Below are 72,089 nucleotides of genomic sequence, written 5' to 3' on the forward strand. Positions count from 1 at the left end.
GTATCTACCTACATACATAATATCTATGAATATTATTATTTGATTTTAGGAATCAGAATCACCATATTTAAGTCATAAAGTTCAAGAATTACTGATAATCTAGCAGGTATAAATTTTATTACAACTTATGTCATATATATACACATGTATGTTATATACATTATACAATTAAACATCACATAATTTGTGTATATATCTACGTATGTAGATGCAGATATATGTATAAGAGAAACATATAACACATGTATGTTATCCACATCATATAATTAAATATTACATATAATGTGTGTATATATCTGTATATGCATATACAGATATATAACAAAAAGAATATTTTGTAGCTTGCTTACTCTTCTCAATTATCTACCTACCTATCATTTATGATTATTATTTGATTACTATTATCTATATGTATATACTATACACGCACACACACACACCCCTATGAATAGTTCAGTAGAAGTTGTGCCAGTTGATGTCATTGTTTGTTCTTAGGGTAATAGTTTTTAGTCTTTCACCATTAAGTAAAGTGGCAGTTACAGATTTTTCATATATACCCTTTATCATGTCTAGAATGTTCCTTTCTACCACTAGTTTGCAGAGATCTTTGATTAGGAATGAATGTTGGATTTTGTCAGTATATTTTAAGTCATTGAACTGATCATGTGCCATATTTATCCTTAAGTATTTTATATTTTGAGGCTATTTAGGTGGTATTTTTGTATTTCAATTTCCAAATATATGTTACTAGTAAATAGAAAAATTTTTATTAATTAACTCTGTATCTCACAGCATCACTTAGCATAATTATTAGTTCTAGTAACTTTTTGTATATTCCTTTAGATTTTCTACATACACAATCATAATTATACATAAATACAGTTAAGGTCTTTCTTTCAAATTGGATGCGTGTTGTTTTCTTTTTCTTGCCTTATCACACTGACTAAAATTCCAGTATAAGGATGAATAGAGTTGGTGAAAGCAGGGCATTGTTTTTATGCTGTGACCTGAGGAGAAAAGCATTCTGTCATTCATCATTTTGTATGATCTTAATGCACAGATGTCCTTTATTATATAAAGGAAAATCCCTTCAAGTTCTAGTTTGCTGAGATCTTTCATCAGGAATGAATGTTGGATTTTGTAAAATTATTTTTAACATATTTTGAGAGGATCATATAATTTTTAAAAGTTTCAACATGGTCATTTGCATTTATTGGTTTCTGAATGTCAAACAAAAATCCCAACCTATTAGAAACCGCATTTTATCCTAATGTGTTTTATTTTTGTGCTGTATTCAATAGGTTTAAAACTTATTTAGAATTTTTGCATCAGTTTATGAAAGATACTGGTCTACAGTTTACTTTTCTTGTAATGTCTTTGGTTTAGGTATTGGGTAATACTGACATTATAGAATAACTTGAAAAACTTACCCACCTCTTTACATCTCTGGAGAAGTTTGCATGAATCTCACATTATTTCTTCTCTAAATGGCTGGCAGTATCATCTAGGGGCAATATCTGAGCCTGGAGTTTCCTTTGTGTGAAGGATTTAATTAAATGTTCTGTTTTGTTATTAGCTATGAGCCTATCCAGCTTATCTAAGTTTTCTTTCAAGTTTAGGTAGTTTGGGTCTTTCAAGGAAATTTTCCATTTCCTCCAAGTGATAAAATATATACTTTATAAAGTTATTCATAACATTTCCTTATTACTCTTTCAATAAATGTCAAGTCTGTACTGTTTCTCATTCCTTATGTTGGTAATTTGTATTCTCTGTCTTCTTTGTCTATATGGCTAGAGGGTCTTCAGCTGTTACTGACCTCAAAGAATGAGCTTTTGGTTTTGGTGATTTCCCTATTATTTATTATATTATATTTTGTTTGTTTTATATTTATTTCTGCTTCTTCTACTTATTTTGTATTTGATATACTCATCTTTACTAGTTATTTAAAAAGGTAGAAGTAGTCATTGCTATTGAGTACTTTGCTAATATTGAGTATTCTTTGCTAATATTCACATTTTGTACCCCAAATTTTCCTGAAAGTACTGCTGTCATCACATTCTAAAAATTTGACATGTATTGCATTTTCATTCAGTTAAAATAACTTCTAATTTTCTTTTTTATTTATTTACCCATTGATTATATAGAAGCATGTTACTACTTTTTAAATATTTCTAATTTAATTTTATGTGGCCAGGGAACATATTTTGTATCACTTGAATCTTTTAAAATGTATTGACTGTGTTTTATCACCCAGAATGTGATCTGCCTTGGTAAATATTCCAAACATCCTAGAAAACAAAAAGGGTATCTCCAGTTGTTGAGTAGATATTTATTATATAAATGTCAGTTAATTCAAGTGAAGTGATAGTATCATACAAGTTTTCATGCCATTACTAATTTTCTGTCAGCTTATTTTGTCAATTACTGAAAGCAGAATGGAAATTTCCAGCTATACGGTAGTTTTGTCTACTTCTGCTTGCAAATCTATCAGTTTTAATTTCATGTCTTTTGACGATCTCATGTTAGGTCAGCCACAACATTCCCTTAAGCAAACCCTAATCCAGAGCAAAGCCCTAATTCTCTTCAATTTCTTTGAAGGCTGAGAGAGGTGAGAAAACTTCAGAAGAAAAACTGGAAACTAGCAGAGGTTGTTTCATGAGGTTTAAGGAAAGAAACTGTCTCCATAGCATAAAAGTGCAGGTGAAGCAGTGAGTACACAAGGCCTGATGACAGTACATTTGTTTGCAAATGGTTTACTGAGTATTTTAAGCACACTGTTGAGATCTACTACTCAGAAAAAGATATTCCTTTCAAAATATGACTGTTCATTCACAATATACCGGGTCACCCAAGAGCTCTAATGGAGATGTACAAAAAAAATTGTTATTTTCATGTGTGCCAACACATCCATTCTGCAGCGCATCGGTCAAGGAGTCATTTCAACTTTCAAGTCTTATTTAAGAAATACATGTCATAAGGCTTTAGCTGCCATGTAGTGTTTCCTCTGATAGATCTTAGGCAAAGTCAGTTGAAAACCTTTTTGAAATAATTCACTGTTCTAGATGACAATTTTAAGAAATTTTCACATCCACCCCATCTTCAGCAACCACCACCCTGAGCTGTCAGCAGCCATCAACAAAAAAGGGAAAACCTTTCACCAGCAAAAAGATTATGACTATCTGAAAGCTCAGATGATGATTAGCATTTTTTACCAGTAAAGCACCTTTAAATTCAGATATATACATTGCTATTGTACACTTACTAGACTACAGTGTACTGTAAATATCAACTTTATATGCACTTGGAAACCAAAAATTTTATTTGACTTGCTTTATTGCGATGTTCACTTTATTGCATTGTTCTGGAACCAAACTCATAATATCTCCATGGTATGTCCATATCTCTTTGGAAACTTATTAACTATTATTTTCAGTTATTATTTTAGTGATTGTTTAAGGATTTATGGCATATATCTTTTTACTTCCTTTAAGTGATATCAAGTGATATATCTCTTTAAGCACAGTCTGAGAACCTTATTATAATATACTTCAATTTCTCCCCTCCTAGACTCTGTGTTATTATTTCCTATATTCTTCTTTTACAAATGGTATAATCCCACACTACATTATTGTTTCTGATTATACAGCTAATGATTTTTCAGATATTTAAATAATAAGAAATTGGTATCTTATTCCTTTTCCCTGAGGAAATTTCTTAACATTGCTTGTATTGCGGACTTGCAAGCAATGGATTTTTATAGTTTTTGCGTGTCTGGAAAAGTCTTTATTTTGCATTAGTTTTGAAATATATTTTTCTCAGGTTATAGAATTTTAGGTATAGATTCTTCTTTTAGTACTTTAGTGACTTGCTGCACTGTCTTGTTTTCATTCTTTCCAATTAGAAATCTGTTGTCATCCTTATCCTTGTTTCTCTGTACCATTTTTATGCCTGGAGGATTTTCCTGGTACTCTAACCATATGCCATTCTGGAAAAGACAAAACTGTGAAGACTATGAAAAGATCAGTCATTGCCAGAACTTACAGGGGAGATAAGAATAAATAAGTGGGACAGAGAGCACTTAGAACAGTGAAAAAAACTCTAATGATACTGTAATTTTGTATACATATCATTACAGGTTTTTCCAAACTCATGGAATGTACACCAGAGTGAAGTCTAATGTGAGCTATAGACTTTGGGTGATAATAATATGTAAATATAGGCTCATCGATTATAATGAATGTATCACTCTCATAAAAGATGTTGATAATGGAGGAGACTATGCATATGTGAGGACAGTGGGTATATGGGAAATCTCTGTACCTTACCCTCAATTTTGCTGTGAACCTAAAATTGCTATTGCTCTGAAAAGAAAAAATGTCTTAGAAATACCAAAAAATCTGTACAAAAAGAATGTCATATAGCTGGAATCATGTAGTATGTAGCCTTTTCAGATTGTCTTCTTTAACTTCCTAATATGCATTTGTTTCCTCCATGTCTTTTCATGGCTTGGTAATTTATTTATTTTTAGCACCAACTAATTTTGCAATCTGGATGTACCACATTATATTTATCCAGTCACCTCGTGAAGAGAATCTTGTTTGCTTCCAAGTTTTGGCATTGATAAAGCTATTATAAACATCCATGTGAATCTTTTGTGTGAACATGAGTTTTCAACTCTGTTAGGTAATATCAAGGAGCATGATTGCTGGATAGTATGATAATAATATGATTAGTTTTATAAGAAGCCTCCAAATTGTCCTCCATGTTGGCTCTAACATTTTGTATTCCCACCAGTAATGAAATAGTGTTCTTGTTTCTCCACTTCCTTGTTAGCATTTGATGTCAGTGTTACAGATTTTCACCAGTCTAATAGGTATGTAGTGGTATTTCATTATTGTTTCAATTTGCATTTCCAGATGATGTGGGACATCTTTTTATATGCTTAATTTGCAATCTGTATTGTTTTGGTGAGGTGTTTGTTAAATTTTTCTGACCCAATTTTTAATCACACTGTTTTCTTATTTTTAAAAATTACTTTTCATTATTTAAAAGTTAAATTATTTTAAAGGTAAGAAATTGTATGCTTTAAAAATAAAATTAAAATTAAAATGAACAAAACATTTATGTAGTCACTTCACAAAGTAGAAAATATGTACAGTGATTAACCACAAAAATTTCAACCTCATTAGTAACCAAGAAAACATAATTTAAGTCTAAAATGAGATATCATTTTAATCCAATTCAGTTGGCAAAAATCCATACATTCATACCAAATTTTGGTGAAGGTCCACGTACCTATAAATTTTGTGCATTGTTGATACAAGTGTAAATTAGTACATACATTTTAGAAAACAATATGACCCCATAAATTTAAAGATCTGTGCATAATTTACATACAATGTCAATTTTAGGTGTATGATTAACAGAAGAATTTCTTGCTCGTTTGCTATAGCAAACATGTATAGAAATGTTCACAAATTGTTTATAATAGCAAAAATATAAGCATAAATTGTATAACAATCCAGTGTTTATCTAAAATATTGCAGTGAATTGATTTGAATTCTTTGTAGAAAAATTTACATGCTGGCACTTAAATTTTAAGTTAAGCCTTAAGTGCAAACTTTATGATCTCAGCAAAGTATTTCAGGAGATACCAAAATGAAAGGTATTTTAATGAGTTCTTCCTGACTCCTCCTCACTGCCTCACAAAATTAAGTGTGAATCAGTAACTTATGCTATTATTTTGTGTGTATCAAATATCATGTAGTATTTTAAGCAGGCAAGATAATATTTAGATGAACTAAAAAATCTATCAGGCTTCAAAAGAAATGCACAAATTGGATGTTAATCAATGGAGACCTCTATGAAAAATATCCAGAGTTCATATTATTTTGTTGATTTTACCACCCTGGCTACAAATCCAGAAATAAAGATTTGTGTGACGATGAAAACTAACCACAAATACAATACATCTTGGAAACAAAATTAAGTGCTTAATGATTATTAAGTAGAAATTAGTAATAATTGTTTTCATATGGAATTAACAATGAATGTAATGAAATCAGCTCAAACATTCATGTTGTATTTTCTTTTTTCCTAATTTTCCTCTATAAAATCACATATATTGAAGCACTTCAGAGAAAATGACTCTGTCTTATAAAGTCGAAGATGAATGAGTGGTTTGGTTTTGCTTTAGCCCCTCTCCCCTTATCCATCTTCTTCAGCCAGTGATGAGGAACCTTTCAGCAGTGGATTATCAATGTCAGGTACCCTGGAAGAATTGTGTGCTGAGGGATTTGAAAGTAGTGAAATATATTGGTATGCCAAGCAAATAATTGACTTGGGAAATATAAACTAGTAGTTGTGGGAGAAAGAAAAGTACATTATCAGAGAAAAAAACATGAAAAAAATGTATTTTTAGGACTGCCAGGTGAGAAGTAGCAACTTCCCTTTACAACAAATACTCCCTATAAGCAAGTATTATGTGAAAATGAAAATAACATCTGAAGCTTTGGTGAATTTTTTCTCTTTTAGGCTACTTGATATTTCATATTCAAGATAATAAAAGTTGGATATAGTAAAATATATTTGCTGTTCTTGAAATAAATATTGATTTGATTTTTATCAAAAATTTAGGTATAGAGTAAATTTAACAAATTTAAGTATCACTCAATAATCTTTAAAACTAAAATAAAACTTATATTTGAGTAGTAATAAAAGTAATTTACAATATAATATACCTATGTAGTGGAGTTTCTAAATTCTTTAAAAAGATGTATGACATGAACGTTATGGTTTATGCAACTATTTCTTATTCAATGAATCAGCAAAGTGATAGTGCCTATGTACTTTATATTCTTCTAAATATTGTATCGTAAGTTTTTGTTTTATTAGAAATTCCCATAAATAAGGGAGCTGATAGAATCCAGTTTCACCCTACCTTTCTATGACAAATTCATTTCATAGTATTAATAGTTTCTGTATATAGGAAAAATATATAAATAATCTCCTTTGCGTAAGATTTATTATGGAAGTACAATACTTGAAGACTTTTCCAAGGCAAGAAAATTATTTAGTGAAGGCTTTCACATGCCAGAGATTTTTAAATACATAACTAATCCATCATAGATTAAAGTTAAATATTAATGTTAAATACAAAGCTTTCTTCCTGACAATTTTGTGTCCTAAAACTGTGTGAACACCTACTTGTTATAATGCTAGATTTCTAGTATTTTATATAGCAACAGTTACCAAGGACTTACTATGTGCAGGCCCTGAAAAATAGATTGGTAGGACATATTTATTACTGTTATACAACTTACAATCTAGCGTAATCTTTACTGACAAATAGCTATATTTTAAGAGAGTTAATTCAGATATAATGTTTTTCCATGTGTGATAATGAAAGAAAAACCTCATTCTGCCTCTTTCGTTAGGGAGGTATTATTTGATTTGGCCTTAAAAAACAATAAGAATACAAATATGTGACAAATATAGGAAGGAGTAAAGGAAAAAACAATAAGTAAATGTAGAGGTAAACAATAACATAAGTACAGCATCTACTTTATATAGCAAAACTGTTTAAGTGCCATTTCATAGGTAGAATGAGAATTTAAAGAAAACTTGGGACAAATTCTATTTTTTCTTAAAGATGTGCTAAATGAAGATAGATTGGTTAAGCAACTTTTAACATATTTAAAAATATCTATCCGAGTGTTAAAAATAAATTCAAGAAACAGAAACTGAAATAGGTGTATCTTTCACTTAAATACTAATTAAGAAGGATGATTTATTCTAGCAATATTTTAAGTACATATTGTTTAGTAAACAGAACAAGGGAAGGTTGTTTTATTCATTCATGCATATCTGTTATTTAGTGCCTTGATAATACTAGCCATAATTTACTAAGGGTTACCAAACAACGCACATAGAATGATAGGCACAGAAAAAACTCATTAGATAAGTATAACAAAGACAATTTCTGGATAAATAAAACCAATAATGCTTTCTTGTGCTTCTTGATGTATTTACATAGGACCTAAAATTTGAATTTGAATTCATAACCCACATCTTAACCTATTTAAAGAATTCTTTAAGCTGATTCAGTGTTCAGCAGCCATGAGATACATGCTTCACTATTTCATTTTTATTAGTATATTTTTTATCTGAAAGGCCTATGCCTTGTTTTTGAATAATAAAATTAAAATGATATAATTGATACTTTTGTTTTATTCTTTATTCATTTACAAATATTTTGTAAATATAACATATACCAATATTTAAGAATATGTGGGGCACGTAGCTCTCATATGGAAGCACATATATAACAAAACAAACATTTTAATATACAAAAATATAATTATACACAGAAATAAGAAGTATTTAGATAGTAATAAGTGGAAAAAAGAGAAAAAATATATAATTTAAAATATAGTAGCCCTGGTTACAGGGACTAGGTCTCATGAGTGGATGATGGCAGTGAATCAGCATGAAAATAATCTGGCACAACACCAAGGTAAGCATTGTCTGGTGAGACTTTTGGTCATGATGAAAATATTTAATGTATAGGCTGTCTGGTCTGGAAGACATTTGTCACATATGTCCATTGATATTAGAAATAAAGGTGGTTACTTGAGAAGTTAAATATTAATTGTCTTTAATTGATTTAATTATATTCAAAATAGCACATGTAACTGGTGGCTGCTCTGTTGAAACAGGGCAACTGTATGTTACAGGAACCACAGCTCTTCAAGTGAGAATTGGTTTGTCAAAGTTGAGTAAGAGAAAGACCACTGTTGGTAGTCATGACATGGCTAGAATGATACCAGCATGTGTTGGGAAAGGAATTGGAAATATCTGGCAGAACATTCTAAGCCATGTTGAGCACTTTGGTTTTATTCTCATTGAAATAGCTATAGATGTTTCTAAAATTTTATGGAGGTAAACAACACATAATGTCATGTTAACTTCTGTCTCTTAACAGTCAGGGTTCATTTTCAAGAAACAGAAACTGCTCTATTTTAAACAGATAAAAATTGTTCAAAATAGAATTTGTAAGTATTTCAGAATTACTGTTGGTGAAGGGCACAAAACTATGGCACTAATACAAAGAGTGGATATGTCTATATTAAAAAAAGAATATGCAAATAGCTATGCTGGAGTCAGAAATGATTTGTCTGTTATCTCTATAGAAATATTATGAAATTATTATCATAAGTAATCAAAGTGTATATTTAAAAAAATATAAGAAAAAAACATAAAAGTATTTAAGCACTTTAAAAAACTTAAAAGTTATGCTATTTTTTCTATATTTTGTGATAACTTAATGACTGTTGGCTTTTAAAATTTGTAAGTTGTTATTTTTTTTAATTCTATATAATTTACTTCCATACCTAATTTTGCATATATACTTTTGTATTTTTCTGTACTAAGAATCTTCTAACTTATATAAGCTTTAGTTTTTGTGAAACCTGATGAATGTCCATAAAAAATCAGTAAGTTATTTCAATATATTTAGGAATGAAGAAACAGTCTATATAGTCTCAGCTTCAAGGAAAGAGTCACATAAAAGCCACAGGAACAACCATAATGTAATGTAGCAACTACATTTGCTACAATTGGGTGTGTACATAATCAAAAGCTTCTACTGTAACTGTCACTTTTAAGAATACCCTGTCATGGCCGCAAACAAGGGATCAAGAAGGTCTTGCTCCTTCCCATACAACTGCCTCTCCAGACGCACAAGTGCTTGTGACCTGACACTGGAATCCTGTTGCAGAAAAAAGAACATGTCTCCCAGATCAGGCTGGATAGTAGAAAATACCTGAAACAGCGTGGGAATGACCTATACCTCAATTCTGCTTTCTAAATAACCCATCTCATTGCCAAAACCTAGTTATCATGCAGAATAGCTTGCAAGACAGATGGAACATTGTTAGCTTTCCAACCTCCATGATGCAGAAGGATACACTACACATTCATACTGATGGTCAAACTCATGTTCACCTACTTCTGGAACATATTCAACAAATATGCTTCAGTATCTCCTTTAAAAAAATAGTGATCCTTTGACACAACTTCCCCTAATTATAATCCTATTGCCCTATAAAATATAGGAAAGGGCTTTGAAAGAATTTTCTAGACTTTCTTAGTCTACTTCCACATGTCCCAGATGTTCCTCACTTTGTTTAAAAAGTTTTTGCCTTGAGTTCATCAACTTTCATGTTATAAATTTAGTATCAAACTATTCTGATTGTACTCTGGTTAACACAAACACATACACAAATACATACACATACTCATATATACATTATGTCCTTTTGTGATACATCTTTCTCAGTGAGTATATTTTCCCCTTATTTCCTTGATTTTTTCCCTTCTGTTGAACATTTTCCATTAACTTGAAAGTTCATAATTTCTGAGGGAGGTCTGTTAATTAGTCTGATTGGGCTGCCATAACAAATTGTCACAGGTTCGGTGTCTTAAACAACAGAAACATGTTTTCTCACAGTTCTGAAGCAAGAAGTCCAAGAACAAGTTACAGGGAGGCCATTCTTCTGGACTGCCATCAGCCACTTTAACTGTGTCCTCACATTACTTTGCTTCTATGTGTCCAAGGGGAGAGAGAGAGAGATGAGAGGTGGGAGGGGGGAGGAGAGAGTGGAAGGGATGGAGGGAGATATCTGGTTTTTCTTCTTCTTTTAAGGACAGTCCTATGATTATGGTCTCACCTTTAGGACCTCATTTAATCCTTATTATCTTTTTATAGATCTTATCTCCAAATACAGTAACATTGTAGGATTTCAACATATGAATCTGAGGGGGGAGTGCAGTTTAGCCAATAACACCTATGTTTGGCTCAAGACCAAATTTGGGGGGAGAGATCATGTAGTCCAGACATGCATTGCTTTTGTTCCTGCCAAAGGAAAAAATGTTGGATATTTGTATTTGTTTTATTATTTCCCATAGTGAAAGTTGTTAAATTTGAAGATTAGGGAGATAAAGACAGTAGTTTTAGAAGGATATAACTGCCTGCCTATCAACTACCTCAAAATTTTCCTCTTCTCTTAGCCATCTCAGGAGGCTCTGTTTGATAAGTGATTCTAATTACCTGTGGCAAATGAGAATGATAATACTGTCAGGGAAAATAGGGATGTTTACTACCATCAGAGATTTCTTTTTTTCCTTTTTCTGTATTTGTGACAATCAGAAGTTAGGTGGGCTGTGACCCTTTCTTATCCAGCTAGCACGGCTGTTCTGTGTTAGAGATTTCAACAGTAATAACCCACCTTGCTCTGTATCTTATACATACTAAATGGAGACCATGTTTGACTGGAGTAGGTTTCAAGCCCTGATGCACCCATGTGTTAGACATTGGAGTTCATCTAAAAGTGTTCACATAATTGTGATTTTGCCTTATTTCCACAAATTGTCCTGTAGGTTCCCTTACCTATATATCCTCTGCCTTTCAGATAATTAGGCTATTTGTGATTCTTCTGGGGAGCCTATCAATTTATGAGTTATTCTTTTCAACTAAACACTGAACTTTTTGATTTTCATGTAGAAGCTTGATTTATCTTTGTTTTATCTTAAAAAAAGAAAGAAACTCCAACACATCAATGATTCTAATGTGTGGACCTCATCATACACTATTTATTTTTATATTTAAAATGGATTAAAATCTTCCTCATTCTTTTTATTCTATCATTTCAATGTGAATTTCCAAAAGGAGGAGAAATAAATATATGTGTTTGAATTGCCATGTTGAACCCAAATCAAAAACATGTGTAATGACTGCATAGGATATATTTTAAAAGTTGACTTACAGGATTACTGTTTGTATACCAAGTGTGACACATTTTAGCAAAATATGATACCCAAATAAGGATAAGGTTGAAGCAGGAATCCAGACAACCTCAGCAAAAATGGACTATGAATCAGTCACAGGGCCCAGTTGAAAAATGTTTGTAGGAGGGTATGACATCCCTGAATTATGCATAAGGTTAATTTTTGGTGGCTTTATTACACATTCTGAGACCCTGTTAATGTACCATTCACAGATGTATTATGATACGTGTTAGCAATCTTAGGCAGAATCTCATGTATATTTGTGGATGCTTTGACAGTGGGACTGGGAAAGATTTAACTTGTAATCAAAAGAGAGAAATGTGGCATTGACAGAAGTGTCCTGAGAATACTGAGCAGCTTATAGTTTTTTAGTGTAATTTGCTTTCTTGTCCATGTGGACCATATAGTAAGTTAGTCTGGGCTAAATAACACCCTTTTACACCCTTTTACATGTCTCCTAACAATCCCAGAGATAACTCATAGAAAAGGGAATGTTATGCACAGGAAAGTTTTCCTCTAACTTATTTGAATTACATTGATTAGTAATATTTTACCTCAAATTAAAAAGTTAACTATATTTTCTCAAAAAAAAGTGTTCACATCACTGAGGAACATATTTTTTCATATGGAAAAAAATAAAATATTTTTACTTCCTTAAGCACAGGGAAGATTGTAATGTTTACTCTCTTGAAACCACACAAGTTACTGAAAGGATGTCTCCATCCACATCAAATATAAAAACAATGTGTACCCCTTCAAAGATAAGGATTATTGAGAGGCATCTTTATATTTCTGCTAGACGTTAAAAAAGATAATAAAACAAGTTACTAAAATTATAGTATTTTCTTTAAAATTTTAAGGAGTAATTATATATTCCTGGGATGAAATTGAGACAGGTTAGGAGCAGGGGGAAGCCCCTGTCCAGTTACAGCAAAATAAGAGTCCTGGGAAGGACAAAGGAGATGCTTACTAAGGGCCTTGGAAATGTGCAAAACAGGAGACTTGAAGCTGAAACAATGCAACAGTGTGTAAGAACTTCCAGCCAAACCTCCAGTGATAAGGAAACATTTTACTGACTATAAGTCAGGAAGTTCACATAGCTTGACATAGTTAAAAACAGAAATGACCTTTAGTATGATTGGCTAAAATATAGCTCACATTCTGACGGGAACCTATAGAAAACGAACAGCTTTTCTCCCCAGTGGATGCAACAGGCATAAAACCCCTAGACCTGAGCCCGTAAATGGTAGCATTGCCCCTCCCAGTATATGCCTGGGTCTCTCTATCAAGAAAAAGCCCTTCCTTCTTTCTTGCTTGCCTTGAGCGGTTGGGTAGTTCATCCTTCAGCTCCGTCAACAAGAACCCGAGCATCATCTTTTGGGAGTTCGTCGGGAATCTCTCCCTGGTCTCAGCCGCCTAGAGGGCAGCATCCATTCCCTGCTTTATAAATTCTTCCTTACCTTCCACAGGTCAGAATTCTTTCTCTCCGAGAGTAAAGAACCCTCACGCATACCGGTTGAGGTTCCTCCTAGTGCTTCACCTGTGCTCAGGGAGAGACCTCCCCAGAAGTAGCTGCCCAGCAACAAAATGACCCAATTTTTAATTTTTATTAGTATCACTGGAGGGCTATGACTCTTTTACTTTTCCTAAATTATTTAATTAGTAACTGAGTCTTATCAATTATAATTTGGGGATCACTTTTTAATTCTCTGCTTTCCACTTTACTATATGGTATGTCTACATGCCTAAAGGTTCCCTTAATAATTCTCAAAAAGACAATATATTAATTCCTTTACTGACTAAATTCCATTCTAAGATAGCTTCCATTCTTTTTCAAGAACCATTTTCTTTCCACCTTGCAATTGATTTTCATAATTGTGATATGTCAATATTCCTAAAATGCACCTATCATATCATAACCCTACTCAAAAATGTTACTTCCTATTGCCTATAGGATAAATTACATGCTTAACCTGACATTCAGGCCTTTCAGAAATGAACTTAAATATCTTATCAGAGCCCCTAGACTCTAAAATATGCTATCCACTTAGGCTAAAAAATTTCAACTACTTCCTCTGAGCACAAATTTTAGCCTTTTACTTTAACACACCTACCGTGGCCTCCACTCTCCTCTCAGTCAATGTGAATCTGAACCACATTTTAGAAGCCAAATCCCCACATATGGGCAAGTGTTCTCTCTTTCTTCTGATAGTCTGTAGCAATTAATATCTGTTTAAATTTTGAACCAAGTGATACTATGTGTTTGATTGCCATTTTGAAGTAATCTTCAAAATATCTAACTTTTAAAATCATTTTACACATATATGTTTCATTGTTCCAGAATACCTGGAGTAAATACCATCTATGTGTTCAGATATTTAAAATATATATTTGCTTGAATACATAATAAGGAATTATTTTACTACAGAGAATCAAGTTCATACAGCCACACTATAAAACATATAAAATGAGCTACCTACAGAAATATAGACCTTATAGTAATTATAGAATAAATGTTCATCCAGCTTATGAGATATCTTAATAGTGTTCTATTACTTTGCCAAATAATCAGGATTAAGTTTATCACTGGCTTAAATTCTGCCTCTGATTATCAAAAGACCAGCTTTCTCTTCCGTTTTTTTAGTCCAGTTGTATATCCTTGATGAAACTTGTTCCTTTCCAGAGGAAATTCCTTACACTGAAGAAGTAGAAATTTTCATTGCTTCCAGGTCCTCCACCTCTGCCTCAGGTAGCTTGAAATCCTGAAGCGAACAGTAATATTCTTTTTTCCTACTTCACCATGTTTATAGAATGCAAGCAGTAGCTTAGGGGAAGAAAGAAAGGCTATGGACATAGTTAGTGCTCATCCTTCATCAGACCACCATTATTAACAACAGCCAGTAAACTACCTTCCAGTCCCTCAATAACTATAAGAAAAGCCCTTGAAACATACACTATTATTATTGATTTTCTACTTATTACAATACTTTTGTCATAAATCCTTAGCCTTGGGATCTGGGTTGCATCATGTGAAGGATTTTTTATAGTGATTTAACTAGAAGCCATTCTTACCTTTTCCCTATCATGTTCATAAAAAGAAAAAGCCAGAATGTACCCTTCATACCCAGGAGCTGAGTTAGTTTAAGTGGTCTGCCGAAAAGACGGGTTTTTCATCCAGGCTTCCTGTACATCTTTAGCCTTGTGAGATGACAGTATTAGAGAAAAAGCGCAAGCATAGGGAAGTCCTACTGAAACTTTGGTTTTAGCTACCCACCTAGACACAGTGAAAACACTGTCCTCAAGCACAAGGCCTCAAATAAAGCCCTTAAACTTGCCATTTTTACAAGTTCCAGCCTTACCTTTATCGATTTACAATGTCTAGTTATTTATAGTCCTGAAATTATCCCCCACTTTCTTAACAAAGTTAGTCAGATATTATTGAATATCCACTATATACCACACCTAAGAGATTTCTGAGAACACAAAAGTAAAAAATACTGATGTTCACTCTTTATTCTAAGATAAGGGGGGAAAATATATAAAACTTCATTTAGCATAGAATTTTTTGTTTTACCTACTCTTGCTGTGAATAAAATACCTTGGTATATTGGAGATTCAGGATGGTGGCATGAGAGGTGAGACAGAGAACTCCTTCCCAAACCACAAATAGTACAAAAATATAGTTAATTAATACAACTAACCCTAAAACAGCAACAAGAAAGAAGGCTGCACCATACTGCATACAGCCCTCACGAATAGAGCAGACCTAAGGAAACAGGGTAACGTATGAAAGCCTTGATCTGGCAGGACCCAGGCCCTTCCCTCACCCCAGCTCACCAGAGGGAGGAAGAGAAACAGAGCTCAGAGGGGGCAGAAGCTTCAGAATGCTGAACACCTAGCCCATGAGATCTGCTTTGGGAGCAGAAACCTATATTCTGTGGTGCTCTGGACACTGGGGAGCTCGGACAGGAGGACTGCTTGAGAGACTGAAATTCCAGCCATTTGTGGAGGATGGGATCCACACCCGACCGCTCTGTATCAGAGGAAAGGCAAGCAGTCTGAGAGGCTTCCTAGCAGAAAGAGGGGGGCTGAAGGAGCGGGGTTTGCACAGAGCTTGCTGCGAGGGGTAGGGGAGAGCTGGACAAGGTTGCCTGGGCATGCTCTGATCAGCAGGTTGGGAACTTTGAGGAGCTTCAGGTGCTGCATCCCCCTGGCTGCCAACTCAGCTCAGAGGCCCTCAAACGTGATGCGCAGCCTACTGTGCCTCCCTCCTACCTGCCAGCACTGGTTTGCAAACCAGCAGTCACTGTGCTGGCATCAGGGCAGCCAGAGAGAGGCCCCACCTACAACAGCTAGAGGCACAAAGGACAGAGGCTTACACCTGAGTGCTTGGCCAACTGCCTCTGACACTGGAGATAGGCACCACAGATGGGAATCAGAAAACAGATCTTTTGTCCCCCCAGGCACCAGCTCTGCTTCCCTACAACTCCCAACTTCACTCTAGGGGTTGAGCAGCTCCAGAGACTGGAGCTTCTGGGCACTAGTGGGCAGAACACAGAAATATGAAATATCAAAAGAACATGGCTCAGACCAAAATCTCACAAACCCCAGAAAAAGGGCCAAATGAAACTGAACACATCAATCATCTTGAAAGAGAGTTCAAAATAAAATTTATAAACATGCTTATGGAGTTACAAAAAAATATTCAACTACTCAGGAACAAATTTAAGTTGGAGATTCAATCATTAAGAAATTCCATATCTGAAATGAAAAATACAATGAAGGGATTTAAAAGTAGATTAGATGTAGTAGCAGAGATGGTAAATGGAATAGAAATTAGAGAAGAGGAATGTAAAGAAACTGAGGCACAGAGAGAAAAAAGAATCTCTAAGAATGAAAGAATATTGAGAGAACTGTGTGAGCAATCCAAACGGAACAATATTCACATTATAAGGGTACTAGAAGAAGAGAGAGAAAAAGGGATAGAAAGTGTCATTGAGGAGGTATTTACTGTAAACTTCCTCAATCTGTGGAAGGAGATAGTCTCTTAAGCCATGGAGGTGCACAGATCTCCCAACACAAAGAACCCAAGAAGACAACATCAAGACATATAATAATGGCAAAGATCAAGGATAAAGGCAGACCTTTAAAAGCAGCTAGAGAGAAAGGAAAGATCACATACAAAGGCAAACCCATCAGGCTATCATCAGACTTCTCAACAGAAACCTCACAGGCCAGAAGGGAGTGGCCTGATAAATTTAATGCAATGAAGCAGAAGGGCCTTGAACCAAGATTACTCTACCCAGGAAGGTTATCATTGTTTATCATTTAAATTTGAAGGAGGGATTAAACAATTATCAGATAAGCGAAAACTAAGAGAATTACCTCCCACAAACCACCCCTACACTGCATTTTGGAGGGACTCCTATAGATGGAAGTATTCCTAAGGCTAAATAGATGTCACCCAAGGGGAAAAAGAATCCCAATTAAACAGTCTAAACTCAGAATTAATGAAACTAGAAAAGGAAGAACATATGAGGCCTAAAGTTAGTAGAAGGAGAGACATAATAAAAATTAAAGCAGAAATAAATAAAATTGAGAAGAAGAAAACAATAGACAGAATCAATGAAAGTAGGAGCTGGTTTTTTGAGAAAAAAAATATATATATAAACTCCTAGCCAGACTTATCAGGAAAAAAGAGAGTATACATACATAAACAGAATCAGAAATGAGAAAGGAAAAATCACTACAGACACCACAGAAATACAAAGAATTATGAAAGAATATTATGAAAAAATATATGATAAACTGGATAACGTAGAAGAAATGGACAACTTTCTAGAAAAATACAACCTTCCAAGGCTGACCCAGGAAGAAACAGAAAACCTGAATTACCAGCAAAGAAATTGAATTGTTAATCAAAATACTACATAAGAACAAAACTCCTGGACAATATGGTTTCACTGCTGAATTTTATCAAACATTTAGTGAAGACCTAATACCCATCTTCCTTAAAGTTTTCCAAAAATTAGAAGAGGAGGGAATACTCCCAAATTCATTCTACGAGGTCAGCATAACTCTAATAATAAAACCAGGTGAATACACCACAATTAAAGAAAATAACAGACCAATATCCCTCATGAACATAGATGCAAAAATAATCAACAAAATATTAGCAAACCGAATTCAAAATATATCAAAAAGATCATCCATCATTATCAAGTGTGATTCATCCCAGGGATGCAAGGATGGTGCAATGTTTGAAAATCCATCAACATCATCGATTACATCAACAAAAAGATAAAACCACATGATCATCTCCATAAATGCTGGAAAAGCATTTGATAAAATTCAACATCCATTCATGATAAAAAACTCTCAACAAAATGGATGTAAAGGGCAATTACCTCAATATAATAAAGGCCATATATGACAAATACACAGCCAACATTATACTTAACAGTGAGAAGCTGAAAGCTTTTCCTTTAAGATCAGAAACATGACAAGGATGACCACTTTCCCCACTTTTATTCAACATAGGTCTGGAGGTCCTAGCCATGGTCATCAGAAAACACCAAGAAATAAAATGCATCCAGTTTGGCAAGGAAGAAGTCAAACTGTTCCTGTTTGCAGATGTAATGATATTGTATGTAAAAAAACCTAAAGAAACCACTCTGAAACTACTAGATTTAATATCTGAATTCAGCAAAGTTGCAGGATAGAAACCTAATGCACAGAAATTTGTTGAATTCCTATGCACTAATGATGAACTAGCAGAAAGAGAAATCAGGAAAACAATTTCATTCACAATTGCATCAGAAAGAATAAAATATCGCAGAATAAATATAACCAAGGAAGTGAAAGACCTATACCCTGAAAACTATTAAGACACTCTTAAGAGAAATTAAAGAGGACCCTAATAAATGGAAATTCATCCCATGCTCTTGGCTAGGAAGAATTAATATAGTCAAAATGGCCATCTGCCTAAAGCAATTTACAGATTCAGTGCAATCCCTATCAAAATACCAAAAACATTCTTCAACAAGCTAGAGCAAATATTTCTAAAATTCATATGGAATGACAAAAGACCCCAAAGAGCCAAAGCAATCCTGAGAAGGAAAAATAAAGCAAAGGAAATTACACTCTTTGACTTGAAGCTGTACTACAAAGCCACAGTAATCAAAACAATTTGGTACTGGCACAAGAACAGACCCATGGACCAGTGGAACACAATAGAGAGCTCAGATATAAACCTAAGCATATATGGTCAATTAATATATGATAAAGGAGCCATGGTTATACAGTGGGGAAATGACAGCCTCTTCAACAGGTAGTGTTGGCAAAACTGGACAACTACATGTAAGAGAATGAAAGTGGATCCTTGTCTAACCCTGTACACAAAAGTAAACTCAAAATGGATCAAAGACCTGAATGTAAGTCATGAATCCATAAAACTCTTAGAAAAAATCATAGGCAAAAATCTCTTGGACATAAACATGAGTGACTCTTCTTGAACATATCTCCCCAGGTAAGGAAAACAACAGGAAAAATGAACAAGTGGGACTATATTAAGCTGAAAAGCTTCTGTACAGCAAAAGACACCATCAATAGAACAGAAAGGTACTCTACAGTATGGGAGAATATATTTGTAAATGACAGACCCTATAAAGGCTTGATGTCCAAATTATATAATGAGCTCACACACCTCAAAAAATGAAAAACAAATAATCCAATTAAAAAATGGACAGAGGAGCTGAATAGACAGTTCTCCAAAAAAGAAATTCAGATGGCCAACAGACACATGAAAAGATGCTACACATTGCTTCTCATCAGAGAAATGCAAATTAAAACCACAATGAGATATCACCTCATACCAGTAAGGATGGCTACCATTCAAAAGACAAACAACAACAAATGTTGGTGAGGTTGTGGAGAAAGGGGATCCCTCCTACACTGCTGGTGGGAATGTAAATTAGTTCAACCATTCTGGAAAGCAGTATAGAGGTTTCTCAACATGCTCAAAATAGAAATACCATTTGACCCAGGAATTAGACTCCTACAAATTTACCCTAAGAAAGCAGCACTCGTTTGAAAAAGACAGGTGCACCCCTATGTTTATCGCAGCACTATTTACGATAGCCAAGAATTGGAAGCAACCTAAGTGTCCATCAGTAGATGACTGGATAAAGAAGATGTGGAATATTATTCAGCCGTAAGAAGAAAACAAATCCTACCATTTGCAACAACATGGATGGAGCTAGATTCTATTATGCTCAGTGAAATAAGCCAAACGGAGGAAGAGAAATACCAAATGATTTCACTCATCTGTGGAGTATAAGAACAAAGGAAAAACTGAAGGAACAAAAGAGAAGCAGAATCACAGAACCCAAGAATGGACTAACAGGTACCAAAGGGAAAGGGACTGGCGAAGATGGGTGGGTAGGGAGGGATAAGGGGGTGAAGAAGAAAAGGGGTATTATGATTAGCATGCATAATGGGCGGGAGTGGGAGAAAGGGGAGGGCTGTACAACACAGAGAGGACAAGTAGTGATTCTACAACGTTTTTCTGTGCTGATGGACAGTGAGTGTAAAGGGGTTTGTGGGGGGGACCTGGTACAGGGGAGAACCTATTAAACATAGTGTTCTTCATGTAATTGTAGATTAATGATAACAAAAATAAGAAAGAAAAGGGGGTTTACTCCCTGATATGATAAAACTAACTGTAAATTAATGATTAATGTATGCTTTAAATATCCTTAATTTTGATCATTTAATGTGTGTCAGACGATCAGCTATGGAAATCCATTTTTCTGATAATATTCCTTTCTCTTAAAAAAAACAAAAAGCAGTTCCTGTGTGGTGATCTCCAATAAGTTCTTCACAGTGGTATAAAAGGCATATCAAAGTGTGGGCAAAGGGTTTGTTTGTGTTTATACAGAGGATCAAAGCCTAATTTGGCTACCCAGAAAACGAATTAAGAACTTGCAACATCAACATTCTCTGAAAGAGTCATTCCAGAAGATGATCATCAAAAAACTTCAACAAAGATCCTGGCACTGTTGCAGTTGTAGCTGCATTCATCCTACTGGTTCCTGGACTTGCCATTGGAATGAAGAAAGAGATATCTAAGCTGGCCTGTGCATACAGTAAAACAACAAATTTGACTGGATCTATACTGTTGGAACTCAACCAAGAATTAGGAGAAGTGCAAGTTGCAGTGCTCCAAAATCTTGCAACTACAGACTATCTACTGTTACAAGAACATATGGGATGTGAACATTTCCCAGGAATGTGTTGTTTTAATTTGTCTAATGTTTCTCAAACTATTCAGATTCAGTTAGACAATATCCATCATATCATTGATAAGTTTTCACAAATGCCTAGGGTGCCTAACTGGTTTTCTTGGTTTCACTGGAAATGGCTGGTAATTGTAGGTCTGCTTTGGTTATGTAGCTGTATTCCTATTATATTAATGTGTGTATGCAATTTAATTAGTAGTTTAAAACCTATACATGCTTATGTTACTCTACACGAAGATATATCAAAGAAATAATCAATCTTCCCATGTTTTCTTCTGCCTGCTACTTCTATAGCTTCTCTTCTTCCTTCCTAATTACAACCCTTAAGTAGAATTCGTGCCTCATATCAAAATTACCGAGTATCATAATTCTTCCAAGTGGTAAAGATACCTCAAGACAAATGCTGGGCATAGAGGCCACAGGGCATAAATCTGCAAAGATGTAAAAAGCTAACCTTTTCAAACAATATGGCTTCTCTCTCACTTACCAAATTTACATTTCCCTGTATGGCCCCAGAAGATGACTGGTTAGCCAGAGATGGGTAAGATTCCTCAAGGGAGGAACAACCTAAGACAGGCACAGTCGCAGGGGGGACATCAGGTGAGAAATTGGGGATCAACAGAGGTGAGGCTTAGAACCTCACGCCCCCTGTTTTGAGAGAAATCTTCTGCATCCGTGGATGTTTTGTTGCCCTTGTCTAGCTTGGATTAATACTTAGTCTATAGGCACACACCTGATCATCTACATTTGCCCTCTTATAGCACTAAACTATATTTTCTAGCTTTATCTTGCATCTACCTACCACTTCAGCATTTTATTAAAAATAATAATAATAACAATAATAATAAGGGAGAAATGTGGGATCCACATATAAATCAAGTATATTCATATTTGACCTGATTGTTTATAGTTCATAATGTGTGATCAAAACCGAAAGTTTCTGTGATGACTGCCCTTGCACTGTTCACCATGTAAGAACTTATTTACTGTGTAAGAATTTGTTCACCATGTAAGAACTTGTTCTTTATGCTTAAGAAGATTGGAGACTGTTGAGAATTAGGCTTTGGGTTGATTAATGATTGTGCATTGCATCCCCTATACAGAATTTTATTGTTGTTAACAACCATTTGATCAATAAATATGAGAGATGCCCTCTCAAAAAAATAAAATAAAATAAAATAAAAAGCGTCTCTATCAAAAAAAAGTATAAGGCAATGAATTATATCTATGTTTTTACAGGTACTTACTGTAGTTGTGCAAGATGTTATCACTGGGGGAAATTGAGTTCAATATACAAGAGTTTTTTTGTATTACTTTTTAAAAGCTACATGTGATTCTGTAATTATTTCAATAAAAGTTTGAATTGGAAAAAAAACCAAACAAATAATCATAATTGACCTGATTGTTTATAGTTAATGATGCATTATCAAAATCAAAAGTTTCTGTGATGACTGCCCTTGCACTGTTCACCATGTAAGAACTTATTCACTATGTAAGAACTTCTTCACCATGTAAAAACTTGTTCATTATGCTTCAGAAGATTGGAGACTGTTGAGAATTAGGCTTGGGGTTGATTAATGATTGTGCATTGCGTCCCCTATGCAGAATTTTATTGTTGTTAACAACCATATGATCAAAAAATATGAGAGATGCCCTCTCAAAAAAAAAAATACCCAAACAACATAATCAAAACAGAACTGAAATATTCAAAAATTTTAAGTAAAAAAAAATCACATGTCAAAGGACATTATTACAGTTTGAAAATTTAAATAACTGCACAATTCGTGATATTAGGTAGTCATTGTTAATTTTCTTAAATATGATAATGACCAGGTGATCATATATATATAAAATATTCTTAACAGATTGACATCATGATAGCTGAAATTACATGATTACCAGATTTTATATTAAAATATTCCAGGCAATTAAAAAGCGTAAATCTGTGTGATGGATATGGTTAGGTTAGTGAGAGATTAATAAAGAAAATTACTAAACTATTGACAATTATTGAAAGTGGGTAACAGTTACTTGAGTGTTCATCATATTTCTGTATGTTTTAAAAGATCCATATATCTTTTATACATCATATATATGATACATAGATATAGATTTCAAATTTAAGAGCAAAAACAGTCTTACCCTACTATATTTTTCAGACATTCAAGGAATGGTTGAAGTTTTACCACTCATGGAACTTTTCTGAAGTAATAAATGAACTAAAATTAAGCTTTTTTGTTAAAAATTAGAGCAAGATAAGTTGGATAAATATTGGAAAAAGTGCCCCCCACTTAAAAAATATGTGTATGTGGGGATGACAATTAAGGTGAAAGAAATGCTGTGGTATGAATAAGATGATCAAAAGAAACCTAAAACACATTAGAAATGAGATAAACCATCCCCTAAGAAAGAACTTCATTTTCTTAGCATTCTTCTATAGCTGACATTATCCAAGGTTTAATTTAGTTAATTGATATTCACATGTCAAGTCTAATTTCTTTCATAATAATAATAATAATAGCTAATATTTATTAAGAACTTATTTTATGCCACTTTGCTAAGCACTTTATATTTAATCTAATTTAATCTTTATGCTAATCTTGGTGTCTATTATTGTCTTCCATTTAAAAATAAGGAAATTGAGCAGATAGGTTGACTAACCTGCCGGAGGCTACCTAGTCAAAAAGCAGCAGAGGTAAGCTTTGAATTCAGGCAGTCAAAATCAGATTGTATTACATCCTCAGAAGATTTACATTATAATGTTAAAATAAATCAACAGACCACTTATTATATATAATATTGTTATCCTCTGATGCTAGGAAAGCTACTCTTAGAGTTAATCTATATATGATATCTGGAGATATTTTAACCATAAAAAGAAATGGAATCATACATATGCATTTAAAAGTTGAATTGATGTTTTTCTCAGACTAATGCTCTTTGGAATAATTTTCTTATGATTTAGTTAAAAATTCCTGTTATAGAACAAGCATCTAAAATTAAAGTTAACAAATTAGAAAATAAACAAGCAATAGTTTAAAAAAATATAGAGAATGAACAATACAGAAGTTAAGAAATTATTTTTTGTATCAAGACAAGAAGAAAATGGTTTGCATGATGCTCTACAGAATCAAAGCTATTTCAGTTTCAGTTTGTATTGCTTAAGAGGAAACATTGTAACTTTATTTTGAAAATTCAAATTAGAATTTACTCATAAAACTTAAGAAAACAATTTAGTTGCTATGTAATTTACTAAGGCTTTTATTTCTGAATATAAATGATCTTTTCTTTATGTTAAACTTCCAAGCTCACAAAACTGAGCATTATAATACCAAGTCAAGGAGAGCAATATCCTTGGTTAACCTAGGAATCAACTCTTACCTTGAAATACTTATCTGTAACTATTAATTCAGTACTTGAAAAAAAGTATCAAGAGAGGAAGTAACAACGAATTATACAATCAAAATCTCCTTTAATATGTGGAATTTAAGCACTAATTTGGCATTTTGAAATGAACTTACAATTCTAAAATAAAAAGATGAAAATTTTTTGATAAGTCAAAGATTGCTTACAATTGGTACTAAGTAGAAAAACTAATGTTGGCCATTTTCTAGGAAGACAATGGATTTATAATATAATTTTAGTGTTCCCCTTGCTTTCATGATAATCAGTGGATGATTAAGTTTGCACAGGCTGAAAATTTGGGAGAGATGTTAAATTTCACAACACTTAAAACCAGAAAATTATATGAGCTGTATTTTTATCATTTCAGTGCCATTTTGAATATTGGAGGTTAATTAAATTTGCTGTTCCAAACCATTAAGTATAATACCAATAATATTCTTGGAAGTCTATCTCTTTTGGTCCCCAAATGCATAATTTTGAAAGGCTAAAACAAGGGAAAAAAGAACAATGATCTTTTGTCTAAAGCAGAGACCTCCTGGTATCTGTATATTTGTACTTCAAAACTTTACCCAAAGATGGCAAACCAAGTATATAGACTATTAAAATTAATCTCCAATGAATTATTATCATCTCATCAAATAAATAAACCAATAAAAACTCTTCCTTCAGAAGTAGTGCTTAGCACCCCAGATTGCCGCAATTACTGTAGTGAGCGACAAAATAGATTATGAGACCGCTATGACTTTTTATGCTAAATCTGTGTGAAATGTCTACATAAATATAGAAAATGTAATTAAGCATTTATGTTATTCAGCTTCACAATATCAAATATATTGGTGTTGGAAAAACTCATAAGCCTAGAAGAATTGACTGAATGACTTACATATCACTCATCTAAAATGAAGTTGAGTCTCTATCAGGTGTGCACTAAATTGTTAAAGTACTTGTTTTGATTTGGTTTTTTAAATGCATGGTCATGTTGTGTGTTTGTCCCTTGTTTTTATTTATTGTGCCTTAAATATACTAAAATACTTTGAGAAAAGACATATTATTATATTTATACTTTATATTTCCTAAAGATAAGTTAAATAGGTATGTATAATTGATTTCATTTCAGTACCCCCTTTTATAGTATGGTTGTATGTGACCACAATAAACTAACCATAACAAATTAATATCAGCATTTTCATTCAGGCACATAAAGTCAAATTCTTTGGTAAATACAGATTTTGAGAATGAGAATTAAGGTAATAACTTTTAAATAGAATAACAATTAGGAACCTAGGATCATGGATGTCATCTTTCGAAAAAAGCAGTATTATCTTTACCAAACCATTAAGAGTTCTTATCACTTAGCCTTATCTATTTATTAGGAACATATTCTGAATTCAAAGGAGATTTTTTTATAAGTAGCTTTATTGAGATAAAATCCATATATTATGCAGTTTACCTATTTAAAGTTTACAATTCAGTGGTTTAAGTATATTCACAGATGTGTGCAACTGTCATCACAATCAATTTTTGAATTCTTTCATCACCTCAAAAACAATCCCTTACCTTTTACCTATTACTCCTCTGAATTAAGTACCTCTAGCAATATCTTAAGCAATCACTAATCTACTTCTGTCTTTATAGATTTCCCTCTTCTCGACTTTCATATTAGTGAAATCATACAGTATGCCATCTTTTGTGACTGATTTCTTTCACCTTGCATAATGTTTTCAAGGTTTATGAATCATGTATCAGCATTTCATTCCTTTCTATGGTTGAGTAATACACACTGTATGAGTCAGCTTTCCGTTGCTCTCTTGATGGACATTTGCATTGTTTGTAGTCTTTAGCTATTATGAATAATGCTACTATGAACATTCATGTACAAATTTTTGTGTGGATGTTTCTGCTCATTTCTCTTGGGTATATACCTAAGAGTGTGATTGCCAAATCATTCTGTGTATATATATTTGAAGAACTGTTAGACTGTTTTCCAATTTGGTTGTACCATTTAACTGTGCCATTAGCAGTAATACAAGGGTCCTAATATCTCTATATCCTCACTGATATTTTTTGTTATCTGGATTTTTTATTTTAGCCATTGTAGTCAGTGTGTGTGAAGTGCTGTCTCATAGTTTTGATTTGCATTTCCGGGATGGCTATATATTGAGCATTTTTTCATTTATCTATTAGCCATGTGTGCATCTTTCTTAGGTTCAGAATCTTTGCCCATTTTTAATTGTTATTTATCTTTTTATTATTGAGTTGTAAGTGTTCTTTATATATCCTAGACACAAGTCCCCTGTCAGATAAATGATTTGCAGATATTTTCTTCCATTTTGTGAGTTGGCTTTTCACTTGATGAAAATTTTCACAAAAATTTTTTACTTTTGATGAAACCTAATTTATCTGTTTTCTTTTGTTGTTCATGCCTTTGGTGTCATGTCTAACAACTCATCTCAAATTCAAAGTCATGAAAATTCACTTCATCTTCTCTACTAATAGCTTTAGACTTTTAGTTCTTACATTTTGGCTATTGATTCATTTTGAGTTAATTTTTCTTTATGAAATGATGTAAAGGTTTTGCATGTGACTATCCAGTTGTTCCAACACAGTTTTCTTTTTGAAAATCAGTTGATATATGTGTTTGTGTGTGTGTGTGTGTGTGTGTGTGTGTGTGTGTGTGTGTGTATTATTTCTGGACTCTCATTTCTGTTCATTCATCTACATGTCTGTCCATTCATCGGTGTTATACTGATTTGATTTGTAGTAAGTTTTAAAATTCAAAAGTGTGAGATATACTTGTTATTCATTTTTCAGGATTGTTTTGGCTATTCTGGGTCCCTTGAAATTCTATATGAATTTTATTTTATTTTTAATGGTAGGATAAATGTTTTTATTAGTGGTAGTACTATATTACTCTTTTTAGTTTTTGATGGCTGGGGCAAGGGTTGGTTTCATGAGCATGTCATCTATACAGTCCCATAAATTCCACACACAGAAGGACTCTCTGAATTTTAGAATCAGCTTGCTAATTTCTACAAAGAACACAGCTTGAATTCCTCATAGGGATGGTGTTGAATCAATCAGTTTATCAATTTGGGGAATATTTTCTTCTGAGCAACCTGAAGTCTTCCAATTATGGGACCTAGGACATTTGACCATTTCTATGTGTATTTAAAAATTTTCTTTCAACAATGCTTTATAATTTTCAGACACTACTTTGGTTAGATATATTCTTAAGTATTTTACTCTTTGATGCTGCTGTAAATTGAATTGTTTTCTTAATTTCATTATTGAATTGTTATTTGTGAGACTATAGAAATACAATTGATTTGTGTATTGATCTTCTATCTTGCAACGTTGCCGAACTAATTTATTCTAATATTTTGTAATGGGTTCCATAGGACTTTCTATCTACAAGATCATGCTATCTGTGAAGAGGGACAGTTTTACTTCTTTTCCAATCTAGATGACCTTTGTTTATTTTTCTTGCTTAACTGCCTAGGTTAGAACTTTCAATACAGCGTTGAATAGAAGTGGCAAGAGCAGACATCCTTGTCTTTCCTCGGCTCTTAGGGAGAAAGCATTCAGCCTCTAACCGTTAAGTATGATGTTAGCTGTGGGTTTTGTTTTTAATAGTTCGTCAGGTTGAAAAACTTCCTTTGTATTCCTCATTTGTTGAGCATATTTATCATCAAAGGGTGCTGAATATTGACAAATGCTTTTTCTGGACATTTGAGATGATGATGCAACTTTATTTTTCTCTTGGTGTAAAGCATAACATTAATACATGAATCCCACCTGGTGTAAAAGTTTATTTGGTATAAAATTCTTTTCCTATGTTGCTAAATTTGATTTGCTAGTATTTTGTTGAAGACTCTGCTAATTTTTCCTTTGTTTCCATTCCTGGTCAACTATTGAGTAGCAGAAATGTTCATTATCTCTTTCTCAGGATATTAAAATATTTATTTTCCCTACTCACATTTTCTGCATTTCTTTATATAAAAATTAAGACTGCATTTATAGATTATGTCAAATTTTAAAGTAACAAATGTCTGTGTTACATAAAATTTCCCAAAATGTAGTCAAAGAATAATTTCCCAAGTTATTTGTGAAACTATCCCTATCCTGAAGCACACACTTGTTATATGTAACTCCTCCAAATCCAGTCGAGCCTCACTTAGGAATAAAGGGCTAAGAGAGTCCAAATAAGATGATAATATATTGAAAACTGAATCATATTAAAAGAGAAAATAAAGTATATTCTAAATAAGAAAGTACAGTTGAGTATAATTCTCCAACCTCTCAGTCACCTTTCCAACTTCATCCCAGTCATAGGCACAAGGAAGGGAGTACAGTAAAGGGTAATCAAATACAAGGTCCTATTTTGAGATGATGGTACTATTGCAACAAAACCGCACTTGAAAGATACAGCTAAGCTTCTCAAGTCCTGCTTGCAGAAATACCAATTCAGTAAGTCTGGCAAAAGTACAACCTCTGTGCATTTTTAATAAGCAACCTACGAAATTCTGAGGAAGATTCACTTGTTAGATAAATGTTTTTTAGTTAGATGAAGAGATAATATCCCTATAAACCTGCCTCTTCTCCCTTTCTTTGGAAGTGTGATAGAATTTATTAATAAACAGGTAGAAAAATGATGAGAGTATTATATAGAAAATAAATGACATTACCTCGATTTGCATTGAGCAATATCTGAATGAAGCTTTCACAGACCCGATTGTATAAAAGGGGAGAGGAGGGAGATAGAGTTACTAAAAATGATTCAAATGCTCTAACTCAAAAGGCAAAGGTTTATAATGATAGAGGTAACATATGGTCAGTAGGCTAGAAATTCTTAGAGTTTGGTTCAGGAAAAAAATACTACTTGAGGTTAGAAAAGATAAGTTCAGAAATTTTGGGAACAATGGAACTAGCTTAAAGAACAGATTTTTGTCTTTTAGTCAAAAGCTGCAAGAGACCGTGTTAACTCTACAGATGGTACGGGAGAAAAAATTATATCAAAGTTTTGAAAATTCAACTTGACCTATTGGAAAGGAAAGAATAGCAGAGAGAAGTAAAAATAATATTGAGGGAAATAGGGTCAGAACTACCTATAGCAAAGTATGAATTACCTGTAAGAAATGTTTATACTGCCATTGGTGTTCCAAAGGTAATTCAATGCTAGAATTGAATTAATATGAAAGGAAAACTTTTATCATGAATATCCTGAAAAATGACGATATCATTTTCAGTTACCTCTGAGGCCCACAGACTTAGTAAGAAAATAGGACCTTTGCTTTGGGAATCTGTGAATCTCTCCACCGGGAATATGTGAGAAAAATTCCCCTTGCCTGAGTCCTAACCAACTTGAGAACAAATCCATTGCCACACAGGCTATCTAGGGAAGAGAACACAGAAAGAAGAGTAGGAGACTGAGGAAGTGGGAAATGAATGGGATGTGAATCTAAAGAGTTGTCTCTTATAAATAGAGATTAACCTGCTTATGAGAACGTAGGTGACACAGACCCATTCAATTAGACATTGATGGTTTTTAAGCATAATTGATTAACACTCAGTCCATAATAAAGCCCCAAATGAAGAGAATAAAGAGGGTGCTTGGCAAATACACTAATGTAAATTTCCAAATGTTGCCATAGATGAGTTTGGCAGAGTGGAGGATGCTCCAATCAGAATCCCCTTCAAGGATTTATTCACTGTCCAGCTGTGAGGAATATGGTTAGCTGGCAAGCCTCCAGCTGTTAGCTTCTTCTGATTCACCTCAGCATCCAAGTCAAGGTCATATTCTTCTCAGAGTGGTCCTTTATAAATGTCTATGCAAGGCAGTAGTGCTTAGGCTTAGCCATTTCTGCCAAGTTAGGACTCATCTTTCTAGCAATATTTGTTCCAATATTATGATCTGATGGTTCCTCTTGCCTAATCTTGCTTTGTCCCATTTTATTTCACAGGTATTACTCCTCATAAACCTGCTGCTCTCTCCACTCCATCTTAGCATCTGCTTCCCAGAGAACCCAACCTGGGCCAAGGGGCATCAGATGAAACTAGAGCAAAGGTTTGTGGTGGTTTATTGCTTTCCTTTTTTTAAATGGAAAGTGGATTTTTTGCATGTTTATTCTACTCCACCACACCAGAATGTGAGAATTACTGTACTAATTACATGATAGGGGAAATTCATCAAGCATGAGTCTTAGTTTTTAGGTAGTAGACTCTGGGCAACTGCTCCATTTTTCTTTGTAGCCTTTATCTGTGATCTGATATAATTTATTCATTTTTATTATCAGCCTACCCCCACAGGAATGTAAAATCAATGTAGCCATGGACTACCTTTTTATTTTTATCACTGCAGTGTCTTCAGTGCCTCCAACAGCACCTATTACATAGTAGGCATAAGAGATATATTTCATAATGAATGAGTGAATGACTTGTGTGATTAGCAGCCCAACTGAGATTTCTCTCATCACAATAGAGCAACAAATCTCAACAGCTTACCGCAATATAAAGGAGTGATAAAAGAAGTGATTTATCATGCAATATTATGTAAATCTGTAGTATAAATAGATAGGTAAGATCACATTAGAAGGCCCAATATTGCAATCAAATGTTTGCACTTACATTTAGAATCACTATGGTCATGAAAACTACATGTGAAAGCTTATTTAGTGTGTTGTGTTGACAAATATATCAGCATTGCAGATATAATATTTAGGAAGAGCAAAATAATTTTGGATAAATTCCAGTCTAAGTAAGCTTTTTCAGTGAAAGCAATGTCACTTTTGGAAAATTCTGCATATATTAAAACTGCAAAAATAGCTTATGTTTATGTATATGTTAAACAGACTTAAGTTCTATGGTCATATAATTTTAAACAGATTTCATATATTAAAAATACTTTTGTAAATTCTATACCCTAAGCAAACATTAATTGTTTAAAATCAACTTCATGGTGGTATAATTTACATAGAGTAAAAGGCACCCATTTTAACTGCCCATTTCATTAAATGTGGACAAATGTCTATACGTGCGTATATACCATTCCCATCACCCTGAAGAGTCATCTTGTGTTTCTTCCTGTTGACCATCCCTCCACTTTGGAACCCCAGGAATAATTGAGTTGCTTTCTGTCACTGTAGATTAGATTTCTATTTTCTTGAGATTCATATAAACCAAACATAAGCACATTAAAAAGTAAAATGAAGGCCTGGAGGTGAGGGGCTAACAATCTCATGGAATACAGGGGACTCCTTCATTCTATGAATCGTGATCAGCATTGCAAGATATAATATGAAGGAGTTAAGATTCAATACTGGAAATATAAACTACCCTAAGCTTTATAAACAAGGAATTTAATATAGGAAATTAAGAGTTTATATAATTACTGGAATTATTGAAGGAACAAAGTTTGAATTATTGAAATGTTCCCTAGAAAAATCCATAATTTCCTACTACGTGGTTCCTATTTCTAAAGCTGCCCCCAGCACCATGGTGGCCTAGGTAGGTCTGGGAATGATACAGCACAGCCACAGAAGGACCCAAAGAAGACTGAAGTATGGATGTGCAAAGCTGTTATCCGGGGGTCGCAGAGTCATATAAAGAAGCCAAAGCTACTTTCCTTGTTTCTTGACATCCAGAAAGGTTGTTAACAGATAATACTGTGATGCAGAAAAATGACAACTATCTGAAATAGCAGCAGCCATAGGAGGATGGTGCTTTTCTTATGACACCTTCTAAATCTGCAGCAGAACTATTTCAACTGGAATAACCTAAATAAAAATATCCAGACCTATCTTCAAGGAAATATGTAGATTTACTCCTTCCAAATCCTGTTATATTAGAAGAGGGGGAACAGTGGGAGAGCTTAAGTGCCTGGGAATGGGAATGGATGTTGACTGGCAATAAACAGTATGCAGCTTGTTTAACGTCCCTGGTCTCTCCCAGTTTCATTGGCCCCATGTTATTATGGAAGCCAAGAATGCCCTTGCCAATGTCAAAAATGCCGCAGTTGTTATGCCATCACTATTGCACACAACTAGGTTAGAGTGCAATCCACTATGGTAGTCACATTTGTGTATGAGTTTTGCTTGAGTTTTCTTAGGATTGCATACACAAAGCCATTGATATACTTTGCCTTCTTCATATTCAGAGACAGCAAAAGTGGGGTGCATGAAAGACTTGGATTTGGGAGAAATTAACATCCAATGTGCTAGAAAGTAAAGCATGTTATGATTCATGGTTCAGCTGGTGAAAAAGAAATCAGGACCCCAAGTAGGAATCCCAGTGGTTCCTGGCTCAAGAGAAAAATAAGAGTAACCTTGGGGAGAAAAAAATCTTTGTGCTTGTGTTAGGGATGTTACATTCTCTTAAGAAAAATTCAAGGAAGTGAGAGTATTCAGTCTGCTGAGATTTCATTGGTATACTAAAGGGAAGTCTTCATTGTCCAAAAAGGTTCATATTGTTGTGTCAAAAGTGTTTTCTTATCTAGTCCTTGAAAACTAACTAAAACTTGAACATTTTAGTCATTGTACATTGAAGAAATGAGCTTTTCTTTCCTCCCCTTCTTCTTTAAATACTTATAGCACCTGATGTTGGTAGAGTTGCCAGAAACCCATAGAGAGAAACTGTCACATGAGAAACTAGTGCAGATGGAAAAAGTGAAAGTGAGTAAAGAGACAACCCATCCCACTAATACTGCCGAGAGTAGTTGCCAAGATGTACTGCATTTTTTTTTTATATTTTACAGGTGAATTAATAGTGTTCTAGAAACAAATATGCAGAGGAAAGAGTTTTAAATTCAACTGGTTTTGAATTTTAGAAATGTGATAAAGCCTCCCATGTTTGTAAGGTATGGTCTTTTTTTTTGCACATCTGATAACCACTCCCCAGACGGCTCTTTGGCCTGCTCCATAATCTCAGATTTACTTGATATAAATATTCACTTTAATAATTTGCTTTTAATTTCCCAATATGTTTAATATTTAATATTCACATTAATTTAATTAGGAATTTGTACTAATATGTCTTAAAATTTAAAGGAAGTATTATTATAAAGATGCCATCAAACCTGGTCAATACACAAGGAAATAAATAGAACCCCTCAAAAAGATTAAAAGATTAAATGGCTTTGCCAAAGACATAGAGCATAGTAGTCATAAAACTGAGATCAGAATCTAAATCTATTATTCCTTTTGTGTTGTGAAGTACATTTCATTATACCACTGTTTGTCCAAGTATTAAGACTCAGAATCTTTCTGCTGTGACATGTTTACTAATTCTTGAGGATTTTTCTAATTGGGATATATTTGTCACTTTTTGATCAGCATGAATAGAGAATAACTTTATATATATACATACATGATATTAACTTTTTGTTTTTATAAACATGAAATCATATAAATTAAATATTAAAAGACTTCTGAAGTCCTTTCATATAAAAGGTGAAAATGCAATTTTTCGATTTTTTTAAACTCAAAATTTACATATTTTATTAAAAGAGAACTTAATTGAAGTAATATAGATCAACTCTGACTAATTAAACAGAAAATAGCTGTCCTAAAGGATGTTAGATGGCATGTAGAATCTTGCCAAGAGGGGTGAATAACCAAAATTAGGGGCTACGTGGTCAAAAAAACATTGTTTGAAGTTACATGACAAAACTGATCTATGAAGACACTGTTGCTGCTCTGAGAAGATTAACACCACATCTTTGCTGACATCATTAACAATCAGGTAAAACCCTGTTGCTAGAAATGCAACTTCTGAAAAGTGGATACACCAATCTTTGCTGCTACAGGGATTGCTCAAGTCTGTTACCTGGGATCCTTTTATCTATACGGAAAAAAGGGGGTGTCAAGTTGATGTACCTGAAATCTCTCTGCAGAGCAACCTGAGAAGGTGAGTGCATGTCCTGTATAAGGTGGACTTAACGCAGTAGGGAATTCCTGAAACACTGAAAGTAGGTCTGGCTCTCTCATGGGGATGGTAGTTTGAAATGGAAATGGTAGTTTTTCCTTTATTAGTGGGGGGATGGAGAAGCCATGACGGTGTTTGGGGCCTAGCAAAGGCTGACTTGTATATAAAGTTCTAGAGAGGGAACAAAATCCACTGAAGGCTCTTGTGAGAGGCAGGTGTAAATGTCACTCAAACATCTTGGTAGGTTCAGTAAAGGAATGGAAATTTCCGAAAAATAGAGTATCTTGAGGTTAAAAAAAACTATACATTTTCTTGGTATACCTTAGTTTGAATATTAGTAAATGTAAGAAATCAGACCAACATAAATGCATGTTACAGATTTAACAATCTGTTGAGCTGAGTGAAAATCAGTAACAATGACAGAAATGGCACATTAGATAAAGATGCAATTTTTGTAATCTTTCTTCCATTACTGAGGTGATATCCAAGAGACAAAAAAGGAAAGCCAAAGAGTAGCCAGAAAGGTTTGGCCACCCCCTATTCCTAAGAAAAGACACCATCCAGTAAAAGCCAAAGATAATTTCTCCCAATAAATAAATATGTAAACCCTTCATTGCTAATATTGATTCCTCAGAAAATGGAGCCCACGTTCAAAACTGAACCTTGATACTGAATTTTGGAGAGGACATGAGTTAGTAGGAATGGAAAGATAGATGTGTTACCCTGATATTTCTTAGGTGAAATATATACATGTGAAGTATACATGAATAAGGTAATTTAATGAAGATTAGAAAGAAAGCTTAATTTTCTTCCCTTATAATTACTGCCCAATACCCATTTAAAAAAATTATGCTCTTAGAAATACACTACAAGTTTCTATACTTTTAGGATGCCTGACAATAAATATTAACTAGTTTATATCTTTTGTGCATAATAAAATAGCAATATTTGATCAAAACAAAGAAATACCTATTAAGACATTTTCTCAACATTTAGTAAACACAAACATCTGATTCAAGAATAGAAATTTTAATACAATTAAAGCTGGGTGGTTAAAGAATAATTTTGGAAGTAGATATAAATTTAAAATTGGATTGAGTTCTGAATCAGTGAAGGCACACTTCTGGAGAAAAATTAACTATGAGGGAAATTTGAAAATTGTATATAAGTAAATATAAAAAAGTTATCTTAGGAAATGAAAGCATAGTTTGCAAAGGGAAAAAATAAAATGGGGTATGAAAATGTGTTTTAAAATTACTTTGTACTTTATACTTGAACTAGAAATAAAAAACATAATTAAATACAATGTTAGATGCTTTTTTTCTCCCATTTTCATAGGTATTTTTGTATAGCTGGTCACCAAGCAGATATGTCCTTATTCAAAAGACCAAAAGTAACTTTGATAATCTAATCAAAGTGTCCTCTCAGAATTCATAATAAAGGTGTTCAGTGAGCTTTCAATTCTATTATAGCAAAAATTATATAGGCTGAAAAAACAAGGTCACATCACTGTAGAAAGATAATGACATCATTCACAAAGGAAAAAAGAGGAGGTCAAAAATATAGCAAGAAAATGGATTGTAATGGGCTTTGAAATTTCAGATAAGAAAAGACTGTTTATATTTAGTCAAGACACTACTGTGGGGCAAAAATAAATACAGGTGAGGCCTTTTTTCATTTGTGAAACTTGAAGAGAACACTGAAAAAAAAAGAAGATACTAAATAGGAAACGTTCTGAAGCAAATCTTTGAAGATAAAAATGGAAGACGGTTCTCTGGCTAATTTATATGAACTAGAAAAAAGATAAACAGATCTACTGGACAATATGAATATACCATCAATTCACAGACAGTAATATGAATGGCCAGCAAAATATGAAAATATTTGCTAACTAAAAATTCATCAAGGTCATGCAAATTAACCAACATTAAAATGTAACTATTTGCCTGGCAGAGAGGTAAAGAGAGCTAGTGGAAGAAATCTAACTCAGAGCCCTTTGGGAGGGCAGTTTGTCAGCATTTATCAAAATGTAAATAGTCTGAAATACAGACATTCTGATAATTACCCCTTTTTCTTACTATAGTCATTTAAAATTTTTTTATCTCTTACCCAGAAAATATGATTTAAGATTTATATATTAAAGGAAAAAATTGAGGGATTTCCTTATGTATCAATTCCACTGGATTAGAAAACCACTATTGTACTATTAAAAATAACCTTTTTAAAGGACAATATATTCTCAGTTCTTACCATTATTAATTTAGTATAGTTTTGTTGTCACTGCCTTTGGGTTACTTGCCCTAGAGTCATCTTTGTAAACTTTTTGCATGACTGTTTTAAAATAGCTAAATCTAAAATAAGTTCAGTGGCACACAGATGTTTGAGAGGCTTAAAATTTAAAACTGTAACAATTATGAACTTGAATATTGAAATTTTAAATAATGGATTATCAGAAAATAAATAAAATTTAAGAACCAAAATATTATACCCAACGAATAATTGGAACATAACCCTTAACACATAATAAAATGAGAGATTATAGTTATGAAAATAAATGAGGAAAAATTTGGGAAAATACTAAATAATGTTAAAAGACTGAAGAGTTGTAAACTGGCATTCTGAGTTTAGGCTTGCATATATAAGCTCTCAGCATTATTCTCTATGTCTTGGGAAATAGAGAAAAACTGCAATCAGAAATTTATATTATTTAGCAGAAACATATTTTGATGTGCTGTTTTTTGATGCTTTCCATATAGTTAAAGCAACAGCTGCATTCAGTTAACTAAGTTAAAGCTGAAGTGAGTTTATTGACTGTATGTCAAAAATGTGAAATTAAAAAAACATTTTTGGAATGTCAAATAGTCTTTCATTTCTCCACCTTGAGATTTATGTCTCTATTCTTTCTCTATATTTCATGTCCACTGTTCTTTCAACTCGCTTGGAGTGAAGCCAGACACTGCAGTCTACAGTGTGAAGATGCCGGCAATATTCCTGTTTGATCTTCTTCCCTTGATGTGTCAGTTTCTTTGTGGGCTGCCTACTTGTCAAACTATTTTTATTCTTCAAAACTTTATACATAATTTTTAAAAAAGCTGTGCAGATCTCAGGGCACTTGATGAATTTTTCTCAAGTTAATCACACTTACATAATATAAACACTGCTGCTTATGTGTTTAACACCGTAAGGACAAACATGTAGTTACTCAACAGCAACTAATTAGATGCAAAACACTCAAATTATAGGTTAAAGAAAGCTGTGCTCCCCTTTGAATTGGTAAAATATGTAGATAGAAAGCTAGCTCAACAAAATGCATCTAGCATTTGTAAGCATCAAAATGGAGAGTGTTTTAAGAGTGTTTAGCTAAAAATCTAAAAGCAAATCAATATATATTATTTAATGGATTATTACACTGTCATAAAAATCTCAGTTCTTATGTTATCTGATGGTTGAGTAGTTGCGATTCTTTTTCTCCTAGTAGAAGATGCATGTTTCATCCTTATTTAAGTATCTTCCTATTAAAAGGAAGCTGTTATGTACTCAAAGGTGTTTTATGAAATCTGGAACTTGTCACTTGGAGAAAAAAAAATTCTTTAATTCTGTGCCTCATACAATCTGAGGCACAAAACAATAGCCAGGCAATGCAATACCTGTTGTGTCATGGAGCTTAAATCATTCACCTCAGATTGTCTGTTAGTTATAATGAAAATATACTAATCTTTGGGAAAAAAATCCATTTTAAAAAGTATGCTCAGCAGATTATTAATTTTACCCTTGAGAAACTATATAGAGAATGACAAGACCATCTTTGTATTAAGAAAAGCAAAATTCTACAAAGAGGACCAAAAATATCCATCTTAACCAAGCCTAGTAAAGGTCATATAAAAGAGAATTTAAGTAAACTGTACACTCTTATAAGCTGTTGTTAAGATCAACTCAATATTTTTAGTCCTAGAGAGCTAGCAGAAAGGGCAGACATATTCAAGAAAAGTAAAGGAAAATAAATATTTTTTCATGACCCAGGTATATTCACCATTGAGAGTTCAAGCTCATTATTCCCAGAAATTTTAGATTAATAAAATTACATCAAAAAAACAAAAAAGGAGTAGCTAATTTGCAAATTAACTTCTCTACAACTATGAGAGATTTAGAACCCCAAACCAACACTCATGAGGAAGGGCTGTCAAAGTTACTAAAGATCAAACTGAGGTGTAAGAAGATGCTGAAGAAATGGATGCAAATAACTCTCAGTAATAGTTAGTACAAGATAGCTGTCTAAAGCGATGATACTTTATAAGGGGAAAAACCAAAAATCAGCAGTGTTTTTTTTGCAACAATGGGAGTCGCATCTGAGACTGATGACAGGAGTCACGCGGGATCCCATTAAAGAGAAGAGCTGGGCTTGTTCATGTCCTGGAACAAGTGAAACTCAGGTGGAGTGCAATGGGAGCTGAGGAGACGGAACCAAGGGTCTGGAGAGGGGGAAAAGTTTGGAGTGCACAGGATATATTATAGAGAGAACAGAACCGTAGAGAGAACTCTAAAATTATGCAGATAGACCTACTCACGTGTTCAGGGGGCACTCCAGTTTTCTCTGAGGAAAGCATCTCAAAATGCGGTAAGAATTGCCATAAAGGATTAAAGGGAGCACACTGTATTACACAGGAAGATGCTAGTAATTATATGCTGCCTGAAAGAAAAAAAGGTATATATATGTATATATACATACATACACATATACATACATATATATATACATACACATATACATACATATACATATGCTAAGGGTGAAAAGATAGAAAGCATACCATGCTAAAACTAACAGTATTTTTTAAGCTGAACAAAATTCAATGATATATGAAAATACTAATACACTGTGACCAAGAGATCTATCCCAGGAATACAAGATTTAAAAGAAACCAATCCAAGTCAACAACTAAAATAAAAATCTCAACATACATTCTTGATAAAAACTCAGGGAAATAGGAATAGAAGAGAACTTCCTTAAACCTATTAAAGGTTATTGATGAAAATCCTACAACTGGCTTTAATGATGAGCAATCACTGTGTTCCCCTTAAATCTGGAAAAAGGATACCTGCTATGCCCATTTCTACTGAACATTGTACTGCATGTTCTAGTTAGTGTAGTGCAGTTAAGTACTGTCTATATGTTGACTAGGATTTGGAGCAACTGGAACTCTTATTCCATGTTAGTGGGAATGTAAAATTGTACTAAAACTTTGAGAAACAGTTTGGCAGTTTCTTTAGATGTCAAACATATGCCTAACATATCAACTATTCCACTCCTAGGTATATATCCCAAGGGAAACAAAAAGATATGTCCACATAAAGACTTGTATGTGAATGTTCATTGAGCTTTCTTCATAATAGTAAACGCTGGAAAAAAACCATCAAGGAATGGGCAAGCAAACTTTGATATATCCATATAATTAAGTGCTGCTCATCAGTAAAAATGAAAATATTAATAAAAATATATTAATGAATCTTAAAATAATTCTTAAGTGAAAGAAGCCACATAAAAAAGATACATACTCTAGAATTCCATTAATATAATATTCTAAAAAATTCCAACTAATGTATAATGAAGAAAGCATTTTAGTGATCATTCAGGAATGAACAGGAATAGTAGATGGGAGAAAAATTATGAAAGAGCATGAGGAAATACAAATATGTTCGTGATCTTTATTTTGGTGATGGTTTCATGTGTATACACATGACAAAATTTTTAAAACTTGTACAGTTTTAATTCATGCAGTTATACTATAATAAAGCTGCTTTAAAAATCTGGGGCTGCAGTTTTAATGCCAAAGAAAATGTATTTAAAAAAGAACATTTATAATCCCAAGTATAATATCCAGTTATGAGTATCTATACACAAATATATAATCATATTCATAGAGCATAAGCTACAGGTAATTAACAGAATAATGTAAGTCAAAAGAATTTAATTTGCATCTCTCATCCAGTGATATCACACAACTTATAAAAAATACAGAATACCTAAATCTCACAACTCATAACATAAATACAACTTTGAGTATATTATGCTCTATATTCAGAAAAAAAGTTACTCTCAAAATTGACTATATATTCAACTATAAAGAATAGGTTTAAAAAATTCCAAAAACTCAAAAGTAACAGAAAACACTAATTGATCCAGTTTTAATTAAATTTCGAAATTACCAATAGAAGTATAAGAAAAAATAATGCCACACACAAGTTAAAAATTGTTAAACAAACAATGATGAAGAGATGAAAGGATAACCATTTTATTTAAACGCAATAAAATCTACATAACAGAACCTATGAGATATGGCTAAAAGAAAGCTCACAATAAAATATATACTCTTAAACAGTAATATAAAGAGACAATACTATAATAAGTGAAATACCCAATTTCGGAACTTAGTAATTGAGGAAGGAAACAAATCTAATTGGAGAAAAGCAGCTAATGAAATAGAATATGGTGGAACATATAAATAAGTACGAGCTATTACATTGAACACTAAAGAGCAAAATTTATCATCAAAGCAGACTTAACGGAGTGAAGAGAAATATACACAAAATAGAAACAGCAATATAAAATACCATAAGAGAATTTAAAGGAAAAGAATCATGAGACTTTTTCACAGTCCACATAAATAAATTGAAATAGTCCTAGAGATAGCTAATTATCAAGAAATTACAAACATTGATAAGTAAATGAAAGCCCCAAATAAACATACACAGTTTATCATAAATATGATATTGCTAATTACTAGGGAAGAGATGCGTTATTCAATAAATACATTTGAGAAAGTAGAGTAATAGTTTGGATAATATAAAAAAATAAAAACAGCATCCTTCTCTTCCCTCAAAATGAGGCCCAAAACTCAGGCATTAAATCAAAGTAAATGCCTAATTTCAGCAAAAATTATATACCAATGATAGTATTACAAGAAAATATGAGTTATTTTATTATAATAAATTATTGAAAGTCTTTCCTAAGATGACTCAAGTCCCAAAGAGCACAAAAAGTAGACCAATGATTGTGACAAAATAAATGTTAAATTTTGAAATGCCATTATGAGAAACAAAGACAAATGATTAACTGAAAATGTGTACAAACGGATAATTATGTGGTAAGTATGATTCTCTTTATATACAAATAGTACCTATGAATTAGTAAGAAAAATATTAAATATCTAAAAAGATAAGCAAGACGTGAAAAAAATTGACAGAAGTGAATTATAATAGTTATGGACATATTAATAGATATATCACCACTTCAATGTGAGTGAGATGCAAGTTGAAACTACAATCATTTTCACTAATCAAACTGTGAATATAAAAAGTTTTTTGTTGTATTTTTTTTGTATTCACAGGATACATATGTGGACAAGGGTAAATTGGTATGAGAAAAATTTGTCAAACTTATTAAAATTTAAAATGCATAATCTTAATCCAGTAATTCCACTTCTAAGACTCTATTCTATAAAACATATTTGTGAAATTGCAACTACACATTTTATATGTATTCATGTATCCATAAACATTTACATTATATACACACATGCATATGTATAGACATATGTTTTGCATTTTACTTACAAAGGATGTCACTGAGAAATAAATAAGAACCTTAATTCTTTTGTTCAGGTGAGGAACCTCATGGCTGGAGGACGAAGAGAAGAGTCTTTGTGTATATACTAACAGTGCATATATTAAACTAAGTATTTCTATATGCAACCATCTGTATCTGTATTAAGGTAAACATAAATTTGTACTGACTTCTCCAGCTCTAATGGATTGCCACATGGATCATTGAAGACTTGTGCACTTACATATCTGTAAATTTGCACTCCAGCAGTAAGAAACCCAGCTCCCACCACCTGCCATGAATTTACATAATGGTTCAATTCCAGCATACATTTATGAGTATACCCAGTGGAAATAACTTTATCAACTAGAGCCAATATGTATGTACTGTTGACTTTGCCTTTAGTCTTACAAACTCCACTCTTTTCCAGTTACATAGGTCAGCACCTTCCTTCTCACCTTTCAGGTAAGTTGTTTCAGACACTTGTAATACAGTTAGATTGTCATCACTTGCTACATTTTTTTCTGAGATACCTCCAGCTCCTAAATGACTTTTTAAAATTTGCAGACTTTTAGGACATTTTTTTGTTCTGTAAAATTGTACAGGTTTTGCCAAATACCTCATGTCATATATCCTTCATCACAGTATCATACAGAACAGTTTCACAGCCCTAAAAAAAACCCCATACTTCATCTATTCAAATCTCCCACAACCAAATCTCAGCCACTCATTTTTTTTTTCTTTACTGTCTTCATAGTTTTCTCTTTTCAGAAGGTTATATAATTGGAATCATACAGTACATAGCTTGTTTAGACTTGTTTTTTACATAGCAATTTGCATAAGATGTTCATCAATACCTTTTCATTGCCTGATACATCATCACCTTTACTGTTAAATTATATTCCTTTTTATGGATGTAACATGGTTTATGTATTAATCAACTAAAAGACAACTTGAATGCTTCCTTTTTGGTGAGTATAAATGAATTTGCTGTAAATATCATGTGCAGGCTTATGGTGGGAAAAAATTTTTAAAGCAGTTGGGTATTACCTAAGAATGCTGTTCATGTATAACATAGGAAAACTATGCGTAGCTTTTTAAGAAACTGCTGAACTATCTTCCAAAGTGGCTGTATCATTTTGCATTCCCACCAGCAACAAATTAGGATTTCTGTTGCTCTGCATCCTCACCATCATTTGGTATAGTTTTCTTTTTAAGTAATTCAAAAAGGTATGTACTAGTATCTCACTGTTTTAGTTTGCACTTTCATAATGTCAAATAATGTTGAGAATCTATTAATATGTTTATATTCTTTGTGTATATATTTGTTGGTAAGGTATCTGTTCAGACATTTGCTCATTTTCAAATTGTTAATTTTACTGTTGAGTTTTGAGAGGTCTATGTATATTTTGGATTAAAATAATTAGATACATATCCTTTCTTTTAGATTAGTTATTTTTTTTATTAAGGTATGATTGATATACACTCTTATGAAGGTTTCACATGAAAAAGCAATGTGGTTACTACATTTACCCATATTATCAAGTCCCCACTGATACCCCAATGCAGTCACTGTCCATCAGTGTAGTAATATTCCACAGATCCACTGTGTGCCTTCTCTATGCTACACTGTTCTCCCCATGACCCCTCACACCATGTGTACTAAACATAATACCCCTCAAACTCCTTGTCCCTCCCTCCACACCTGCCCTCCCACACCCCTTCCCTTTGGTAACCACAAGTTCATTCGTGGATCCTCTGAGTCTGCTGCCATTTTGTTCCTTCAGTTTTGCTTCATTGTTATACTCTACAAATGAGGGAAATCATTTGGCATTTGTCTTTCTCTGCCTGGCTTATTTCATAAGCATAATGTCCTCCAGCTCCATCCATGTTGTTGCAAATGGCAGGATTTGTTTCTTTCTTATGGCTGAATAGTATTCCATTGTATATGTGTACCACCTCTTCTTTACCCATTCATCTACTGATGGACACTTAGGCTGCTTCCATATCTTGGCTATTGTGAAAAGTGCTGCAATAAACATAGGGGTGCATATGTCTTTTTTAATCTGAGAAGTTGTATTCTTTGGGTAAATTCTAAGAAGTGGGATTCCTGGATCAAGTGATATTTCTATTTTTAGTTTTTTGAGGAACCTCCATACTGCTTTCCACAATGGTTGAACTAGCTTACATTCCCGCCAGCAGTGTAGGGGGGGTTAACCTTTCTCCACATCCTTGCCAGCATTTGTTGTTCTTAGTCTTTTTGATGCTGGCCATCCTTACTGGTGTGAGGTGATATCGCATTGTGGTTTTTATTTGCATATCCCTAATGATTAGTGATTATGAGCAGCTTTTCCTGTGTCTGTTGGACATCTAAATTTCTTCTTTGGAGAACTGTTTCTTCATATCCTCTGCCCATTTGTTGATTGGGTTATTTGCTTGTTTGGCATTGAGGTGTGTACGTTTTATGTTTTTTTTTTTTGAGAGGCATCTCTCATATTAATTGATCAAATGGTTGTTAACAAGAATAAAATTCTGTATAGGGGACTCAATGCTCAATGCACAATTATTAGTCCACCCTAAGCCTAATTCTCATCAGTCTCCAATCTTCTGAAGCATAATGAAAAAGTTCTTACATGGTGAACAATTTCTTACATAGTGAATAAGTTCTTACATGGTGAACAGTACAAGGGCATTCATCAAAGAAACTTTTGGTTTTGATCACGCATTATGGACTATAAACAATCAAGTCAAATATGAATATTCATTTGATTTTTATACTTGATTTATATGTGAATCCCACATTTCTCCCTTATTATTATCATTATTATTATTATTTTTAATAAAATGCTGAAGTGGTAGGTAGATGCAAGATAAAGGTAGAAAACATAGTTTAGTGTTGTAAGAGAGCAATTGTAGATGATCAGGTGTGTGCCTATAGACTAAGTGTTAATACAAGCTAGACAAGGGCAATAAAACATCCACAGATGCAGAAGACTTCTCTCAAAACAGGGGAGGTGAGGTTCTAAGTCTCACCTCTGTTGAACCCCAATTTCTCACCTGATAGGCCCCCTGCGACTGTGCCTGTCTTAGGTTGTTCCTCCCTTGAGGAATCTTACCCGTCTCTGGCTAGCCAGTCATATTCTGGGGCCATACAGGGAAATGTAAAGTTGTAAGTGAGAGAGAGGCAATATTGTTTGAAAAGGTTAGCTTTTTACTTCTTTGCAGATTTATGCCCTGTGGCTTTTATGCCCAGTATTTGTCTTGAGGTATCTTTACCACTTGGAAGAATTATGATACTTGGTAAATTCGATATGAGGCACAAATTCTATTTAAGGGTTGTAATTAGGAAGGAAGAAGAAAAGCTATAGGAGTAGCAGATGGAAGAAAACATGGGAAGACTGGTTATTTATTTGACATATCTTCTTGTAGAGTAACTTCAGCATGTATAGGTTTTAAACTACTAGTTAAATTGCATGCACACATTAACATAATAGGAATACAGTTACATAACCAAAGCAGACCTATAATTACCAGCCATCTTCAGTAAAACCAAGAAAAACAGTTAGGCACCCTAGGCATTTGTGAAAACTTATCTATGATATGGTGGATATTGTCCAACTGAACTTGAACAGTCTGAGAGAAATCAGACAAATTAAAACAACACATTCCTGGGGACTGTTCACATGGCATATGTTCTTTTAACAGTAGATAGTCTGTAGTAATAAGATTTTGGAGCACTACAACTTGCACTTCTCCTAATTCTTGGTTGAGTTCCAACAGTATAGATCCAGTCAAATTTGTTGTTTTACTGTATGCACAGGCCAGCTTGGATGACTCCTTCTTCAATCCAATGGCAATTTTAGGAACAGGTGGGATGAATGCAGTTATGACTGCAACAGAGCCAGGAAATTTGTTGCGGTTTTTGATGATCATCTTCTGGTATGACTCTTCCAGAGAGTGCTGTTGTTGGAAGTTCTTCTTCATATCATAATTTAGTTCATTTTCTGGGTAGCCAAATTAGGCTTTCATACTCTGTATAAACACAAACAGACCCTTTGCCCACACTTTGATATGCCCTTTATACCATTCTGTAGAACTCACTGGAAGTCACCAGACAGGAACGGTTTTTTTTTTTAAGAGAAAGGAATATTATCAGAAAAATATACCTCCATAGCCGATCATCTGACACCCTTTAAGTGATCAAAATTAAGGATATTTAAAGCATGCATTAATCGTTGACTTACAGTCAGTTTTATGCTATAAGGCAGTAATCCCCCTTTTCTTTCTTTCTTTTTTTTTTCATTAATCTACACTTACATGAAGAATACTATGTTTACTAGGCTCTCCCCTATACCAGGTCCCCCCTATAAACCCATTTACATTCACTGTCCATCAGCATTGCAAAATGTTATAGAATCACTACTTGTCTTCTCTGTGTTATACAGCCCTCCCCTTTCTCCCATGCCCCCATGCATGCTAATCTAAATACCCCCTTCTTCTTGCCCCCCCCTTATCCCTCCCTACCTACTCATCCTCCACAGTCTCTTTCCCTTTGGTACCTGTTAGTCCATTCTTGGGTTCTGCGATTCCACTGCTATTTTGTTCCTTCAGTTTCTCCTTTTTTCTTATGCTCCACAGATGAGTGAAATCATTTGGTATTTCTCTTTCTCCACTTGGCTTATTTCACTGAGCATAATACCCTCCAGCTCCATCCATGTTGCTGCAAATGGTAGGATTGGCCCTCTTCTTATGGCTGAGTAGTATTCCATTGTGTATATGTACCATATCTTCCTTATCCATTCATCTACTGACGGACATTTAGGTTGCTTCTAATTCTTGGCTATTGTAAATAGTGCTGCGATAAACATAGGGGTGGATCTGTCTTTCTAAAACTTGATTGCTGCATTCTTAGGGTAAAGTCTTAGGAGTGGAATTTCTGGGTCAAATGGTAAGTCTGTTTTGAGCATTTTGATGAACCTCCATTATGCTTTCCACAATGGTTGAATGGTTGAACTAATTTACATTCCCATCAGCAGTGCATGAGTGTTCCCCTTTCTAAACAACCTTGCCAACATTTGTTGTTGTTTGTCTTTTGGATGGCAGCCATCCTTACTTGTGTGAGGTGATACCTCATTGAAGTTTTAATTTGCATTTCTCTGATAATTAGCAATGTGGAGCATCTTTTCATGTGTCTGTTGGCCATCTGTATTTCTTTTTTGGAGAACTGTCTGTTCAGTTCCTCTGCCCATTTTTTAATTGGATTATTTCTCTTTTGTTTGTTGAGGTGGGTGAGCTCTTTATATATTTTGGATGTCAAGCCTTTATCGGATCTGTCATTTACAAATATATTCTTCCATACTGTAGGGTTCCTTATTGTTCTATTGATGGTGTCTTTTGCTGTACAGAAGCTTTTCAGCTTAATATAGTCCCACTTGTTCATTTTTGCTGTTGTTTTCCTTGCCCGGGGAGATATGTTCAAGAAGAGGTCACTCATGTTTATGTCTAAGAGATTTTTGCCTGTTTTTTTTTTCCAGAGTTTAATGGTTTCATGACTTACATTCAGGTCTTTGATCCATTTTGAATTTACTTTTGTATATGGCATTAGACAATGGTCCAGTTTCATTCTCCTACATGTAGCTGTCCAGTTTTGCCAGTACCACCTGTTGAAGAGACTGTCATTTAGCCATTGTTTGTCCATGGCTCCTTTATCAAATATTAATTGACCATACATGTTTGGGTTAATGTCTGGAGTCTCTAATCTGTTCCACTGGTCTGTGGTTCTGTGCTTGTGCCAGTACCAAATTGTCTTGATTACTATGGCTTTATAGTAGAGCTTGAAGTTGGGGGGTGAGATCCCCCCTACTTTATTCTCCTTTCTCAGGATTGCTTTGGCTATTTGGGGTCTTTGGTGTTTCCATATGAATTTTTGAATTATTCGTTCCTCTTCTTTGAAGAATGTTGCTGGTAATTTCATAGGGATTGCATCAATTCTGTATATTGCTTTGGGCAGGATGGCCATTTTGACGATATTAATTCTTCCTAGCCATGAGCATGGGATGAGTTTCAATTTTTTAGTGTCCTCTTTAATTTCTCTTAAGAGTGACTTGTAGTTTTCAGAGTATAGTTCTTTCACTCCTTTGGTTAGATTTATTCCTAGGTATTTTATTCTTTTTGATGCAATTGCGAATGGAATCGTTTTCCTGATTTCTCTTTCTGTTGGTTCATTGTTAGTGTGTAGGAAAGCTACAGATTTCTGTGTGTTAATTTTGTATCCTGCAACTTTGCTGTGTTCTGATATCAGTTCTAGTAGTTTTGGGGTGAAGTCTTTAGGGTTTTTTATGTACAATATCATGACTTCTGCAAATAGTGACAGTTTAACTTCTTCTTTACCAATCTGGATTCCTTGTATTTCTTTGTTTTGTCTGATTTCCGTGGCTAGGACCTCCAGTACTATGTTAAATAACAGTGGGGAGAGTGGGCATCCCTCTCTGGTTCCCGATCTCAGAGGAAATGCTTTCAGCTTCTTGCCATTCAGTATAATGCTGGCTGTGGGTTTATGATATATGGCCTTTATTATGTTGAGGTATATGCCCTCTATTCCCATTTTGCTGAGAGTTTTTATCATGAATGGATGTTGAATTTTGTCAAATGCTTTTTCAGCATCTATGGAGATGATCATGCGGTTTTTGTCTTTCTTTTTGTTGATTTGGTGGATGATGTTGATGGATTTTCGAATGTTATACCATTATTGCTTCCGTACGATGTCTCCCACTTGGTCATGGTGTATGCTACTTTTGATATACTTTTGAATTTGGTTTGCTAATAATTCATTGTCTTTTTGCATCTACATTCATCAGGGATGTTGCTCTTTAATTTTCTTTTTTGGTGGGGTCTTTGCCTGGTTTTGATATTAGGGTGATGTTGGCTTCATAGAATGAGGTTGGGAGAATTCCCTCCTCTTCTATTTTTTGGAAAACATTAAGGAGAATGGGTATTATGTCTTCTCTGTGTATCTCACAAAATTCCGAGGTAAAACTGTCTGGCCCGGGGGTTTTGTTCTTGGGTAGTTTATTGATTTCCGTTTCAATTTCTTTGCTCGTAATTGGTTTGTTTAACTTTTGTGTTTCTTCCTTGGTCAGTCTTGGGAGGTTGTATTTTTCTAGGAAGTTGTCCATTTCTTTTAGGTTTTCCAGCTTGTTGACATATAGGTTTTCATTGTAGTCTTTAATAATTCTTTGTATTTCTGTGGAGTCTGTCATGATTTTTCCATTCTCATTTCTGATTCTGTTGATGTGTGTTGATTCTCTTTTTCTCTTAATAAGTTTTGCTAGAGGCTTATCTATTTTGTTTATTTTCTCAAAGAACCAGCTCTAGGTTTCTTTGATTTTTGCTATTGTTTTATTCTTCTCAATTTTGTTTATTTCTTCTCTGATCTTTATTATGTCCCTCCTTCTACTGACTTTAGGCCTCATTTGTTCTTCTTTTTCCAATTTCGATAATTGTCATGTTAGACTATTCATTTGGGAATGTTCTTCCTTCTTCAATTGTGCCTGGATCACTATATACTTTCCTCTTAAGACTGCTTTTGCTGTGTCCCACAGAAGATGGGGCTTTGTGTTGTTGTTGTCATTTGTTTCTATATATTCCTTGATCTCTATTTTAATTTGTTCATTGATCCATTGATTATTTAGGAGCATGTTATTAAGCCTCCATGTGTTTGTGAGCCTTTTTGTTTTCTTTGTAGAATTTATTTCAAGTTTTATACCTTTGTGGTCTGAAAAGTTGGTTTGTAGTATTTCAATATTTTGGATTTTACTTAGGCTCTTTTCGTGGGCTAGTATGTGGTCTATTCTGGAGGATGTTCCATGTGCACTTGAGAAGAATGTTTATCCTGTTGCTTTTGGATGTAGAGTTCTATATATGCCTATTAGGTCTACCTGTTCTTCTCTGTTGTTCAGTGCTTCCATGTCCTTACTTATTTTCTGCGTGGTGGATCTATCATTTGGGGTGAGTGGCATGTTGAAGTCTGCTAAAATGAATGCATCGCAGTCTATTTCCCCCTTTAGTTCTGTTAGTATTTGTTTCACATATGCTGGTGCTCCTGTGTTGGGTGAATATATATTTAGAATAGTTATATCCTCTTGTGGGACTTTGCCCTTTATAAATATGTAATGTCCTTCTTTATCTCTTGTTAGTTTCTTTGTTTTGAAGTCTATTTTATCTGATATTAGTACTGCAACCCCTGCTTTTTCTCTCTGCTGTTTGCCTGAAATATGTTTTTCCATCCCTTGACTTTTAGTCTGTACATGTCTTTGGGTTTGAGGTGAGTTTCTTGTAAGCAGCATGTAGATGGGTCTTGCTTTTTTATCCATTCTATTAGTCTGTGTCTTTTGATTGGTGCATTAAGTCCATTTGCATTTAGGGTGACTATTGAACTATATGTACTTATTGCCATTGCAGGCTTTAAATTCGTGGTTACCAAAGATTCAACTTTAGCCTCTTTATTATCTTACCACCTATTGAGATGTTATATACACTGTCTGGAGATTCTTTTCTTCTCTCCCTTCTTTTTCCTCCTCCTCCATTCTTCATATGTTGGGTGTTTTGTTCTGTGCTCTTTGTAGGAGTGTTCCCATCTAGAGCAGTTTCTGTAAGATGCCCTGTAAGGTTCATTTGTGGGAAGCAACTTCCCCCAGCTTTTGCTTGTCTGGGAATTGTTTAATCCCGCCATCATATTTAAATGATACTCGTGCTGGATACAGTATCCTTGGTTCAAGGCCCTTCTGTTTCATTGCATTAAATATATCATGCCATTCTCTTCTGGCCTGTAGGGTTTCTGTTGAGAAGTCAGATGTTAGTCTGATGGGTTTTCCTTTATAGGTGACCTTTTTTTGTCTAGTTGCCTTTAAAACTCTATTCTTGTCCTTGATCTTTGTCATTTTAATTATTATGTGTCTTGGTTTTGTCTTCCTTGCATCCTTTCTGTTGGGGCTTCTGTGTATTTCCATGGTCTGTTCGATTATTTCCTCCCCCGTTTGGGGAAGTTTTCAGCAATTATTTCTTCAAAGATACTTTCCATCCCTTTTCCTCTCTCTTCTTCTTCTGGTACCCCTGTAATATGGATATTGTTCCTTTTGGTTTGGTCACACCATTCTCTTAATATTGTTTCATTCCTGGAGATCCTTTTATCTCTCTCTGTGTCAGCTTCTATGTGTTCCTGTTCTCTGGTTTCTATTCCATCAATAGCCTCTTGCATCTTATCCATTCTGCTTATAAATCCTTCCGGAGTTTGTTTCAGTTCTGTAGTCTCCTTCCTGGCATCTGTGATCTCCCTCCGGACTTCATCCCTTTTCTCTTGTGTATTTCTCTGCATCTCTGTCAGCATGTATATGATTTTTATTTTGAATTCTTTGTCAGGAAGACTGGTTAGGTCTGTCTCCTTATCTGGTGTTGCCTCTGTGATCTTGGTTTGCCTGTAATTTTGTCTTTTCATGGTGATAGGAATAGTTTGCAGAGCTGGGATGAGTGATGACTGGAAGTACTTCCCTTCTCGTTGGTTTGTGGTCTTCCTCTCCTGGGAGAACAGCGACCTCTGGTGGCTTGTGCTGTGTAGCTGCGTGCAGACAGGGCTTCTGCTTCCTGCCTGGCTGCTATGGAGTTTATCTCCACTGTTGCCGTGGACGTGGCCTGGCTAGGGCTGCTGCTCCAAAATGGTGGAGTTCCATTGGAGGGGGTGCAGCCAGGAGTTTATTTATCTCCGTAAGGGTTCTCCATGTTCTCTGCTGCCCAAGGGGTTAGAGTGCCTAGAGATCCCCAGATTCCCTACCTCTGAACTAAGTGTCCCACCCTGCCCCTTTAATACTTCCAAAAAGCACTCACCATAACAAAACAAAAAAACAAGGCTGCTCGCTTTTCTCTTGTTCTCTGGCGCCAGCCTCTGGTACCTGCTCATCGGTCTCGCTGCCCTGTTTCCCTCGTGTTGTGGTCCCTGTCCCTTTAAGACTTCCAAAAAGCACTCGCCAAGACAAAACAACAACAAAAACAACAACAACAAAATATTTCCACTCGCTTTTCTTTTGTCTTCCAGCTCCAGCCTCCGGTACCCTCCCCATGGTCTTGCTTCCCTGTTTCCCTGGTATCCAGGACCCCACGCATACACTGTATCTGCGATCTGGTCCAGATGGCTGGGGCTGGGTGTTCAGGAGTCCTGGGCTCCCTCTCCCACCCTGCTGACTCCTCTCCTCACGCCAGGATCTGGGGGAAGGGGTTCTCGGGTCCCACTGGGCCAGGGCTTGTATCTAACCCCTTTGTGAGGCGCTGGGTTCTCGCAGGTGTGCATGTGGTCTGGATATTGTCCTGTGTCCTCTGGTCTTTATTCTAGGAAGAGTTGTCTTTGTTATATTTTCATAGATATATGTGGTTTTGGGAGGAGATTTCTGCTGCTCTACTCATGCCACCATCTTGGCTCCGCCATAACAAGCAGTTTTCATTTAAGTTTTTTATATATTTTGGATGTTAACCCATTGTCAGATATGTCATTTACAAATATATTCTCCCATACTGTAGGATGCCTTTTTGTTCTGTTGATGGTGTCCTTTGCTGTACAGAAGCTTTTTAGTTTGATGTAGTCCCATTTGTTCATTTTTGCCTTTGTTTCCCTGTCTCGAGGAGATGCTTTTAGGAAGAATGTGCTCATGCTTATATTCAAGAGATATTTGCTTATGTTGTCTTCTAAAAGTTTTATGGTTTCATGACTTACATTCAAGTCTTTAATACATTTTAAGTTTACTTTTGTGTATGGGGTTTAACAGTAATCCAGTTTCATTCTCTTGCATGTAGCTGTCCAGTTTTGCCAAAACCAGTGGTGAAGAGGCTGTCATTTCCCCATTGTATGTCCATGGCTCCTTTATCGTATATTAATTGACCATATATTGTTGGATTTATGTAAGGGCTCTCTAGTCTGTTCTACTGGTCTGTGGCTCTGTTCTTGTGCCAGTACCAAATTGTCTTGATTACTGTAGCTTTGTAGTAGAGCTTGAATTTGGGGAGCGTGATGCCTCCAGCTTTATTTTTCCTTCTCAGAATTGCTTTGGCTATTTGAGGTCTTTTGTGGTTCCATATGAATTTTAGGATGATTTTCTCTAGTTTGTTGAAGAATGCTGTTGGTATTTTGATAGGAATTGCATTGAATCCATAGATTGCTTTAGGCATGATGGTCATTTTGACAATATTAATTCTTCCTATGCATGAGCACAGGATGTGTTTCCATTTATTGGTATCCTCTTTAATTTCTCTCATTAGTGTCTTGTATTTTTCAGAGTATAGGACTTTTACTTCTTGGTTAGGTTTATTCTTGGTATTTTCAGATATGTATTCTATAAATATTTTTTGCTTCTCATTCTCTTAAGAATGTCTTTTGCAGAGCATATTTTAATTTTAGTATGTCCAACTTCTCAATGTTTTCTTTCCTTTGTTGAAAAGAATACCCTTGCTTCATTAAATTGTCTTTTCCCCTTTTTCAAAGACAATATTTGTGTGGGTCTATTTCTGGGCACTCTATTCCATTCTGCTGCTTTATGTGTTTATTCTTTCACCAGTACTTCAGTCATTTGTTGACTGTAGCTTTATTATAAGTCTTGAGATCAGATAATCCAATTTTGTTCCTTTTCTTTAGTATTGTGTTAGTAATTTCAGGTCTTTTGCCTTTTAATAGAAACTTCAACATCATTTTGTCAGTAATTTTCCTGCAATTTTCCTTTCCAGTTATTTATATGGTTTTTCTATTAGGTAACTGTTGACTTTATAAAAGGAATTGTGGAGTATTCCCTCTGCTTATGCTTCCTGATAGAGATTATGGAGGACTAGTATTGTTTCTTCCTTAAGTGTTTGGTGTAATTCATCAGTGAAACCTCCTGGAACTGATACTTTCTTTTATGAAAGGATTTTAATTACTTGCTCAATTTTATTTATATGCCAATTGAGATTATTTATTTCATCTTGTTTGAATTTTGCAAGTTGGCATCTTTTAAGTAATTGGTATATTTTAACTAATTTATCAAATTTATGGACACAGAATTATCCATCATATCCATTTGTTTTAGTTTTTGGGTGCTGTAACAAAACACCATAGATTAAGTGGCTTAAAAACCATTTTTGTCACAGTTCTGGAGGCTGAGACCAAAATGATGGTGCTGACAGATTCAGTGTCTGTTGAGGACCTTCCTGGTTTTTGGGTAGGTGCCTTCTTGCTGTGTCCTCTCATGGTGAACAGAGGGAAAGAGCAAGTTCACTTGTTTCTTCTTATAAGGGCACTAATCCCATCATGAAGACCTCACCCTCATGATCTCATCTAAACTTCACTACCTACCACCCAGAAGCTTTACCTTTTAATATCATTGCATTGGGGATTATGTTCCAGCATGCACATTTTTGGGGGAAGGACACAAACATTCAGTCCATAATATCCTTTATTATGGTTTTAATGTCCATAGGATCATTAATTGATATTTTGTGTCTATCTTTAAAATTTTTCCATGGTTTGCCTGGCTAGAGGTTTAACCTTAAGGTCAATCATCTTTTGTTTAACATTTTTTCTGTTATTTTCTTGTTTCAAGTTAATTGATTTCTGCTCTCCATGGTTTAATACCCTTTTTTCCTGTTTGCTTTGGTTTAGATATCTCTTGTTTCTCTAGTTTCCTAAGTTGGAAGTTTAGATTATTTTAGTGCTTTCTTCTTTTTTCTAACATATGCATGATTATCCCTCTAATCATTGTTTTTCACTGCTTACCATGAGTTTAGATATTTCATTTTTATTTCATTTACTTCAAAAATTATTTGAATTCTCTTAAAAAATTATCTTATTTTCTAACATTTGTGTTATTTCAAACTTCTTTGTTAAATCTCCAAATATCTAGGGATTTTCCTGCTTTATTACTGATAGATATTTAAATTCCTTTGTGGTCTGAAAATGTACTTTTTGTTATTTGTATTGTTTTTTATGGTCCAGAGTTGTATTTTGTCTTGTTGAATGTTCTATTTGACCTTGAGAAGAATATGTGTTTTGCTTTTGTTGGATGAAGTGTTTTATAAATGTCAGATAGGTCAGTTAGATTGAAAGTCTGTTCATGTCAATTGCATTGCTGCTGATTTCTGCTTGATTGACCAGTTATTGAAAGAAGGGCTTTGAAGTCTTCAGCTATAATAGTAGATGTGTCTGTTTCTTCTTTCAATTCCATCAATCTTTGCCTCTCATGCTTTGACCATCTAGTATAATGTGCATACATATTAAGTATTATTATGCTTTCTTGGAGAATTGACTTCTATATCACTATTCAATGCCTACTTTTATGACTGATAATTTCCCTTATTCTAAAATCTGTCCTTCTTATTACTATGAGTGTGGTATTCCTTTCTTCATACTTTTACTTATAATCTATCTATGTTTTTATATTGAAAATGGGTTTCTTATAGAGAACATATAGCTGTGTATATTTTATCAACTCTGATATTATTTGTATTTTTATTGGTGTATTAAACTTTCACACAAAAAGTGATGGTTTATATATGTTGTAATTGTTTTCTGTTCATTGCACTTATCCTTTTTGCTTTTTTCTCCTATTTTCCTTCCCTCATCTTAATTGGGCATCTTACATGATTAAACTTTTTCTCTTTTCTTAGCATATCAACTATCCTTTAAAAAAATGTTTGGTGGTTGCCTCAGAGCTCGCACTGTACATTTATAATGTATGACTACTTTAAAATAACACTATACCACTTCATGGGTCATGCAGGTATCTCATAACAGATTATTCCCAGTTTTTCTAGCTTGTCCCTCAGAATATTGCCTTCGTTCTTCACACTTACTTGTATGCTATTAACACCCAAAACATTTTTACTATTATTATGTTAAAATCAGAGTTACTTTTAGGTGAATACAATGTTTTTAAGTTTTATTTTACATTCATTTATTCCTTCTATGGCATAATTCCTATCTTAATGTAGAATCAGGTTTCTGACATATTATTTTCTTTCTCCTTGAAGAACTTCTTTTAACATTTTTTGCAAGTCAGGTCTACTGGTAGTGAATTCCCTCAGTTTTTGTTTGTTTGAAGAAAGTCTTATTCTTCTTCCACCTTTAAAGGGTAAATTCATTGCATACAGAATTCTAGGTTGGTCGATCTTTCCTTTCAATGTGATAAGTATTTCACTCTATGATCTTCTTGTTTCATGGTTTCTGATAAGAAGTCCATTGTAATTCTTAACCTTGTTCTCCTATAGGCAAGCTGTTCTTTTTCCCCCCACACTTGATTTCTTCAAGATTTTCTCTTTAGTTTTCTCCAGTTTGAAAATGATATAATTGGGTGTAATTATTTGATATTCATGCTGCTTAGTGTTTTTTGAGCTTTCTTTATCTGTGATTTGATTTCTGTCATTAAGTTTGGAAAATTTTAGGCCATAAAATTCAGTAATTTCTTCTGCTTTGTGCCTTCCTCTTATCCTTCTATTATTACAACTACATACATGTTACACATTATGAAATTATCCTACAGTTCTCAGATGTTCTTTCTTTTTTTCATTTGTCTTCCTTTTCCATTTCACTTTGGGCATTTATTAATGTCTTCAAGCTCACTTATCTTTCCTTAGTCTTATCCAGTCTATTGATGAGCCCACCAAAAGCACTCTTCAGTTCTGTTACAGTGTTTTGATTTGTTATTGGTTACTTCTTTGGTTATTTCTTAAAACTTGCATATCTCTGCCTCCGTTATCCATCTCATTGTACATTTTTGTCTCTTTTTTCCATTAGAACTCTTAACTTATTTTTCATAATCATTTTATATTCTCTGATCATTCTAATCATCTGTGCTATATCTGAATCTGGTTCTGATGCTTTCTTTCTCTCTTAATACTGTGTTTTCTTTTGCCATTTAGCATATCTCATAATTTTTAAAGTGAAATTCAGATAAGATGTATTGGCTAATAGGTACTGAGGTAAAAGGCCTTTAGTATGGAGTTTTATGCTAAAATAGCTAGTAAGTGGATCATCCTTAATGTTTTTTGCAGTTATTATTGCCAGAGGCTTTAAATTCTCTGCTGTCTTTGTTTTTGTCTCCCCTGTTGTCTTTGGGTTTCCCTAAAAACTGTTCCTTAAGTACAGTCTGTATTTTAATTGAGCTCTTTTGGTTGTAATCTGTGCCTGGTATTCTGGGGTCTGCTGTAAAGGGGTGTGGGGAGGGGAAGTATTCTATAATCTTATTATAAATATTAATCTTTCAGTGTGCCTGTTTTCCTGGGCTGTGACTTTCACAAATATTTCTTAGTATTTTTACCCACCTTTATGTGAGGCAGGGTGAGAGAACATTGGAGATGGGTAAAAGCCTTTCCTCCTTGATGGGATAGTCTTTTTCCTTGATGAATGGCCCTTTGCTGTGCAGAAAGAAACCATATTTCATAATGGTTAGTCTTCCCCTTCCCATTCCAGAAACCTGGTGAGATTTTTCTTGGAGCTTCACTCTGAGAACCAGGTGATTCTCTAAGGTAAAATAGAAAAGTGTGGGGCCTCCAAAGATGGGCTCCCTGGAGTTTCTCAGTCTCATGCTAATTCACACTAAGCTTTCAGCAGTTTGTTAAATTACTGTTTAAGTGTTTCTGTCAGTTCCACTGTATGTTCCATGTAATCACTTTCAGCTGTGATTCCTTTTATTAGCCCACCCTTACAGATTTCAGGGTAGCATTTTTCCAAATAAGGTCAGTTCTCTGATCAGTCCGAGGGAAGATATGGACAACCTTTTTCCAACTTCTTTGTTGTTTTAAGGTTGGGATTTCAACTTCTAAGATCTCTTCATGTCAGAGCTGGAAGACAGTAATTTTTAATAATTTAAAAATAATTATAATAATTTTAAATAAAATACATCAAATAATAGCAATCATTTTTAAGTGTTTCTCTATTCCTTTCACTGCTTGTATCATTGATTCGTTACAACAATACTGTCAGATAGTGTTAACATAAATTTCTTTTCTGCTGTTCTAGGCTTCCGATTATTTTACTTTCATAAAATAAAGAGCTTTGAATTTAAGTTTCCAAAGAAAGGATTTTTTTAATGTTATTAATTTCTAATTTTATTGAATTGTGAAAAGAATGGTATGTTTATTATTTCTTGATGCTTTCTTATGACCTAATACATGATTTATTTTGTGGATGCTACATGTGCTCTTGACAAAAAGGCATATTTTTTAAAGTCAAAATGCAATATGGATATGTACACATTTACTTTATTATGTTACCTATTCCTTCTACATCTTGCTTAATTATTTTTCACTCGATTTTTATTGGCCTAAAACATAATGGGTTGATCTTCTATTTTTAGTGTGTTTCTCTCTACTTTATCTGATATCTCTGGTGTAAATTGTGAAAGTGAACTGTGGCTTTTATCATTATAGTGTATGTATTGTTGTTGCATTTAATGCTTTTATCTAATTTCTACTTTGTTCTATATAAGGTATTTCCTAATTCTATTCTCTTAATTTTTCTATTTCCCTGCTGCATCTTTGCCATCCCTTATGCTTAGCTTTTCAGAATAATTGTTTCACATATGTCTGTTTTCAATTGTAAAATTTTGGATGTTGCTTTGTGAGATAAACTGGAAACTTTTGTTTTTAAATAGATGAATTAGGAACATTCACCTGTATTGTTATGCCTGATATTTGGTTTCAACTTCTTAAATTATTTTATAGGATAATAGTGTAACTACAATGAATATTGTATTTCATTGTATTACAACTTGTATGTGGTCTGTTTATTTTTCTTTTTTTAAAAGTCAAAGATCTGTACTTCTTTTCAAGTGGTTCCCTTTATAATATCTATTATAACATCCTTAAGTTCTCTTTCTTCTTATTTAACTATTGTTTGAGTTGTCACATTAACATAACATTCTTTGACTACCAATTGCTACAAATGTGACAATCACAATTTTCCTCCAATATTTCATTTGTATTATTTCTTGTATTTTTTTAAACATAACCGTATTACTCTTCCAACCTTCTTCCCACCTTTGATTTATAGTTAAACATGTTTAGTGCTGCCTTGAGCCATTTTTTGAAGTTTCTCAGTCATCACTTGGTGAGATGAAGCCCATCTTTTAGTAGATCTCTCAAGAAGGGCTCATGATACAGCATTCTTTGACGTCTTGCAGGTATAAAAAGTTTTTTTATATACCCTTGATATTTAAAAAGTGGTTGGTTGGGTATGAGGTACTAAGCTCATATTTGCTCTTCCTAAGTTTCTTTGAAACAGTATTCTACTATGTAATTTTTTGCATGATGCAAAGGCTGATTTTTTTTCTTTTGGAAGTGTTCTGTTCTTAATTCCTGGAGTTGTTGGAAATTTTACTAGGCTCCCCTCTTCATCAAGTCCCCCCCCACATACCCCTTCACAGTCACTGTCCATCAGGGTAGTAAGATGCTTTAAAATCACTACTTGTCTTCTCTGTGTTGCACAGCCCTCCCCATGCACTCCCCCACACACACTATAGATGCTAATCGTAATGCCCCCTTAGCACAGTATATCTTGAGTTGAATGTTCTGGACCAGATTGTTCTATGATGCATATTGAATCTTTTCACTAGAACTGGATCTTGTTTATTGCTTGGGAAATGTTCTTGAGCTATTGTTTTTAATATGAACTGTATTCAGGTGTGTGTGTGTGTGTGTATTTTACTTGGGCTTCAATTATGTATATGTATATTTTAGCTCTTTTATTCCTTTGTCTTTTTCTCTATAAAGATCACTTTATCTTTGAATTTTATTCTATTGGTGGTTTCATGCAATTCCACAATCACACATATTAAATTTAATTTAAATCCCTCTCCCTTTGCTACCATGTTAATTAGTCTTTATTTCTTAGATGATTTCATCTTTTTTGTCAGTATCTTTTCTAGATCTGTTCAACTCTCTGTGACATACTCTTTTTTAAATTTCTTTTCTAGGCTTTGAATTTATGATTCAAATTTTTGTTGTTGCTTTTTTAATATATGTAAATACAGGTTTAATGTTAATTCAGATTAGAGTATGTTTTATTGGTCTGCCTTATGGGGTTTTGGAAGGAGCATAATTATCAGTTGAAATATTTCAATTATTATTTCCTATGTTCTTTCATATGTTCACATTATAAGAATATAACTTGCAATAGTTTTAGTTTTTTTAGTAAATGTTATCTTCTATATAAACAGTAACAATTATATGCAGAGAGAGATGAGAGTTTGGGAATATTGATTAGGTTTACTAGTTCAAGAGTATCTCTCCTTTTGCTATAATAAACTGCTATTTCTTCAATCAGTGATGATCATTTTGGGCAAGGAAGAATTGGTTATTTTCTGACTTTCTTTTATTTCTGATGTACCCTTAATTTTCCTCCTGCATAGCCTTTGTTCCTTTCATCACTGAATCTCTGAATTGTACGTCCAACTTCTTCCTTAGATTAGTCCCTTCCAGAGATCTGTGTCTTGAGTCCTATTTACTTTTAAGTGTCTCTCTTTTCAATTTTTTTTCACCTATCTGTGCTCTTATTTACCAGTTCTCAATATTTTCTCATTGAGAGTGAGACTTTTTCTTCATGAAAGTGACATTATCTATGTTCCCCCAACATTAGGAATCTGGTACCCTTTTTATATCTCCACAATTTCTGCCTGATTCCACATTTCATGGACCTTAGAGTTGAGTCTCTTAGAATTTAATACTCATTTTCTGCCTTACAGTTAACTTGGCATTTTTAGTATTCTATGCTCTTCTTTTCATACAACAAACTGAATGTTCTAAAATGTACTTTATGTACTTTACATACTTTATAATAATCAATCTTGATAATTTTAGTATTAAAATTAAATATTTTGCTTAATCTTAATAGAAATAAATTATTTACGGAAGTCAGCATTTAGAGCAGGAAATTCATACATTTTTAATAATATGATTTTTATGCATTAAATTCTTATATTCATTGATGGTTGCAACTTTTATCACTGCAAAATGATAATATATATTAGATTCAATGATTTTTCCACTCAATTTCTATTTTAACTGATATTAGCACTGGCTTTCATGATTTTTTGTCTTCCCTAATAAGTTAATACATTCAACATATAATGTAGTAATCAGGAGTTAAAGTTGATACTGACTCATAATATGAAATAATGGGTATAGCAGAAAAGATTGTTGCCTCTATGAAGCCTAAACTCAGTGGAAAATGTTCCCTATCCATTTACTTGTAATGTATCTGCTTTTTGTTTAAAATTTTTCTCCTGTGAATAGTATACAGATAAATCAACTGGTATGTTTTAACATAGTATAGAAGTATTTACCTTAAATAAAAATAACTGGTCCAATTAGTGTTTTTGAAAATATTGTATAGCTAACTCTTATTTAGATTTGCCAAGTATTTTTTCCTGTTTCATTTCCTCATTCTTCTTTCAAGAATGTTTTCTTCATTCTAAAAACATCAGTTACTAATTTAAGTTGTGAACAGCACAAATAGACCTGGCTAATTTAAGAAGAAAGTGAATTCATTGGGAATGGTATCCGGTGCTATGAATTGCTGAAGGAAAGCATGATGAACCAGGATTGGAAAACAGGCAGGAACTTAGGGTGGGAAGGCATCAAGAAAACTGTGCCAAAGTGATTTCATAGAAATATTCTGTTTGGAATATTCTGTTTAGTGGCTCCCTCATCAACAGGAATGTGACACCTCTCTGAATGCTAAGTAATTTCTGAACTCTCCTCACATCTTTCAGTCACTCCCTCAAGACCTGGACATGGGCATCATTTTAGCAGATCCTAAATCATGCATAAAGGATTGAACTATCAGGGACAATGTTACTAGGAATAATTTGTACTGTCTTCTGAATTATTCATGATTCAGTTGTTGTTAGCAGATACTGTTGTACCTATTAGATCTATCAATTTAATAAAGGGAATTCCATTATTTAAAAAATTGTTGAATGGTTGGAGGCATTGATTCTATGATAGGTTTCCAGAATGACACATTCAGTATAAAACTTAAGAAGCCAGGGTATCTGAAAGCTGCCATCTCTATACCTCTTTCATCATAATCTGTAACTAGGAGGCCTTGGAACTGTTCACTTTAGGAATATGTTACCTATCACAGCTGCAATACAGAGATCAGAGTCTTAGCAAACCCGCTGGGTTTATACCAGCAAAAACAGAAAATTAATTACTATCAACTTTCTACTTCTCCTTATGTAAAAGAGTCTTAATAAGTATGTACTGTATCAGTTTGCTAGATATTACATGTGTATTTTGTGATCAATAAATGGTTGCTAATTATTGATGGTAGTGATTGTATTAATTTTGACTATGGAAATAAATGTTACCTTTTCTAGGTATTTCATGTTTAACAAATTGTCTCAAATAATACCACCCTGGACAAAAGAATTTCTTAGATTACTATCTGCTTTATCTGCATGTTTAGAGTATTAAATATGTGGCTGTTTTATGCCAATGTTGAGAAATATTTCTAATGGCCATTAAGCAATAATTAGGATATATGTTATTTTGTACTATAACTGGTGTATTTGTGGATATCATGTTTAAATTTGAGAAACCTAAAAGATTAAGTTTATAAATAACAAATATTGCTAGAGAAAAAACATGCAAAGCCAATATTTAAAATTTTGCACTCCAACCATAGCCACAAACTACTAGGAGTATAGTTTCTTCATTACAGTAACAAATTATATCCTAGACCATAGGATGTTACTGATTGTTGGAGTAATTCGTAATTCCAGCAGTGAGATACCAATTGAATAAGTAGTTTGTTAAGGAGTACACTACAGCTTGGCAGTGTTCTTGTCATCATTTCACAACCAACCATCATCTAGTAAGGGACCTTCTGGTCCAGGACAAATATGATAGCAAAACTCTTGGGATTACAGAAAGATAAAACCATTCAAAGCAAGCTTTCAGCTGGTATAACATTTCATCAAGAATAATCTGAAAAGCCAAGAGACTGAGAAAAGTACAAATCTTGTCATCTCTTTGTGAACTCACATTGGGGTTATGAAGCTGACAGTAAAGTGGGGAAGGGAAAGTGAGATAGGAATATGAATTACATCATGGTTTAAGGAAAGAGAGAGCCATAGTACTGGAGTTACATGGCCTGAAGGGTTCTCAAGTCTAAAAAGGAAACCTTTCTTTGCAACTGTCTAGTTGTATTTTATTTTCATCCTGCAGCAATTTCCTGTGAGTGGTTGTGTGAATTATACAATTTAAAGCAGCACATATAGCTGAAAGATTGCAAGTACTGACTCTACATAGTTTGGGCATCATCAGTCATTGTTCATTTTTCTAAATATATAAACTGTCGGCAAGGCCCATGAACCAGTTACTACAAGAAAGCCCCCAGTGGCAATTTTAGAGTGATGCCAGTCATTCTAGAGGAAATTCTGAAGGAATTTTCCATGTGAGAAGATAGAAAAATTTACACTACTGGATCATAATAGTGCAACATGGAAAACAATTGCCAGGGAAAGTTTTAGGAACCTTCATAATTATAAGGAAATGAAAATGTATAAAAGGCAAATTATGTAGGTCAAACATATCTTGTTTATTTCCATCCATTAACCTGAACTTAATAATCCAAAGACAAAAATATTTTACATGCCCCAAAAGTAGTGCAAATAGTAGAGGAAAATGTAATGACAAGTTGTAATGATGCGAATAATGCTAACTCTTTGCAAAAATCTATTTTTCTAGCCTAGCATTCTTATAAATTACACATACATTGTTAGTTACTATTCCTGAAATTGGGCCTAACTACACTACCATACAAATAGCCAAAATTATGAAATTGAATCTAAAGATACATGGAGGAAATGGAAATAGAGATAAGATACTTTCTACCTGGAATATTTACTAAGTATAAGGGTCAGTTTGTAGGTTTCAGAGGCCTATAAATAAAAGTTGCTTGTGAAAACATTGTGAAACATATTAAAAGTAATATGGGAATTTCTTCTGGAGAAATTGTGTTTTTAAAAAATTCTGTTAATAATACTACTGTGCTTTAGTTTAAGGACCTAAAGGGAAGTATATGGATTCTGGCACAATAGCCAAATAGACCCAGTAACTCCCATTTTAAAAGCAAGCAAACAAACAGCAAGAACAACAGAAGCAACATTCATCTGAATTTCATTGAGTTGTATGCTATGTTTTCAAAATACTTACTGCATCAACTTTTCACTTTTCCTATAATTTCAAGTTTACCTAAAGTTTCCTACAGCACACTGACTCCACATCCCACTGACAGTCAGCTCCCCAAGCAACTGCAGCCTTCCCTGCCATTCCTTTCCATCTACTCTTTCAGACTCCAACTCTGTTAAGCAAATATGTTTTTTAATTTTAATCTTATTAAACTTCTTTATAGTGTTCAAGTTAGTTTAAAAAATGTAGTTTTGAAATATTCTATCTCTTGGTTTACATCATATGGCATTAGCCTAGTATCACTAACAATTTTTATCTCAGCAACAGATTTTTCAGTTCCTTTTTCAATATCATTCTGTTCTGCTCCAACATAAATCTCTTTTCAGGACAATATCGTAGGCCGTTTTCACTTGGGAGGTCAGTCTTCTCAATCAGTTTCAATAGTATACATCCCTACATGTGTATCTACGTGGTAATAACTCTCAAGTATACATCACAAAGACCTTGGGTTCGTTCCACACAAATATCCAAGGCCTCCTTTGCATCTTCTCTGGGTACTTGGAAGCATCCGTGTTTAATATGTCTCAAATAGAAATTATAATTTATTGAAATCACTGAAGCTGTGTGTTATCTAATTTTCCACAAATTGGTGACATGTTTCATCTATCTCGGTGCTCTAATCAGAGAACTGAAAGTTATCGTGGATTTTTATTCTCTCATCTTCTACATCAAATCCATCAATACAATTTGCCATTTCTGCCTCCTAAATGTATTTCCAATCTGTCCATTTCTCAGGGTCTTTGCATCTGACAGCATTCTGTCTTTTCTCTCCAAACTCCTGCCATGCTGGCTTCTTTCATTTACATGCACCAGTCAAACACTATGATAACTCTATGTGGGTGCTTTGAGCACAATGAAATCAAACTGATTCAATCAAATGTCTTACAGTATGAGGTAAAATCATTTAGTTGAATCTACTACTTCTAGAGGAATAAATGCATGCAGAGGAAAATGCGTAGATTTATTTAAAAAATTTATCCTACTATCTCAAAAAGAGAATATCCAAAGGACAGATTGAGTTAAAATTTTTTAGGGCTGTGGCTTAAAAATAATTCCAAATATAATGTATATGAACAATGTCTCCCAAATGTAGTTTAAAAATTTCAGCATGAGCATCTCTTTATAATATTCTAGTTGGTTGAGAAGATAAGCCAAATGACTTTTTAAAAAAAATAAATATGAGACAGCCTTTTAATGTGCCTAGTATTAATACTTCCATCATATTTCTTAAAATAATATAGATATGTACATAGCTAACATTTTTTATTGATAAATGCTCAGATAGTTTCCCTGAAGTGGTCAGTGTTACTAGGAATCTTAATTTATTAAGGTTTTTTCACCTGAATTAAAACAAAACAAAGCTTCACTATTAAAGTTTAAGAAGTGTACACATATACTTCACTGTCATAATAAATCTGATGCACAGTGCAGAATTTAAAATATATTCACACTACCAAGGGCCAAAGAATAAGCTCACATTCCTCTTGACTTATCTAGGGCTTTAATGCAGCCAGGTTTAATTGAACCCTAGACTACTCACGGATTCTGCCATAGGCCCCCTTCTCACTCTGTGAATGTCCTCTGGTTGACATCTTCCCAGTTCACCACTTTCTCCTCTCATTGATAACTCCCTGATGACTCACTGGTAACTCTTGCTGATAACTCCCAAATTCATCTCAGAAGTCCTTATTTCCCTTCTGACTTCCAGATCTACAAATCTATTGGACATAACTATTTTAATGCACTAATACTACTTTGAACATTTCTTGCTTCAGGATCTCTCATGAACAGACCAGTTTCTATTCCTGTGATCCAGAGTTCAGTGAATGGTCTTAGATTCCATATTTGTATATTTGGCATTCATTTATCATAGGACCAATTATGTTAACTGTATTTTCTTTTCTGTATTCTTGATGCTGTAACATTTGGGTGCCTTACTGCCATGAAGGAGTCAGCCCCTCCCAGGGCTAGCTAAGTCCTAAAGATAACAACTTTTGTATACGTACATTTTTCATATTCAAACCAACCAGTCCTGAGTCACTTCAGCCATCTCCTTCTTACTTAATTCTCACACAATGAACCATTGTTTCCTCTGCCAGGTACCAGGCAACTGGAGACCATTATGATAGTCCAAATCCTGTTGGAATTATTCAAACTAGCCAATCCAATTTCCATGGGAATCCTAACAAAGACTCTAGCCTAAGCTTTCCCTCCCTTCTCTTTCTGCTCTGAACAAATTTGGTGCTTTCCCATGTGACTCTGCACGGTGAGGTGAAATTCCCTTCCTCTCAGGAAATATAATAAAAATCTTCTTTCAATGGCATACTCCTCTCACTGTCATCATTAAAGCATCTCCATGAATTAAAAGCCCATGAGTAAAATCAAACAACACCCACCAAAATATCTAGTGTAGAAACTTGAGGACTCTAGGTGTTCTTTTTGTCCTCTTGGCTTCCACTTTGTCTGTGTCCACTGCAACTACTTTAGCTTATGCCACCATCATCTCTTGGCAGAATTATAAGAACTAGAGTGTTGACACTTTTACCATTTGTCCCTTTCTAACCCATCTTCAGACTGAAAGCAGAGTGATATTTAAGGACTTGAAAGATCACGATATGTTAATATCTTTCAATAGCTCCCCATTTCTCCAAAGATAAAAGTCCAAACTCCTAAATGTAGCCAACAAGAGCCTTTATTACCTGGATTATTTTTACTTCTCTAGCCTTACCACTGCCCAGGCCCCTAGACTTACTCTCACAGCCATACTGGAAATCATGCAATGTTTTGGAAGCACTGTGTTCTTTGAAATTTTCAAGCTGTTGTGCATGTGTATCCTCTTTGTGGAATCATCTCCTTCCACTCACCGAGTTAACTATGGTTATCCCAGAAACTTCAGAAGGTTTCTCTAACTCTTTAAGATGTTGGTTGGTCTCATAATTCTTTATAACTACCTCTGTCATAGCATTCAGGTTTCTTTATTGAAATAGCCTCTTGTCTGTATTCTCTACCAGGCAATAATGAACTTGTAATCAGGTATTGTGTCTTAAGAACATTGAACACTAGTGGCTACCTAACGGAGCATGGTACATACTTGATATTCCAAATATTTCAGAGAATTATTGAATTTAATATTCAATTCTTATAATTGAACAATCTTGTGTTTAAATAACATTTTTCTATGGAAATATATTTTGTCCCCTTCTATAAAAAATTTCATGTATCTAAGAATATATCAGCCCATTTTTGTTTCTTTTATTATGTGTGGGTGGAGTTGGAGTGTTGGAGTGGTTGTGGCAAATAATAAGTACTTTTCCCTTCGTTATTCACTAATAGCCAATCCTAGTACAAATTGCATTTTCTAAGGATTCTTTCTGCTTTAGGGATATATGAAAGGATTTAGTCAGTAACTCAGTTCTGATTAAGCTTAACAAATTTTACATTTGTTTACATATTAATAATTACCTCTTAACTGGTCTGCTATACTTCCTAATCCTTGATTTCTACCTATTTCCCCCTGTTTTCCCATTTTTGAGGGAGAAGGCTCAGTTTATATTTAATTAATTCAAGAGGGTCATTTACATTGTGTTTGCAAACAGTTGATTTTCTAAGGTATGTGTTTACTTTCTCCAACTAAGTTTTCTTTTAAATAAAGAATCAGTAAGTATTTTAAAGACCATATTTAAGTTTAAATTTCACTGGAAATGGAAATTTGTTTTCACTTATAATGTATGGATAGTTAATCATGAGAATCTATATATATAAAAATTAGGAATTTTCTAGATTTATGATAGTTGGAGTACATGTTTTTACATTCATTCGAAATAATATTTTGTGAATTCCAAACTCTGTGGCAGGGGATGCTATTTTCATATCCCTGTGGTTTTCATAGTCTTGTAGGGAGACAGAAACGTAAAGGAAAACATAGCATAGTGATACTTTTGTAGCAATAAGCACAAAGGCTTTTCTAACCATGGGAAGGACTACTTAACTCAGCCACTGCAGGTTTTATTGCTGTTTTAAACAGTGACCTTTATCCTTTCCTTATGGAATATTTTTTCAACTTGTTGCAGAGTTTGAGACAGGGAAGTTTTCTGAACACTGTGATCAGTAGTATGTCCCTTTTAAACTGCAGTCTTCATAATTCCTTGTTCTCACTATGAAATAGCTTGAGAAATTTTATTAGTTTCTCCTAAAAGTTGATTGCCTTTGCTGGTATAAGTAAATACAAATTTCTCAACTCTGGTAATATTTTAAATATGTTAAGAGCTAGAGAAGACACAGGATGCAAAGTATTATTTTTAAAAGACATTTACCAATACTTTCTCAATTTTTGGAATACCACAGCCTAAATACTGAAACCAAAGCATTTATTCATTTTAAAATTCACTGTGAAAAGTTTCATTTTAAATAATGCATTTCCAAGGCTTGATTTTACTTTGTTGATGGCATGTAGTAAATAAACACTTTGGTTGAAAGTCTCCACTTAAACAGAAGCAATATTCTGTAAAGACTTCATTATTCAGAATTTTCCAGAATGAAACATGCTGTTGATAATTCAATTCATGTATAAATATCATAATGCACCTATTTTTTGAGAGACCTGTTACTTGTTTATGTTTTCTGTTTACCAGTGTAAACCATCATGCCCCAGAGTTGATGAATAGAGAGGACTTGAGGACATAGTGCTTCACGCAACGTGCTTTAACTCACCTAGAGTTTAATTCACAATGTCCACTAGAGCCAATTGATCTAGAAAGTTTAGGTGCCTAAATCTAGAGAAGCACATTAGCACTCTGTTGCAGACGGCCTTTGTCTTCTCACATATTCATAGGCAGAATGGGAAAGCACCTTCCCCCACGTCTGAACGCAGCACAGGGAAGCACGAGCTTGAGACCAACCGGTGCAGTCCTTGGAAGTTATCTGCCCACAAAAACGTATCTTGTCCTCGAAGACGAGCCAAGACTACTCACTCTGAAAATAGGGAGACCTTGAGGATGTGTGAAAACACCGCCCCTGCTTACCAGGCAGCTTCTAAGAAAATGAACAAGGTGCTCTGGCTTGCATACCCCTGAGATGGGAAAGATGAGTATAGCGTTTGGCTGAGGTCTGAGAAAGGCAGTATAAAAACAAAGGTGCTGCGCCACATCGGGGCTGCAGCCATTGTCTGTCTGTCTGTGTTGTTTGTGTTTTTTGTTCTCTCATTTCACCCAAAGAAGATGAGCGGCACATTACATCTGACACCCAACATGGGGCGTCCTCTCAGAGTGAGTTGTACATTTATTCAACTCCACGCATCCCCTTCAGACAGTTCGACTTCGACGGCAGGCACAGTCAGTACTCCTGGGTCTAAAATCAATAGAAACAATAAGTCCTTTGTATTTTTTTTTTGAGAGGGCATCTCTCATATTTATTGATCATATGGTTGTTAAAAATAATAAAATTCTGTATAGGGGACTCAATGCAAAATCATTAATCAACCCCAAGCCTAATTCTCAACAGTCTTCAATCTTCTGAAGCATAATGAACAAGTTTTTACATGGTGAACAAATTCTTATGTAGTGAATAAGTTCTTACATGGTGAACAGTACAAGGGCAGTCATCACAGAAACTTTCGGTTTTGATCACGCATCATGAACTATAAACAATCAGGTCAAATATGAATATTTGTTTGATTTTTATACTTGATTTATATGTGAATCCCACATTTCTCCCTTATTATTATCACTATTATTATTTTTTTTAATAAAATGCTGAAGTGGTAGGTAGATGCAAGATAAAGGTAGAAAACATAGTTTAGTGTTGTAAGAGAGCAAATGTAGATGATCAGGTGTGTGCCTATAGACTAAGTTTTAATCCAAGCTAGACAAGGGCAACAAAACATCCACGGATGCAGAAGATTTCTCTCAAAACAGAGGGGATGAGGTTCTAAGCCTCACCTCTGTTGATCCCCAATTTCTCACCTGATGTCCCCCCTGCGACTGTGCCTGTCTTAGGTTGTTCCTCCCTTGAGGAATCTTAACCATCTCTGACAAACCAGTCATCTTCTGGGGTCATACAGGGAAATGTAAAGTTGGTAAGTGAGAGAGAAGCAATATTGTTTGAAAAGGTTACCTTTTACTTTTTTACAGATTTATGCCCTATAGCTTCTATGCCCAGTGTTTGTCTTGAGGTACCTTTACTACTTGGAAGAATTATGATACTCAGTAATTTCGATATGAGGTAATTTCTACTTAGTGTTTGTAATTATGAAGGTAGAAGAGAAGCTATAGAAGTAGCAGATGGAAGAAAACATGGGAAGATTGATTATTTCTTTGACATATCTTCTTATAGTGTTACATAAGCATGTATAGGTTTTAAATTACTAATTAAATTGCGTGCACAAATTAACATAATAGGAACACAGCTACATAACCAAAGCAGACCTACAATTACCAGCCATCTCCAGTGAAATGAAGAAAACCAGTTAGGCACCCTAGGCATTTGTGAAAACTTATCAATGATATGATGGATATTATCTAACTGAATTTGAATATTTTGGGAAAAATCTGACAAATTAAAACAACACATTCCTGGAAACTGTTCACATCCTATTTGTTCTTATAACAGTAGATAGTCTATAATCGCAAGATTTTGGAGCACTGCACATTGCACTTCTCCTAATTCTTGGTTGAGTTCCGACAGTATAGATCCAGTCACATTTGTTGTTTTACTGTATGCACAGGCCAGCTTAGATATCTCTTTCTTCACTCCAATGGCAAGATCAGGAACGGGTGGGATGAATGCAGCTACAACTACAACAGCACCAGGATTTTTGTTGAAGTTTTTTGATGATCATCTTCTGGAATGACTCTTCCAGGGAATGTTGATGTTGGAAGTTCTTCTTCATATTGTATCTTAATTCGTTTTCTGGGTAGCCAAGTTAGGCTTTGATTCTCTGTATAAACACAAACACTTTGCCCAAACTTTGATATGCCGTTTGTACCATTGTGAAGGACTTATTGGAGATCACCACACAGGAACTGCCTTTTTTTTTTAAAGAAAGGAATATTATCAGAAAAATGTACTTCCATAGGTGATCATCTGACACCCTTTAAATGATCAAAATTAAGGATATTTAATGCATGCATTAATCATTGATTTGCATTTAGTTTTATCCTATCAGTGGGTAATCACACTTTTCTTACTTTTTTTTTTGTTATCATTAATCTACAATTACATGATGAACACTAAGTTTACTAGGCTCTCCCCTACACCAGGTCCCCCCACAAACCTCTTACAGTCACTGTACATCAGCATAGCAAAACATTGTATAATCACTACTTGTTTTCTCTGTGTTATACAGCCCTTCCCTTTCTCCCACCCCCGCCCACTATGCAAGCTAATCATAATACCCACTTTTTTCTCCCCTCCCCTTATCCATCCCGACCCACCCCTCCTCCCCAGTCCATTTCCCTTTGGTACCTGTTATTCCATTCTTGGGTTCTGTGATTCTGCTGCTGTTTTGTTCCTTCAGTTTTTCCTTTGCTCTTGTACACCACAGATGAGTGAAATCATTTGGTATTTCTCTTTCTCCGCTTAGCTTATTTCACTGAGCATAATACCCTCTAGCTCCATCCATGTTGTTGCAAATGGTAGGATTTGTTTTCTTCTTATGGCTGAATAATATTCCATTGTGTATATGTACCACATCTTCTTTATCCGTTCATCTACTGATGGACACTTAGGTTGCTTCCATTTCTTGGCTATTGTAAATAGTG

This window comes from Manis javanica, chromosome 4, assembly GCF_040802235.1.
Source record: "Manis javanica isolate MJ-LG chromosome 4, MJ_LKY, whole genome shotgun sequence".
NCBI lineage: Eukaryota > Metazoa > Chordata > Mammalia > Pholidota > Manidae > Manis > Manis javanica.